This window comes from Rattus norvegicus, chromosome 17 (assembly GCF_036323735.1).
Source record: "Rattus norvegicus strain BN/NHsdMcwi chromosome 17, GRCr8, whole genome shotgun sequence".
Taxonomy (NCBI): domain Eukaryota; kingdom Metazoa; phylum Chordata; class Mammalia; order Rodentia; family Muridae; genus Rattus; species Rattus norvegicus.
The window spans coordinates 20,634,171-20,706,259 of NC_086035.1; the positions used below are offsets into that span (position 1 = coordinate 20,634,171).

Consider the following 72,089-nt stretch of genomic DNA (forward strand, 5'->3'; position numbering starts at 1 on the left):
CTCGAGACGGAAGTCCCTACCCTGTCACTTCATCAAGCTGCTCTCATTCTCGATGGGGCTACTGGCAACGTGAGGGTAGGAAATCATGAAGTATTTGATTTCTCTCTAGTCACAAATGTCCCAGGGACTATGCTCACAGGGAATAATTTTCACTGTTAACATTACTTAGCACTGCCTTCGTGGAGTGACAGTCCAAAAACCAAGCTGATGACGTCATCATCGCGTTTGCATTTTCCCCAGTGCACCCATTTCTTGCTTTGCACTAGGGATAACCACTGTCATGCTTCCTGCTTTAGTGTGCCTTTACGGCCGTGCCTTGCCTGTGGGATGTACTTTGTAAGTGAGCCAGGGTGGCAGGATGCTGGGGTCAGGCAAAGGCTGAGGAGAATATCCTGCTCCAGATGAAAGAAGCAGCCAGAACTCAGAGACATTTAATAGTTCATGCTAGGAAGAGAAAACTATGGGTCTGTAGGAGTCGAGAAGGAATGGAAGGAGGCAGAGTCCATGTAATAAGTTCCAAGATCCATAAGTTAGGTCAGAGGGTTTGGGATGATGTCTTAGTGAGCCTAGCTGCTTAACAATAATTTTTGGCTGGGTGGCTATGGTGGTTTGAATAGAGATAGCCTCCATAGGTTCATGTTTTTGAATAATTGGTCCCCAGTTGGTGGTGCTATTTGGGGAGGCGTGGCCTTACTGGAGGAAGTATGCCTCTGGAAGTGGGGGTTAAGAGTTCAAAGACTTACGTCATCGCTATTCGCTTCCTCTTCATGTTTGCAGTTCAGATGAGAGCTCGCAGTGTGCTGCTCTGGCCTACCTGTTGCTGTGCCTCTCTGCTGTGATGGTGATGGACACATCACTTTCCCCTCTCAACTGCCTTGGCTTGTGTTAACCCAAGTCTAGGAGAAGGCAGCTCACTGGATGGCGTGAGGAGGGTGGGATGTGAAATGGCCGCTGTATTGTTTTTAATCTCTCCATGACAATAATCTGGGGTTCTGCATTGTCAGTGTATTAAGAGGATGTCATTGAGAAATACAAAACAACCTGACCCCTGGCTTTATTGTCATTTATATATCATATACAATTTTAATAATTAAAATTGTATATGATGCATATGGTCTTTTTTTTCCTTCCCTTCCTTCCCCTTCCTTCTTGTAGGCAGAGTTCTGACAATGTAGTTCAGTCTGGCCTGGAACTTGGTATAGCCAGGCTGGCTTCTAACTCAGAACAGGTCCCCCAAAGTACTGGGATTAAAGGGTCAAAGGTTCAGTCCATTATCATCAAGGCAGGAACATGGCAGTGTTTAGGCAGGCATGGTGCAGGAGGAGCTGAGAGTTCTACATTTTCATCTGAAGGCTGCTGTAAGAATACTGACTTCCATGTAGCTAGGATGTGGGTCTTAAAGCCCACACCCACAGTGACACACTTACACCAACAAGGTCACACCTTCCAATAGTGCCACTTCCTGGGCTGAGCCTAGACAAACCATAACAGTTTCCCAAAAGATTTGATCAAGCTGTTACTCTTTATGTGTCCTGTGGCTTGTCACCCTCATAGACACCCTTCCCCGAAGAAGTCTTTGCCTATGGGTGCTATTTTCCTACAGGCAATGTTGGCACACATCCACTAGTGCTGTTTGTAAAGGAGGAAAAGCCTAGAAGGCTCTCATGTTGGCTGGAGGATCATCCACCAATTCTAGCATCTCCATGCCTTTCTGGTTCTCTAGCTCTGATCTATTTAGAAATCTCAGGATTGCACTTTTAAGACCATCTATCCCCACCTACCGATTAAGAAAGCAAAATGTTCACTGCTTCCTTTCAAATTTTCCCATTTGCTTTACTCACGTCAAAAAACCACTCTCTTGAAGGCCTCAGTTTTCCTATGTGTAATATATAACTCATAAAATCCCCTTCTTAGAGAAAAATATAATGTTTTTGGGATATTTGTGTCTTAAGAAAATGTGTGAGCCTCCTTAGGACAGAAATGGTAACCACTAAATACCACTTACAGGAATCTCCTTGAAGAAGTGACTGGTTCCAACTGAGGACAGTAAGCACATGGGGATGAGATTAGAGCATCTAGTTAGTTCTGAATACAAGCAATCTTTGCAAAGAAGGCTAGGGTGCATGGGCACATCAGGAAGACTCAGGGACTGACCAGGTAGGCTGCACTCTTCAGACAGGATAGTTTAGGCACCAGTAGCTATCAGACCAAGGGAAGCATGTCTAGTTGACATGTTCCCATTCCAAGTTGAGTGATTCTTAAAAGAAAATGAAGTCCATTGCTTACTACCAGAAGAACTGAGGGAACTGCCTCATTATTTTGGAAACTGGCTAGTGAAAGTTGAAGCATTTACTGACATTTACTACATGAGTTCTACCTCAGGGAAACCAAATAGTTGGGCACGAAGGTTTTCCTTTATATGATTATTCTAGCTAATAAATAAAACATGAACGATGGCCTTAGAGTAGAATGTTTTACAACCCCACGAGAGTAAATAGATCCAGCCCAAAGTTTCTCAGCTTTGCACTATTGACACTGCATTATTCTTTATTATAGGGCATTTAGTAGAGCTCCAGATCCTTCTCCACGAGATTCCTGAAACGTCCCTTTGTCCATGGTGATCAAAACCATAAACATTGCCATGCGTCCTGAGAGGACAAGGTCACCCCAATCCAAAATATTGATTATCTAGGCAATAGTTAGCAGATTTTACTGATATTATAAAAGGGACAACAAGTCTTTATGGCTGTATGTGCTATTGTAATCCTTGGAAGAAACATAACCAAATAGCATCCCCAAACCTTCAGAGTGATCTGAACAAAGCATCTATAGTGGTTGCTTTTCTCATCATTGTGACCAAGACTTATCAAGGAACCACTTAAGGGAGGATTTATTGTGGCCTGGTCCATCATGGTTAATGTACAGAACAGGAGTATCATGGCTGTGGCAGCAGGACCATAAGGCTGCTTTCCCATATGTCCCGATCAGAACGTATGGATCTGGGAATATGCACACCCACATGGCTCCCTGTTTTCCCTTTTCTACTCAATCCAAGCATGACGAGGCCACCCACATTCACGCTGGATCTTTCTCCATCAACAGCTTTTCCTTAAAATCACCCTCACAGCCTAGACCATAGGTGCACCCTTCAGGCAATTCTAAACCCAATTAAACAAGTGTGTAATACTGTGATCACATGGGCCTCTCAAAGCAAGCTCGGTTATACTGGTTGATGCCCCTATAGCTATTTTTTTTTTTAAATTTAACAGTGTCTAGTTTATTCCTACCAAGATAGCCACTCTCCAGGAAAACCCTGGCCAGGAAAGGGTTATATCTGGGTATATCAGTCAGGTGAGTCACAGAGGAAGAAATTCAACAAGATCCACGATGTTATAAAAGCAGGGCACAGCTCACAGATCCTAGAGAGGGGAGGGCAACTTGCTTCACAGGGTCTGTGGAGAGGAGGAGCCATCAGTCACACACATGTTCAACTAGCAAGGAGAGGAAGAGAGAGAGAGAGAGAGAGAGAGAGAGAGGGGGGGGGGGAGGAGGGAGAAAAGAAAAGGGGGAAGGGAGAAAGGAGAGGAGAATGAACTAACTTTATTATTAACTAGTGTCTAGTAGATTCCTAGCAGAATTCCTAAGAGGAGTTCTAGTTGGTGGGTTCTAGGCAGACATGTTCATCCTGCAGCCCATGGGCCACATCGGACCCATATAACTGTGAATTATAAACTTACTTAAAGCATGAGATTATTCTTAAAAGTTTTTTTCAATTGGGTAATTCTTAAATATGAGCTTTCTGTATAAATATGTTGTGTTCTAATATCAGAATGTTGGACACACCTAGTAGGGAAAGCCATAGTGAGTTCCATGAGGACGTAATTTTGTCTCTGAGGGGGTCACTGCAGCATACCTGAGACACACATGAGGCATGCGGTCAGTGGACAGCAAGTGTATTGTGGGCAGCTGTCTTATAGGTTGAACAGGGCAACTACCCAGTTGATCCCTTTGGGGAACCAAGCAAAGAACTGGAAACTGTCGAAATGAGTGTTGTTTCTAGAATCACAAAGGCTAATTTATACTCAAAACAATACTGAGGCAATGACAACCTGAAAGAACTCGAGACAGCCATGACTTCCAATATGTAAAGACTTACTTTATTTCTTTCAAATGACATACATATGTGTCCCTGTGTGTTGGTGTGTACACACATGTGTGAGTGCAGGTGCATGTAGGGATTGGATACTCAGGAGTTACAGGCAGATGTGAGCTCCTGGTGTGGACACCAGGAACAGAACTCTGGTCCCCTGTAAGAGTTGAAGCACTCTCAACCGCTAAACCATCTCCATCTCCCATAATATAAAGTTTAAAGTGCACATGCACCCTCTGAGGAAGTCCCGCCATGACTAGCCGGTTCCTTTCACCTGCTCCGCTAGCCTTGTCTCACTGCGCTGGCTTGGACCCCATTAACAGTATGCAGTCCATCTTCCACCCTGGAGCTCGGCCTGCAAATGGGTACTCAGAGTTAGTGGAGATGAAAAGTAGGGTCAGGCTCCATCCTGGTGTTAATTAGCTATGAATCATCGTGAGTGATGGATTAACTGATTCACGATTTTCATAAATTTGTCAGCTCTTCAGTTAATGAAGAGCCTCGTGTGGCACCCTTTGACCTCTATCTTCCTGTTGCTGGATTAGCTGGCCTCCTCTGCACATTGCAGGCTTGGCTGTGCGAGGTACGACAGCTGCTCAGATTTGGAACTTGCTGTGCCTGGAATAGAAGGCAGAGAGTGTTGGGAACCCAGTGATGCAGACAGGAAGCCGGTGAATTAATGACACATACGTACTTCCGTCACACAGAAAGGTACCCGGTATCTTGCATCAAGGTAATGGCTTTGAAGACTTAACCTATGTCCTTCCTCTCTGTCTCTGCAGCCCCCCTCACTCCTTCATTCCTCCTGGTTCTTCCCTTTCTGAAAGCAGTCAGGCTATCCGGCTGTTTGTTGCCTCGGGGGACAGATGTAGTAGGGTTGAAAGCCAGCATCGGGCCTGGCCTATTTTGCTGACTTATCCTTGTTTCAAAGGTCTGTGCCCACAGGGAGAAATGTCAGGCATTAGACTTGTCCCCTACAGCCCACCCTTACCTTCAAATCTCTATGACAATTCCTTGAGGTTAAGAAAGGAGGAAAGACACTGGGATGATCTCATGCAGAGAAGGGGCTTCTGCCTCCTCCCTTCAGGGGCAGGCTGACAGGGCTTCATCCAAGACTTCCATGCTCCAGGGTGTTCCTGGCCAGACCCCAATGAGATGGAAAGAAAATTAAGGAGACATGGGAAAGGAAGGATCCATTCAATCTGAAGACTCCTCTGACCAGCTGCCAATCAATAACTCCAGTGTAATTAACATTTGCCTCAGACATGGTATCCCCTTTATATGAGGAAGAATATTAAAGTAGCAGTGACCCACACTTAGACCCTGTGGCCTTTTTCCTTCTCAAGGTATTTTCTGGGACTCTCAACAGACAAGACAAAAACTTTTGTTTACAGTAAAGATATCTTAGCTTCTTCCCATGTGAGCCTTGTGAGCTGGGGTTTCACCTCATCGGTTATCCTATAGGGCACTAGGGAATACCCCAGGGCCTCTTCCTTAGTCCCTTTAAGATAAAGCATTAAGGCAGAGCTGTTTCCAAGATGGATGCCAGAGGCCTTGGGTCGCAGCTGAAGGACAGGATTCCAGTTGCAGAACTCTCAGCCAGTGGACCCTTTGAGAGTCATGATCTTCTCCGGAAAGGGTTTTCTTGTGTGCAAAGTGAACTTTTGCCCAGTCACCCTCTTGAATTATTCAAGAAAAAAATTTCCAGCTCAACCAGGACAAGATGAACTTTTCCACCCTGAGGAACATCCAGGGTGTGTTTGCTCCCCTGAAGTGACAGATGGAGTTCAAGGCAGTGCAACAGGTTCAGCGTCTTCCGTTTCTTCCGAGCTCAAACCTCTTGCTGGATATTTTGAGGGGCAACGATGAGACCACTGGTTTTGAGGATATTCTTAAGGATCCATCACAGAGTGAACTGATGGGCGAGCCTCACTTGATGGAATATAAGCTGGGCTTGCTGTGATGCAGGGCGCCGTGCAGGAACCACGGATGCGCTTCTCGTAGTTGCCTCTGCTGCAGTCTGATGTTCACAGCATTAAAGTACTGAGAGGAAAAAAAAAGGATAAAACATTAAGAGCCATCACAAGGGCACACATAACAAAGCAGGACTCTTCTTGCAGAAGCCTAATACACAACGCTTCAGATCTCTATTAAAATCTCTTCTAGTAAAAGCCAGCACTGCTTCTTACTGCCACATCCTGGAAGTCCTCTTCTGTGACACGCTAAGGATCCAGATTTACCTTAGTCAAGATCCCTAAAGGCTGCCACAGGTGACAGTGCAGTGTCTTCTTACCTGCAGCTGCAGTTGAGTTCTGGAGACTGGAGATTTCCAGCAGTCAGTAGCTCGCGATGTCTCCGAGACCTAAGAACCAATGCTTGCCATAGCAGACTCCTGCACGGCTAGAGAGTATCAAAGAACAGAGTGGCAGCCACTTACTGATATCGCTGCATGTAAATGTCCCACCTCAGAAATATGGAGCTGCAGGATCTGGGTAAATAAACTTGCAGTCGTTCCAGACAGAATTGAGCTGCGGTGAGTTTCAGGGCCAAGTTCTATATGGTCACTACATCCCCAGCACCTCCATTAAGACAGCAACAGTCAGTAGCCACACATGACCACTGGGCCCCTGTTTTCCTCAACATGGCCCAGGATGCCTCTATTGGGGTTCATGTGTTTTTTTGTGTTGCAGACAGGAATATGGGGAAATGAAGCCTGTGCTCTGTGTCTTGCCTCTCGAGCACTCAAATTCCAAACTCTGAAGGCATGTTTGGTTGCAAGTGACTAGAAAACAATCTGAACATGTTTACACAATGAAGAAAGCATCATTCTAAAGGCCTGGAATGTGGACCCAAACCTAAAACACAGGCAGAGGCAGGGCCTTGAAGACACCCAACCCCTCTCTCATCTTTGTTCTCATCGTGGAATCTCTTGATTGCTGAAGTCTGGTTTCTTGGCGCAGCTCCCAGTATTCTGGAATTTGATGTATGACGTTGAGTCTTTGTAAGGATGATGTTGCGGTCACCTGCATCATCAGATCTGTCCTAGCTAGACTCACAGGATCAGGGTCTCTGGCAAAGTGACCTGGGAAAAGGAATTTTGAAAGGACTTCTAAACTTCCTCATAATTATCTGCTCTAAAGTGTGAGATCTGAGTGGCAGCTTCAGACAAATGCCAGTGGTCTCTTAGCAGGCTCTCCCACCTTTTAGGGGAGACAGAGGAGAGAAGCCAAGGATTTCCCCAGACACCACAAGACACAGGTGGGTCCTTCTGGCAGGGTGCCTGGGCACCACCATAGTGTTTATGTAAATGAAACAACTGGTTCCCACCTTAGCTGAGCCAGGGCCTTCTGTCACCTTAACAAGCTGTGCTCACTAACTCAAGAAAACTGCATTTGCTTCATAATTACCGGTGAACCCACCAGATAATCTCAGACTTTGGCCTTGGCTGATTCTATGCCCATTCACAGGGCAGAAAGCTGGTCTGAAATCTTCCTTAAGGTCCCCATAGTTCATCTACAGGTGGTCTATTGGGTCATTTCTGTGAGGGCCAAAATGGATGCCTACAATATGTCCTCTGGGTGCTGGGCTAACATCCCCTCTATGATGACTTTCTATTCAGTTGAAGAGGGCAGATGGTTAGCAGCAGATCAACCACTAACAGTTGTTGCATCTCTAAGGATTCTTTTGAGGTATTCTTCCCTCTTCTTCTCCTTCTAGAAAATGTGCAGACACTATGAGTGCTAATGAGGATCCAGCTAGCCTACTTACTGGACATAGACACAGTCATGCTCGGAATCTGGTAATGGCATCATAGACTATTCATGGGAGAAATGTGAGCAGGGAAGACAGCCGGGCCAACACCATGAATGCTTGCATGCATAAATAACTGGGAACATGCACCCCAGTCTGTCACTTGTGAATCTGTTGACACATTCACCTTCACCACAGCTGAGGCTCTAAGCATATGCCTTGTGCTCAGGGTCTCTCTAGGTCTCAGGTGCTGTGTGCCTCTCCGGCTTTGGCTCCTCGGTGCTGGAGACACTCACAGGCCCATTGGAAGAGGCAATCAAAGTAACAGAGAATGGAAAACCTGCCAGGTGGATTTGATGCCAAGAGAGACGCCCGAAGGCCATCACAGTTACGGGAAGATGAGAACCCATCTCATAGTATTCAAATGTCCCCTTCCAAGAGTCTCCCAGTTTATTCACACAAAAGACCTTTTCACCCAACAGGAAGAAGTTCCTGCAAACTCTGCTTTTCTGAGACAAGACAGCCTGGTGCCCAATGCCTGGGTTTTGGAATCAGGCCAGCATGAGCTGTAATCCCAAGTCTACTCTTCATAGGAGTTAATTTTAGTCTCTTGCCTTTCTGTGTTCTTAGCCTTTGACCTGAACCTTTAACCTCAAACCTGAAACTTTAACCTTCAATGAAGCATAAAACCCATTCACATTAAAATAGGAAAAAAAATGGCAGCGTATTCATACACCAGGAGTTCTAGAGCTGGGAGGACGAGAAATCTGCAACACACAAATTGCAACTGTGCACGGTAATACAGGTGAGCCTCAGACACTAGCGCTGAGTGACAGGCCAGACACGAGAGTGTACATAATGTACACAGCATGTGTGCACAGTGAAAGTGTACACTGGGGTGTGTGCAGAGTGAAAATGTACACTGGGGTGCGCACAGAGTGAAAGCATGCACTTGTGTGTGCAAAGTGAAAGTGTACACCAGTGTGTGTGCGAGCACAGTGAAAGTGTACACTGGGGTGTGTGCAGAGTGAAAGTATACACTTGTGTGTGCAAAGTGAAAGTGTACAACAGTCTGTGTGCAAAGTGAAAGTGTATACTGCCATATATGCAGAGTGAAAATGTACACTGGGGTGTGCACAGAGTGAAAGCATGCACTTGTGTGTGCAAAGTGAAAGTGTACACCAGTGTGTGTGCACAGTGAAAGTGTACACTGAGGTGTGTATAGGGTAAAAGTGTACACCAGCATGTGTGCTGAGTGAAAGTGTACACCACACCAGCATGTGTCCAGGGTAAAAGTGTACACGAGTATGTGTGCAAAGTGAAAACTGTGGGAACCAAACCTGCATTGTCATAAGCTGAGGTGCGGGTTACCTAATGTGGGGAGAGGGGATGGAAGTGTGGCTGTGAGACAGGAGTTAGCGCCTCTTAGACCAGAGATTCTTTCTGTGGGTCAAGACCCCTTTGGGAGTCAAACAACCTTTTCACAGGTATTGCTTAAGACCACCAGAGCAAATGTAATATAAATATAGACATTTTCATTACAATTCATAATACTTGCAAGATTACAGTTATGAAATAGTAATGAAAATAATCTTGCAGTTGGGGGTCATACAACATGAGGAACTGTATTAAAGTGTCGGGGCATTAGGAAGGTTCAGAACCACTGCCTTAGACAGTAGAGCGGGGTCAATAGTGGATCATCATCTAGTCAAAAAGCACACCTGACCCTTCTGATGAATAAGCCAGTAACTCTGATTAAACCAAAGGCATATGCATAGGGTGTCTGGACTCCTTACTGGCTTGGCCTTCCCATGGGTTTAAAAGTGACCAATCCCAGTGAAAATCACCTCAGTCCTCATCCAGTTCCTGCCATAATACACAATACACACACACACACACACACACACACACACACACACACACACACACACGTGCGAGCACACACCCTGTCAGGGCAACATGGCTGTCTTCATCCTCTGTAGTTATCCATTCAGCCCCTTCTGAAACTCTAGGAACCCTTTCTTGCTTCTCAGATATGAGCCAATGAACTTAGAAGCCACTGGCTTCCGGTGGCTTTAGCGGTGGCTGAGTTTCTGGGACTATAGCCCCTGAGTTAAACCGGCCAAGAGCCATGAACAGTTCTGTAGTACTCACCCCACACCACGGGGCCACCCACATCCTATTGGTTTCTTCTGAGTGGTGGTTTCTTAGGTGTGTCTAGTTTGTGCAATTCACAGAATTAGGTCTTTAAAAAATTGTGTCAGTTTCTATAGAAATGTTACTCTTCAGGAAGGTTTTAATTAGATCTTAGTACTAACCAAGAAAAATGTGGGGATTGATAGGTCAGTATATGTGTCAACTACTTACTACTGGCACCATTTTTACTGTCCTGTGTGGGTATTGGCAATAGGTACAGTTCCTTCTCCAAAGACCTGTCCCATCTGGGTATAGATCGAAGCTCAGATTTTATATAAGAAGGTATATAAAGGGCCTGGGATTTTAATCAGAGGCAAACTCCTGAGTATCCATCCCTTTTCAGAGTCTTATTTAGTGGGAGGAATAGAGGAGGGTAAATTTATCTGTGAGCATCTAGATTTGAGATGAGATAGATCTCCAAGGATGATTTTCCCTTAAAAAACCACTAATAAGAAAACAAAACCCACCCCGTGTCCCTTCACGAGTATGTAAAAATAACTTGGCCGGCCAGTTTCTGCTGTCCTTAACTCATTTATCCCCCTGCTAGCTTTCTCTTTGGGTAAAAATAGCAACTCAATCTATTGACAGACAAGGGCTTTGCACAGTCGGAACTCCATTTGGAGCTCTTCATTGCGGATTCTCTAATACAGATGTTTGGGGCATGATGACTCCAAACCATCCTCCTGTCAGCTCCGCAGAGAAGACAAACAGAAGCCTGATCTTGAAACCAGGGCCTCTCCATAAACCAGCTGACACGGCACAGTGATACTTGACCCCACATAAAGGTCGGAATAAACAAGCCTTACTGGTCAGCATGCTGCTGTGACAGACTTAAATATAGCCTCGTGCTTTCTGTCCCCCTCACACGTCTGCAGCTTTCACACAAAGCAAAGCCTCAGTTCACAGAACGTAAGGAGTGTGAGCAGAGGGGAGAAGCCTCTCTCTCTCTATGCCATGGTTTATCTGCCCTGACGGAGCCACGGTGTGAGGGCATTAAACAGCGGGCCGCATGCAGTGGGCCCTGATGTTGAAGGCCGGGTCCTCAGAACTGCAGTCTCTATGGCAGAGTCAGCATTAAGATCTTGGAGGGAAAAACTGTGGTTGTAATCTTGACCCACCAGATCTGCTCCAGCTGGCTTTCCATCTACCTCCTCCCTCCACTGCGTCTCGTGTGGGAATACCTCGTGTGACTGCTTGGCCAGCTTTTTGCCGATCGACCCTGTTTCTTCTTCTACCCCTTGATCAGACTTTCTGGAGCACAACCCCAGCTCCGTGACGTGGACTGCACCCCTTAACCTTTCTTAGCTCGAGACTGCATGTCTATAAAACAAGGAACACAGCGGACTCGCCTAGGGCTCTTATCGGGATAAGATGTGCTAATATACACAGGAGTTCTGAAAACCGTGTTTGGCCAGATTGCCGGAAGCACTCAGCAAATGACAGTGATTATTCAGTGTCTTTCTGAATTATTCAGCTCTTCTGTCCGCATGGATGTAGTCACTCATCCCGTGTCAACTGGGGAGGAAAACGCACAGTCCAGGGGCTTCAGAGAGATGACCTGGATTTGGTGAATTTTAATAGAGGTTGAGTTCCTGAATTACAGGTAGACTTTAAAGACTAGTGTTTTCTTCAACAGAACTGCTGATGTTGACATTTTGGGTCCTGGTATTTATGGTAGCGAGGGCTGCCCTAGGTAGGGTAGTTAATATTGCTGTTGGCTTATCTCCATTAGCTGTTAGTATGAACCCCATCCTAAATCACGACTCAGAATGTCTTCAGAAATTGTCAAATGTCTCCTGGGGACAAAAGTGTCCCTTGCCAAGAGCCACTGGGCTGTGCTAAGACTCTTCCCTAGACCTAGAGCAGCGAGACGTGAGTGAATTATGGAAAGAGGAGGAACAGGGAGCTGCCCAAAGGGCCTTCTTTAATTGCTAGTCCAAGTTCTATTATTAGGGAGAATATTCAAAATAGCAGCTTTTTAAAAATGAGAGGCTGATTTGGGCTCTCGGCTTGGAGGTTTTGGTGAGCGAGTAGTCTCATTGATTTTTGCTTCTGGTGAGACAGCACACTGTGATCGTAGGGATGGGAGATGGGAATGGAGGAAGGTACCTCCCTCACAGCAAGGAATCAAAAGGGGGAGGCGAAAGGAAGGGTCCCAATATCCCTTTCATATGCATGCACACTCCCTCACCCCTCAATGATATAACTTCCTCCCATTACATGACTTCCAGCAGATTTCACCCCACCCCCAGGAATGCCAGAGGCTGGAATCAATCCCCAACACATGAGGGTTGGAATCCGTTATCCAAACCATAGCTCCTGCCTTCTTTACACGCCTCCTGACAGCAGGAGTGGAAGGCTAGCTTCCTCCTTCACTGACCTGGGGGTGCTTCCTTTTTCTTCGTGTGTGTGTGTGTGTGTGTGTGTGTGTGTCCCCAAGAGTGCGTGGGTACCCCATCTGTGCAGATGCTGGTGGAGACCAGCAAGTTTACTTATAAAGCAACTGCTTCCTAAGCATTTCCACTTCACACAAGTGTGTGACAAAAGCTATACCAGAGGAAAGGTCTCCATTGTCACAGGCTGCAAAATACGACTGGATCTCTAACTGTCCTCTGCCCTTAGATCAAGTCTGATCAAGTCACAACATTGGTAACCACAGTGAACCCATGACTTTCGGTTTGGCCTTCATTTTATTATATTCATAAGGATTTCATTTCTGTACATCTATTTTCCATTTTCACAGTTATTTTTATAAAATCATGGGGGCCAAACTGTAATAAAGAATTTCCAGTGATCACAGAAACAGCCATTGGCTGGCGGTGGGTACCACCTTGAAATGTTCAAAAATGTCACTCTTCAGCTGACTTCTTAAGGTCTCATCTTGACATATAGAAACTGGTCAAGAGGTATCAACCTGAACGTGTGTGTGGACAAAATAAACATGCAGAGATCTGGGAGTTATGAAAGTTGAAAGTAATTTTGAGGAACTGAGTTTTCAAAAGACTTACAAGGCATTATGTCACGGCATATATATATATATATATATACTGTATCGCATACTGTACCAACTGATCTGCAGCCCCAGCCGACTTTCTTTTAAAAAACTAAACTATAACTATTTCAAAGGAAGTAGAATTTTCAAAAGTTTCCTTAGCGTTCCCTGTCATCATCCCTATAAATACACATTTGGTAATTTCTAACTTAATGGCTAGTGGGTGAAATGCAGTTAATAGTTTCTTTTGAACAAGAACACCAGGCTGAAGGATATTTTTGTACATTTTTAGATAAAAATATTCTTCATACTTGGTTATGGGATACTATGTGTGTTACATATATGAATAGAAATAAATCTGTGCAGGTATGAATCGGTCGACATGTATAGATGAATGCAGAGTCTATCTCTATGGTTCCATGTGAAATATAAACTTATTCAGTACTTGTTAGTCCTCCTTTGGGCCACCTTTTTTTTTTTTTTTTTGATGGTTGGTACACATGATGCAAATGGCCTGTCCACTAGGCTTTCCTACCCCTTGACCCTACTGTGTTCCAGTCTTGCCCAGGATGTTGGTGTCCTTCAGGAGGCTAGCATTCCTGAGACCCGGAAGCCCTATTCTGGAGCAGCGTGTGGCAAGGTGGGGAAGACACAGTGAGGATAGCCTGTGGCAACAAAGACGCCATGTAGGCTGGACCCAGGCCCCCATTTGGTCCAGTCTGGCCATGAGCATCAAATAGACCCCACAATGATTTTCTTTTTCTACTTGCCATGCCCTGAGAAAGGACTGAACAGCATTGATAGGAAACCAGTCCACTGCCCTCCCTTTCCCTGTATCTCCTTCGACCTTTTCTTGAGTTCTTGAAGTGTCCTTCAAGCTGCTATGGATGACCATTGGCAGTAAAGAAGACCGGGTTAATTTTTCCCAGTGGTTTCTTCTTGTTGGCTGGAGAGAAGAATGACATCGACTATTCAGGGCTCCTGGGAAGCCAAGTCGACTGGATGCCATAGGGGAAGTTTAGAACCACTAGGGCTGGTCAGCAAGGAAGGGGGCTGTAGCTGAGCTCATACTTCTAGCTGGAAGGAGCAGGGGCACGTGCTCCATCAGAGGCATGTTGAACTAGGTTCATGGAGGTGGGCAGAGGGGCTGGAGGCCTCCAGTTGGTATTCCTCAGAGTTGTCATCTGAGGTTGGTGTTAGGGTTTGTATATGCTTGGCCCAGGAAGTGGCACTATTAGAAGGTATGGCGCTGTGGGAGTAGGTGTGGCCTTGTTGGAGTGGGTGTGGCCCTGTTGGAGTAGGTGTGGCCCTGTTGGAGTGGGTGTGGCCCTGTTGGAGTAGGTGTGGCCCTGTTGGAGTGGGTGTGGCCCTGTTGGAGTAGGTGTGTCACTGTGAGTGTGGGCTTTAAGACCCTCATCCTAGGGGCTGGGGATTTAGCTCAGTGGTAGAGCGCTTACCTAGGAAGCGCAAGGCCCTGGGTTCGGTCCCCAGCTCCGAAAAAAAGAACCAAAAAAAAAAAAAAAGACCCTCATCCTAGCAGCCTGGAAGTCAGTATTCTGCTAACAGCCTCCAGAGGAAGATGTAGAACTCTCAGCTCTGCCCGCACTTCGCCTGCCTGGATGCTGCCATGTTCCTGCCTTGATGATAATGGACTGAACCTCTGAACCTGTAAGCCAGCCCCAATTAAATGTTGTTGTCATAAGAGTTGCCTTGGTCATGGCGTCTGTTCACAGAGGTAAAACCCTAACTAAGACAGTTGGCATCGGTAAAGAGCACAATGTGCTCAGACTGGGAGGGGAAGGTTGGTTTTCCACTTTCAAGGAACTCTAAAAAGGACTTTGAGTTATATTGGCTTTCCTTGCAAAGGCTGCTAAATTTAAACATCATTGAATACCCGAGTGTGGGGAGAAACTTCATTATTTTTAAAGTTGCATTTCAAAGTACTCGTATCGCACAAAATATCGTTTCCATAGGACCTGTTGGTACATGGACACGACATCCTTGTTCATATCCTCTCTCTCCCTCCACTGATCTCATTTCCAAGACAGCTCCCCTTCTACCTTCAAACACAACAAACAAAAAACAAACAAACAAACAAACAAACAAACTAAAGCCCCCTTGAGTTCCGCATCTTAGAGTAAGCATATGATATCTGCCTTTCTAGGTGTGGCTCATTTCTCCTAACATGATGTCTTCTAGTTCTATACATTCTCCCCTTCCCCCACCCTGGAAACGACAGTTTTGCTCTTTACAACTAAATGAAACTCCATTGGGCTCATATACCAAGTTTTTCTTAGCCACTGGCCTGTGGATGGGCTGCCAGATCGTCCACTACTTTGTTCTGGAACCCTGAGTAGGGCTGATGAGATAGTAAGGAAAAGACAGACACACAGACAGAGAAGCTGCGTGCATTCTGATGGAGCCGCACCAACTACCAAACAACATCCGGGAACCTCAACCTGTTTATTAAGGGGAGGAGTTGGCTAATCCCGTGGTCAAATGGTCTCAGGAAGCTACGGTTGCTAGTTTGTGCACACACCGGTCAGTCATCCCTAAACAGTTGTGTTTGGGCCAGAGGAAAGCTTTGCCTCTCTGAGTCTGGTTGAAGGAGGTGAAAGCTTTGAAGTTTAACTTGAGTCAGAGGTTTTGGTCTCTAACATGGCCAGCCCATGTCAAATACATATTCATTCAGAGCTTCACTCGATGGGGACTTCACCCACAGCCTACAATGGACACCGAGGCTGAGTCTATAACATGGTAACTGTAAACAGCGCCACAGGCAATGCAGCAGCGCAATGGCTATTCCTGGTTGTCAACTTCACCATATCTGGGATGAACTACAATCTAGAATTAGAGGAGGACTCACCTGTGATCCAGATCTCGAGGCTGGAAGACACGTTTCTAACCTGGATCTTGGCATGGAGATCTTAAGGCAGAGTGGCCATGAAAAGCTTAGGCCCAGGCAAGGCAGTGCAAACTTTTAAGTCCAGGTGACTGAAACAAGGAGATCTCTGAATTCCAGGTCAGCCTGGGACAAAGCAAGTCCCAGATCCAGGCGTTGGTGGTGCACACCTTTAATCCGGGCCACACCCTCTGCAGGTGGCCTACATTAGGACATTGGAAGAAGGAAGATTTGCTCTTCTTCTGCTTGCATTTGCTTGCCAGCACATCTGTTGGAACCTACTTCTGCAGAAGAGCAGCTGAAACAACTAGCCTCGTGGGACTGAGCCACTACTAGACTCTTGCACTTCCCATCCACAGCTGCCCATTGTTGGGATAGTTGGACTACAGACTGTAAGTCATCACAATAAATGCCCTCATTCTAGAGAGACAGTTCATAAGTTCTGTGACTCTAGAGAACCCTGACTAATAAAAGCAGTGTAAGCGTGTTTGTGGTCAGCTGACTTAGAATTACATCCGGGAGTAGGACAGCTGGATCAATGGTAACTGGACTCAATTATACCCTCATCTGCAGTGTATAAGGGTTCCTTTCTCCCTGTATCAACACCGTGTGCAGGAGATACTTTTAGAAGCAATGAAAACCAAGGAGTCAACCCACTCTAAGGAGGAACAAAAGAGAAAGGCATTTTTAGATGCTCAGAATGTTTGCAGCCAAGGTTTAGCTCCTTCGCTATTAGCTTAGGATGCTGTTCGCTTTAACCTTGATTTCTATCTTCCTAATCTGTCATACACATGGCGGGGGAGGGGCATCTTTCAAGACTTTTTTCTGATGACACTTGAAACGTATTTCTTTTTTTCTTAAATATTATTTTTATGCGCATGTACCTGCATGAATTTATGGGCACCGCGTGTATGTGGGAGGTACCCACGGAGGGAGGCAAGAAGAAGGAGTTAGGTTCTCTGGAACTACCCTGAGCCATCATGTAGGCAATGGAGACCCAAGGTGGGTCCTCTACAAGAGCAGTGGGTGCTTTTAACCACTGTGCCATCCCTCCAGCCCCATCCTTTGCATGCACTTCCACTGCATTGCTTAACCCATGGTGATGTCGGCTCACAGGTAAAGGAGCTTGCTACCCAGCCTGATCCCTGGAGCCCACGTGGCGGAAGGTGAGAACTGACCACAGCTGCGTCGTCACATGGTGCAGATTCTAGGAGACCCTCTTCCCTGCTGTAGGTACCCAAATCTGCCGGTACTTATTCAAAATGATGCAGCGTTTGCTTAGAACCTGTTATACACACCTGCCTATGTGCTTTAAACAAGCTCTGGACCACTTGCCATACCTGACACAAAGTAAAGGCCATGGGAATAACTGTTATGCTGTACTGCTTAGGGAATCCCTGGAGAGAAAATGTGTGACGTGTTCAGTAAAGGCACATGTTCCCAACCCTTATTCTTTTAATTTTTAATTCCCATGCTTCCGTGTGTGTGTGTGTGTGTGTGTGTGTGTGTGTGTGTGTGTGTGTTTTCATGTGTGCATGTGTGGATGTCTGAAGATAACTGTTTGGAGTTTGTTCTCTGTTTTTTACCAAGTGGGTCCCAGGGATCAAACACAGGTTGCCAGTCTTTATCCATTGAGCCAGATCTCAAATATTTTTGATACAAGATTTTGTTGAATCTGTGGCTTTAGAACCTTTAGATATGGAGGGCAGACTGTGTGTTGACTGGTTAACTTTTCTTCATCACTAATGTTTAGCACAGCATGCTTGACACATAGTAGGGCCACATGTGATGCTTACTGCAAAACTAGTGTGGCTCAGTAAGGTCTGGAAAAAGAAAGAAGAGATTCTCTGAGGTAAACTGTGTACCGTGCCACCTTCCTAGAGGACGTCTTTGGACAGAATTAGCCACCTGCATTTCTCTATTCTCCAAAGGTTGGATTTGCTTCCCCCAATTTCTGGGAGACTGGAAAGTGAATCAGGACTGATTTTCCTGGTGGGCATACTTACATATGTAAGCCAGCACCTGGCTGCTTCTTTGAGAGCTATATAAGGTCAGCAGAAGTCATCTGTCTAGCTGACAGACATGCTCAGAGGACCTGGGAACCCATCAGATCAACTCCCATTGCCCTGGTAGAACGTGTCAGCTACATGGCCAGGCTCCTAGAAGTATCCCCCTATTCCAATTCTAATCATCGCTGAGACTGCACATTGATGTCTTTACTCAGAAGTCAACATAAGTCACCTTGGAAGCAAATGGAGAATTTGCACACCCAGGTTTCCCAGCAGCTACTTCTCTAAGACAAAAGTTTGCTTCCACAAGTTTCTACCAAAGCATGGGTATAGAAACTGTCATTGAACTTTGGTGGTTATCAGTAAGTCCTTAACAGTTTCCTTACAGTTTTTCTTCCCAAGGTAATTTCTTTCTTTGAAGAAAATGATAGCACTCTTAGGACAAGGGCTAGTTTAGAATAACTTATTCATGATGTCTGTTACATTTCAACTAAAAAGCAAAATAAAACCCAAGTCATTTTGTAACCTACTATGTGCCCTTTAAGGAAAAGAGTCCCTGAGTCTCTCTACAAAATAAAATGATCTTATTTTGAGTCACAATAGTCTAGGTCGTTTGCACTGACTATGCCTCCTTCTGTGCCTATGTGCCGATGCTCAAGAGTAAAGTTATCTATGATTTGTCTCCTAAAACTGTGGAAGACTAGAGCTAAGAGAGGAACTTCTGCTGTAAGACAGAAGCTTCTCGAATCATTTGATGGACTTTTGTTTAATTTCTCTTCTTGAGAAGAAGGCTGGTCATATCTCAGCTGCACCTAGGAAGGGGGCGGAGGGAGATGGAGATGGGGAGGGGAAGAACGAGGGGGGAGAAGGAGCAGGAAGCAGGGTGAGGCATTACCCCCTCAAAGCCCATCCACAGGGATGTACTTCCTCCATCAAGACTGCACTACCTAAAGGTTCTATAACTTCCTCAAAAGGCAACATCAGTGGGGACCAAGTGTTCAGGTACAAGAGCCTCTGGGAGATGTTTCTCGTTCAAACCACCACAGCACTCAAATTGCTTAGGAAACCCAGGGTCCAGTCTTAGCCCAAAGGTCTGTGATCAATGAAAACGGCATGGCTTGTTTCTGTGTGTGTGAGCCAGGCCCTTTCCTATTACAGCACGCTCAGCACACAGCTTTCGCAAGGTGGCTCACACACAGCCCCTCATGCCTGAAGCATTAAATGCCTAAATAACTCGGCAGTGAAGGAGTGAGTTTGCCTCTTGGCCTCCGTCCAAGCTGTTGATTTGTGCACAAATTTGGAGACAGCTTTTCTGGAAGGCATCGCTTCCGTCCACGGGGGAGCAGTTTCTGACTCTGCCATGCTCTCTGCTCGGAGTCAAATGCATTACACACCCAGTGCGGGGTCCTCACTAAATGTCTTTCCGTGTTTTCAATATTCAGACAGACATGTTCATGCTCTGGAGAAACTTCTCCATCAAGGACCCTCTTTCATCCCCAGGCTACCCCTCTTCCTCTCAACAGCATGCATTTTCCGGTTAAGCTAATTCTGTGACACATGAACAAAAAGATGACTCTGATTGGAGCTGGCACATGGACTGTAGGTTTCTTGAGTGACAGGCCTTCCCAGGTTTTCATAGTATCAATCATGGTGTATAATTGATGATGTAGATGCAATCTCTTGACTCACTGGACTGAGAACTTCTGGGGAGCAAGAATTATGCCTCCTCGATCATTTCCTGGGACAGACACCAAGGTAATGTCCCTTTCCACAAACAACACTCAGCACAAGGTGGGGCGATCGAGTTATGTTTGAGCCTGTGACCTCCGAAGTCCCCTGTATCAGAAGCTTAGGTAGCAGCCTGTGATGCTGTGTGGAGGTGGAGGAACCTGTGGAGAGTGAGGAGGAAGGGGTTTCACTGGGAGTCTTAAAGGAGATCTGGGACCTCAGATGCTGTCCCTGATGCTTTCTGGCTACCAGGAGGTGAGCAGCTTGCCCCAACATTAGTTCCTACCATGATGTTCGGTCCCGTCACAAGCCCCAAAGTAATGGCCATTGCTGAAACCTTGAGCTGTGGGCTAAGTAAAGCAACCTTTCATCTTTATAAGTTGATTGCTTGGGTATTTTGTCACAGTGGCAGAAGACCATGTAATACAGCAGTTAATCGCCCTACGGTACATTGATCTAACCCTGACTTAGGGGCGAGCTGCAGCATTGGAAGGGAATGTGGTACGTTGTACACTGGCCTCCTGGGAACAAACAATATCTACATCATAACCCCTTGAATTTCTGAACATGTAACCTTATGTAGGAAAAGAAACCTGGCAGAGGTAATCAATTTAGAGATTCCATAATATAAGATCTGGATTAACTGGGTGGTTCCTAAATCCAACAACAAATGTCTCTGCAGATACAGATGAACATAGAGAGAAGAAGAGGTCACAGCAGAGCAATGGATCTCAACCTCCCTAACGCTGCAACCCTTGAATACAGTTCCTCATGTCATGGTGATCCCAACTGCAAAATTATTTTCTTTGCTACTTCATAACTGTAATTTTGTGACTGTTATGAATTATGTAATACAAATATCTGTGTTTTCTGATGGTCTTAGGTGACCCCTGAGGAAAGGTCATTCATCCCCAAAGAGGTCTCAACCCACAGGTTGAGAACTACTGGAGTAGAATGATGCAGACACAAGCTGAGACTTACAGGAGCTTCCTGATGCCAGGTAAGACAAGGAAGGACTCTCCTCTAGAGCCTCCAGAAGAAAGTCTCACACCTAGACTTCAGACTTGAGGATATTGGAACTTGAAGAATCCAAATTTCTACTGTTTTAAATCCCCAAGTTTATGTTAATGAGTTACAACAGCTGCAGGAGATGAACATAGAACATAACTTGCTTTCAAGAAATCCGTGAAAGCCAGGCATGTTGGCTTGCATCTCTAACCCCAGCAATCTGGAGTCAGAGGCAGGTGGATCTCCATGAGTTCAAGGCTAGTCTGGTCTATATAGTGAGCCAGGGCTGTATCGGGAGACTTTATCTCAGTCAACCAACCAACCAAATCCATGAAAACCAACGACTGAATTTACCTCCTGACCTCTGAGAGCCAAGCTGAAGGAGCTCTGTTGAGAGTCCACTCAGAGCATGGATTGTACTGTCGAGAAGGGATGGCTCTTAAGCTAGAGGGTCGGGAGCAGCAAGGACTTACAGTCCTCCACAATTGTGTGATGTAGACCTGCAGCACATGCTGTAGTATGCATGCGAACAGATTACTCCAGGGCTTTCCACTTGGGGACAGAAGAGCACTTCAGAGAGGGAAGTGGGAACACAGAGGACTATCCTTTCACAAGATAGGCCTTTGAGAACCCAACGTTTGACATTTTCAAGGGTTAAAAGAGAAAGGCTTTCTCCTCCCAGTCCAGGAATAGTCAGCAAGTGGATTGGCCCAGTTGCTTCTGGAATATCTTGTGCTGCTGCCTCAGCCTGGGATCCCTTCGCCTCTCGGGGCAACTCAGTCCGTGCAGGTCGTCACAGCGAGGGTAGCAGGGAAAAGCTTGCCAGGAAGATGGGACATAGCAGCCTGCCAAAGCAAGAGCATTACATCCAAATGCTTGTTCAGGATGAGGAAGAGATCCATGCTCTAATATCAGGGTTGGATATGAGCTGCTCAGTAGCTTGCCTATGCTAAGATGCTTATACCAGAAGATGCAAACGTCATATTTTTTGTCTGTCCTTGACACACACACACACACACACACACACACACACACACACACACACTACATTAGACGTGAAAGTTGGAGGCTGCTTGCCCCTCTCGTCTTTCAGTAAAAAAGGAAAGTTGCTGGTAATCAGGCTCAAAGAAAGAAGGTAGACTTGCTGATGAGCAGAATGTGATGATGAGCCCTTCACAGGGTCAAGCCAGCCTGAGAGAAGGTGACAGGAAGCCATCATCTAGTCACCAGCACCCCTGCTGCCAAAGACCTGCTTTACTGAGAAGTGGGCAAGAACGGGAGAGTGCCTGTGGTCTCACCTACTTAAATTTCATACTTGAAGAGGATGGATGGAGCTAAGCGAATTTAATTTAATCATAACACTGACAGCTGGCTGAATGAAACGGAAGGTATTTATGTAGCTTAAAATCCGTTTATAGCTCTCATCCATCCTTTTTTTTCTTTTTCTTTTTTTTTTTTCTGAGACAGACTCAGTACATCGTCTATGCAAGGCTAAAACACATGATCCTCTTGCCTCTTCCTAGGTACTGCAGGTGTGTATTATTAGGCCTAATGATTCCCCCTCTCCCTATCTTCCTTTCTCCCACTCCACAACTGTGTGTACATATTCATGCATGCAAATGCATGCATGTGGAGGTCAGAGGTCAGCAATGCTGGGTGTCTTGCTCAGTCCTTTGCTCCCTTATGTTTATGAACCAGGACTCGCAGTGTCAGCTAGGCTGGCTGGCCCGTGCATCACGGGGACCCTCCCATCTCTACTTTTCCAGTCAGAATGACAGGGATGCATGGGCATATCGAGCTGGTTGGATTCTGGAGAGTGGAATTCGGTCCCCATCCTTGTGTGACCATTACACAAAGCCATCTCTCCAAACCCCACCGTTTACTTCTTCAACATCCATTTATTGAATGCCCACATCGTACCATGTTATAATTATGCCTACAATTAAGTAGTCCCTTTCTTATACCCCATTATGTGATACCATATATTAATGTATTTTGAGTAACGGGGTGTGTTTGGGTGTTAAAAATGTCTCTCATAGGCTCCTGTAGTTGAACATTTGGTTCCTAGCTGTTGGCTCTGTTTTGCAAGGTTGTGGACTCTTTAGGAGCTGGTCTCTCCTCAGAGGAAGTGGGTCATTGAGCACAGGCCTTGGGGTTTATAGTCTGGCCTGCCTGTTCTCTGCTTTCTGTTCTGTCAAGCTGTGAGGTGAAGACTCCCAGCTGCACATTCCTGCCACACAGGGCCACCTGCCACCATGCCTTTACCGTGGATCATATCCTTCTAAAACTATTGACCAAATTAAACCCTTCTTCTCTTAAGTTGCTTCTTGTTAGGTATTTGGTCACAGTAAGGAGAAAAGTGATGAATACAGAAGGATGTCAGCACTCACCATTCATTTGTTCATTCATTCATCCATCCATCCACCCACCCACCAACTGCCCCTTTAATGGCCATACTATGCCGGGCTATAATCAGGCATGGCTTTCTTAGGATTATACTCACTGTGTGTTTTCATCCTAGTTTGCCTTTGGCCTCTATGATAAAGACTGTGACCAAAAGCATCTCGAGGAGAAAAGGCTTCATTTAGTTTATATGTCCTGATCACAGTCCATCATCAAGAGAGGCCAAGGTAAGAACTCAAGCAAAACAGGAACCTGGAGGCAGGAACTGAGGCAGAGAACATGGAGGAACGCTGCTAACTGGCTTCCTCTCCACAGCTTAGTCAGTCTGCTTTCTTTTATTTTTTTTCTTTTTTTTTTTTTCGGAGCTGGGGACCGAACCCAGGGCCTTGCGCTTGCTAGGCAAGCGCTCTACCACTGAGTTAAATCCCCAACCCCTCAGTCTGCTTTCTTATACCACCCAGATCCACCTGCCCAGAACAGCACTCACCACAGTGCACTGGGCCCTCTTACATCAATTACCAACCAAGAAAACGTCCCACAGACTTGCCTACGGGCCATTGTGATGGAGGCATTTTCTCAGTTGAGGGTCTCTCTTCTCAGGTGACTCTTGCTTGTGTCACATTGACAAAACATCACCAGTACACGTGTCCCATCGCATGCTATGCTGTTGTTTTATGTCCTAGTTTGTTGGCTGTTGGTTTAGGAGGGAGTGCAATAGAATCATTTCACATCAGCTTTGGGTGAGGGGAGCTTACCGCAGTCCAAATGTGATCCACCCAATAACCAGAAAGCAAACACAGAGTCTTGGGATGACCGGAGACCTTGGAAGTGAGCTAACAAAGGACTTAGAAATGAAGTGACACCTGTGACATGATTCAGTTAAGACGTGGCACGGCAAGGAGGGTACTTCATGTCCCACACCCCACAGACAAGGCTGCCAACGTTTCATGTCCATCTCTCTGCAACGAGACATAGCTGACCCTGGGATGAGGCTGGGGCAGAGGACATTCTGGTGTTCTGCTTTCCTCAGCCACTCACCCTGCTGATGGAGGAGGCATGGCTCTTCTCTGTGACCTTCATGCAAATAAAGATAAAGGTCAATCTGTGCTTCCTCCCCACCTACCTATTTCCTTACCTTCCTTTTGATACTTATGTTTGGTTTTGAAGATGGTGTCTTGCTATATAGCCTAGGCTAGCCTTGAATTCAATACATAGCCCAGGTTAGCTCCAATCCCATGAGCCTTTACCTCAGCTTCCCTAGCTCTGAGTTTGTCTTTCTTTCTCATTGTTACATCATCTTGTCAAGAATAGGAATGGTTTCTCTTTTCTTTGCACAGTGAAAGCCTGGCTTGGAACTTGGCACGGAGCCTGGTACATGAGAACCACTTATCGCATCATAGCTGAATGCAGATCTCTAAACGAGAGCTTCATGGCTTACGTAGGCTGGCCACAGCTGGGATCTCCGCTGATCTCAGGTGACAGGAGGTGGGTGATGCTGAGAGAGCTGTAGTAGGCACAAAGTCTAGGTAAGGGTGGGGGTTGTATATGTCCATGTTGGTCCTGGCAGGGGGATCCTAGGTCTATCATAAACCTGAGTTGATTGAGTTGTTTGTTTACCTGTGACGGAAGATGACCATCCCTTCTTCTGCTTTGAGATATTGTCTTCGAACTGGGAGATCAACATCGGGAAGTTCCTGTGGGACCTTAGTGGACTTACCCCTCTCTGGTCCCTGAGCAGTGTATGGGGACAGGACTTCACAACATGAGGGTGTGGGTCGGAATAGTGGGTGGCAGCCTCGATAAGTGATCGCCCTTTCTAAGTTGCTGTCTGCACTGCTCTTCTCTGAGAGCAGATTCGATACAGAGAAGAGGCTCACAAAGTCAGCCTCACTCCTGAGTCTATTTACCGAGAATTACCCAGAGGGGAGAACATTGGGCGAATTGGACTCAGGATTTATTCTTCCCTTTTTTCTTCCCAATTCTTTCATTTTCTTTTCCCTTTGAGACTCATATAGCCCAGGCTGGCCTTGAACCTGCTTTGCAGTTAAGGATGGCCCTGAACTCTTAATCCTGCTGTCTCTACCTTCTGAGTGCTGGATTTACAGGAATGTGCCACTGTCGTGGAAAAGCCATTTCCAGTCCCTTTCGTTAGAGTGCTTCGGAATAAGAGAAGTCGGATAAAAGGAGGCAGAGACCACCCTACCTCTTTTCTAGTTCAAGCCCCTAATTGCATGATCAGTGACTGACCCTTAAAGCTTTCTTTCACTTCTCTGGGTTGTAATTTCGTCATCTCTTAACCTAGCACCAGAGATCGTGACATATTTTTATTTCACTGTTTCTCGGCAGACATATGGAGAAAGTACAATTTTACATGCAAGTATAAAGAGTTTTGCCTTTCAGCCCCCCCCCCCCCCCCAGGCCTGTGCGCATTTGCTGGTGACACATTATTTGTCATCGTTCTCTTAGCCCTATGCCATTGAGGGGCTTCTTTCTGAAGGGACGGGGTAATAAATGGTGATACGCGATAGCTAAAGTGGAGATATTTGTCACAGAGCTGTGCGGCTGCTCCCAGGGCTTACCTTTTTCCCCAGTTGCAGGAGCCAGGAGCCCAGATTTCCGACTTCAGAGATGCCTGTGCTTTAATTATAAAGCCAATGAAAATCAAACACTACCTTCTAACGTTGGAGTTAGATGTGAATTGAGTTAATTCATTCTACAGTGCGAATAACTGATAGCAGACCCTTAGCCTAAAGCAGAACAGAGAGTGCGATGAGAGCCAGAGAAGCAGCCCTGTGGGGAAGAAGGGATAATGCCACAGAAGGAGAGAAAAATGGCGCCTCCAGGAGTAAATCCCTCCTTTTTCTCTCCTGAGGCCAACCAGAAACCAGATACAAGGTCTCGGTGCAGACTATCCCAGACTCCCTCGTGACTCAGGGTAATTTTCAACACCAGGACAGGACTACAAAGGTCAGACGAGACTGCCAAGGCCACGCCCAGAGTCTGGAACAGCAGTTCTCAACCTGTGGGTTTGCAAACCTCCATCTTCAAAAATATTTACATTACAATTTGTAACAGTAGCAAAGTTACAGTTCTGAAGTAGCGACGAAATTAATTTTATGGTGGGGGGGGTGTCACCATAGCATGAGGAAGGGTGAGAACCACTGCTCTAGAGGGGTTATTTTTTAATGCAAAAAATTGTGGGGGGAGCTACGAAACATTTTACTATAGAGCACGAACATGTATACAGTCTAGCATAAACCATGCAAAGAGAAAAAAAAAAAAAAACTTCAATTCTAAAATCTCGTCCTCAGTTCCACAAATTTAACGGCATAAAGCACCCTTCCCACTCCCCAAGTAAAAGATTTCAAGATGGCACCCAGGGCAGACTACCGGGGGTAGCTTGCAAAACTAGCAGCTGTGTTCGTTCTGAGCCGAGTTTATGTGAGGGAAGGGGGCTTGGGAGACTTGCCCTTCCCGCCTCGTCTTAAGTCTTGAGGAATAATGCTTCCCTGAAGAATCGGCTTGCTTTATCCAGCTCAGAAGTGGGTTTGGAATCAGTTGCACCCAGCCTAACAGCGATCTGAGCAGCTGTGTGTATGCACGTGCAGTAGCTGGAGTGCACGCGTGAGCACGTGTTCGAACCTGCACGCAAACTGGGAACGGCGTGGGCTGTGCGAAGCCTGCGCTCTTGTTTCCATCTCTGACTTGCAAATGAAGCCTGTTTTCAAAACTCAGTCAGCCTGTGGGAGTGAGAGCCAGAAGATCCGAGGGAGTTTTTCCCACAATGCCTGCTGGGCCCCCGGAAGAAACAAACCTGGTGGTGCATACGGCGCGCGCGCGCGCGCGCGCGGGGAAGCCCATCTCCAGGTGAGGCCGATAAGGGTGATAAATACCATTTGCTGGCACGGGTTCCTAGGACAGAGCTGGCCACAGGAGTCGAGGTCCCCAGGACGTGAGGACCCCTTACAAAGCAGGCATTTATGAACTGGTTTGCTCTCCACTAATTAATTCCCCAGCCATTCACCAACAGTAACAATCCCTTCAATTAGAGGCCGGGGCCCTGGAAAGCCCTGGTGTTTATTGGAACTGACATCTGCATGGCCAAGTGTGACTGTGCTAATACGGAAATGCACAAAGGGAGCCAGAGTCCTCCCCCCAACTCCTGTAACTTTTAAGCAAGGATTTGGCTCTTTAAGGAGTTTTTAATTTGTGGCTTTGCACTTTGGTGGTTAGCTTGTCAGCGCGTTGCATCTGCTTCTCCTCCGTGGGCTCTGATGTTGCCCTGTTCTGGGTTCTGTCATGAGCTCATGAAAGGGACCTCAGACACCCTAGGGACAGAGCCTCAGGAACTAGAGTTAAAGTCTCCTGTGAGCTGCCATGTAGGTGCTGGTAACCAAGTGTGTGTCCTCTTTGCGAGCAGAAAGTGCTTGACAGCTGAGCGGTCTCTTCAGCCCTGGCTGTTGTTGTTGTTGTTGCTGTTGGCGATTTGTTTGTTTCCTGGTATTTTTAGGAAGTTGACTCTCACAATTACCCTATCCTGGGTAGACACCAGGCTAGATGGTACCAGACTGATTAAAGGAGTACACTCTTGACCACTGGGAAAGAGGATTAAACATGAGCAAATTCACAGATCTCTCTGCAAGGCAAGATTAAGACAGGCTGGTGCTAAGAGGAAGCCAGGGATAAGAGGGCAGGGATCCAGGGGAGATGCAGGCAGCTGGCTTGGGCCAGCTTTGTGGAAACCTTGGCTTCCACAGGCATTCACTAGGGGTCCAGAAAGCCAGTCTGGACACAGAAAGGGACCGGGTCATCTGAGGGCACACACTCTGAGGTGAGGGAGGAACTCACTGTGAGGCAGAGCATAGATTTGTCCTATGTAAGAGGATAGAGCTGATCATTTAAGGCTTGGCTGACCAGAGCATTGAATCTGCAATAATTTAGGCAGATGGAGACCAGTGGGATGTGGAAGTTACCTCAGGAGAAGCAGGTAAGACAATGAGGTAAGCAAGGGGAACTAGGGCATACAACTTAAGGCTCTGCCTTGTCTTGCCCTTGTAGGACACAACGGTGGTTTGGATATGATTTGAGGATGTTCCCCAAAGTTTTGTGTGCTGACAGCTTGACCCTCAGTGCAATAGACCTTTCAGAGATGGGATCTAGTGGGAGGTAACCAGGTCACTGGGGCACTACCCTAGGAAGAGATTGATGTAGTTCTCTTAGGGCTTAGTTACTTTCCCCAAGAGTGGATGGTTGTAAAGCAGTGAGCCTCACAGGAACTCTCTTGCCTGTTGTTTTGCCACCATCTGCCTCGCACACATTCCCATCGAGACACCACCTTCATGCTGTGGTGTAGGCAGCCACTGTCACCCCTTTCAGCCCCCAAAGCTATGAGAAAAGTAAAGCTCTTTACATGTGCATTCCTTGACCTTGGTGTTTTGTCATAGTAACATCGAACAGGCTCAAGAGGGCTCTGAGAGCAAGGTCCCCTTTCTGCAGTCCCATCTCAGGCCAGGAAGGAGCTAAGCAGGGGACAGCAGCTTTGTGGTTAGAGTCGAGTGTTGAAAAGATGGCGAAAGCTTTATGGAGGACAGACCAGAAAAGGGAGGGCTCAGATGCTAGTTTAGTTAGGAATGTACTTGTCTCGTAGGCATGGAGATCTGAATCTAGTCCCCAACACCCACAGTAAAATTCGTGGGGCGTGATGATATGCACTTGTAATCCCAGCCCTGGGGAGGCAGAGACAGGGAGATCCTGGGCTCACTGGCCACTGGTCTTACCTACTTGGTCAGTTACAGACCAGAGAGAGACTCTGTCTCAAAACCAAACCAAACAAGCAAATAACAAGACAAAACCCAACATTGACAGCTCCCAAGAGGGTCTTCTACTCTTTATGTACGTATGCATTATCTTATGCATGTGCCCCTGCACACATATACACACACATAGTCTCATGCTCACACATGCACATACTCACACATACACTCACGTACATACTCACACACACTCTCACATACACATACATACATAATCACACACAGTCACATGCACATACTCACAGTCACACATGCACGTACGTACACACACTCACACATATACACACTCACACATACACTCACATACACACATACACACTCACATACACATACACACATAAGTACACACGATCACATACACACTCACACTCACACATATACTCATTCACACATACTCTTATACACACTCACGATACACTCACATACACACACTCTCACATACAACCACACACATTCACACTCACACATAAACTCACACACACAAACATACACACACATACACATACACACTCAGACACACATACATACGCTCCCCCCCACAATACACATACACATCTACTCACACACACACACACACACACACACACACACACTCACATGCACATAACATATATACACACACATTCAAAGAACATGCATGGGGTTATACACAGAGTTAGTACAGAGAGAGAGGGTGCTAGCCCCAGACAGGACGGTTTGAAGGGCTTTAAAGGCAGTAAGCCACCCGATGGTTGATGAACATGGAGCCCTGGATGTGGAAGTTTAGTTCATCCCAGCTCTCCCAGCATAAGGACCTCGTTACAATAGACAGTCTGCGTGTATTTTAAGATCCTGTGTAACACAGGATGCATGTTAACACCAGCTGACCTAGAGAAGGGACCTCAGGCTCTGGGGACCTCAACCTAGTCCTAGACAACTCCCCAGGGGCACCAGGCTGTGAGTCCCTCTGCCCACACACCCATCTTTCCCTGTTTCCTTTTAAGAGGCTTCCAGAACATGTATTTCTCGGATCCTCCTTGAAGCCCGAGAACTCAACTTTTTGGGTTCAATTTCACTTCGTCTTCCTATTGTATCTTGCATTGCCCAACACCCCAGCCTGGCCCTCTCATTCCCTTCTGTCTCCCTCTGGCACTCATGTCATTAACAAAACTCCCCAGACCCTTGCAAAGCCCCTACAGCAGAACTGTCCCAGGAGACAAATGATGGATTTAATAAGCTTCCCCCTAAATGGCCTCAATCCCTTCCAGTTGATTAGGGGGAGAAAACAACCTCGGACTGCAGGACAGTTCCCGGGCAGGAGGTGAGGGAGGGAGAAGAAAGAAAGTCTCCCAGATCCCGGGCCTCAGGGACCAAATTAAGAAAGCGGCACCATTTATTCAAAATCAGATGAATGTCAGCGGAATGTTTGTCAAACAAACTTGTCATTATTTGTCACAATTTGAGGACGTACCCGTCAGTCGTCACACTGGAGCGTGTAACAGCTATTTATAGCTGCCAGCCGAGAGTTTTAACTCATGCGGGGCCAAGGCGCCACGCGGCACAAACAGATTTATTTATAATGATTGCGCGGCTATAAATAGTTTGGTTCGGCAAGCGTCGAAGAACGGCTCTGGAACGTTCTGCCAGTGCCAGCAGCAGGAGGGCTGACAGCGGGGAGATGAATCCTGGGTTTTTTTGTTTGTTTGTTTGTTTTGTTTTGTTTCGTTTCTCTTCTTCTTCCGGGACTCTTTCTGTATGTTCTTGGTCAGGGCACACACCCTTTCCTCAATGTCCCCTTTTGGAAGGGGAGCCGTTTCCAGGAGACCATAGAAGTTACTCACTTAATTAACATCTGCCCGGAGATCTTGCCTTGAAAGGGAGCCCAGTGCGGGGCATTGCGCCCTTTGTGCCCATTGGCGGACAATGAACTAATTACAGTCTCTTTTCTCCCGCAGGGTGGGGGGGCGGGGAGCGCGTTATCCTGTTATTCCAGGGAGCAGGCAACTCTCCAAAGGCTTGTTTATAGCTTCAGATTTAATTTGAACGGCAGCGTCCTCTCTTCCAAAATAAGAGGTTATCAGCAATGTACTAGTTTCTTATGTCAGCAGGACCCCAGCCAAGGAGCAAAGGGGGGAGGGGGGCGCGCAGGGGGAGGGGCCGAGGAGAGGGGCGGGAACACGTATGAATAAACTGAACACCAAAACCACATAGGTACCTCAGTGTAAAATCCGATCATTATAGCATCTGGCACAGGGGCAATAGCTGTCCGCTAGTCAGCCTCCGCCCCTGCCCTCAAGAATACACGCCCATTTATCACATTGAAAAGGCAGGTTTCATACCTCTTCCCAATTCCGTCTGCCAAAGCCGTAGACTCAGCTTTTCACGCAGCTGGTCTCAATTTTATTTTGCGATTTTTTTCTTTTCTTTTCTTTCTTTCTTTCTTTCTTTCTTTTTTTTTTTTTAAGAGAAAAGGTATGTCCATGAAAAAAGAATTTATTGGATCTTAATTTGCAAGATTAGTTCTGGTTCGTTTTATTGCTGTAATTTAATACTCATAATGATTTTCTGACACATATGTTTTAGCAGCAAGATCTACCTCCTGTTCATTTTTCATTTCGATACAGCTCGAGTAGATTAGGCTGGATGGCACGCGTCAGGGAGTGTGGCAACCCCGCGAGAAACTGGCATCAAACTGCTGCTGCTGCTGCTCCAAGCTGGCAGTGAGGCTCAGCTGGGCACAGGGGACCGGGAGGCAGAAGCAAGAAGCCCAACTTGAAGAGCCATTGCTTTGTTTGTATTTCCAGTCACATTTCTGTCTCAACTTACATCATCGTCGTCGTCGTCGTCGTCATCATCATCATCATCACTACTGTAATTAGTCGGGCCCTATCCAATCAAAAGCTGCAGCATCACCTCTGTTAGTGGTATAGGTTATGGGCACAAACCGAGAGTTTGGTTCTCTGGATGTCAAAGAAGGGAAGGCTCTGGAAGTTTCTGCCAAAGGCAGTGTCAGGGCAAGTAGACATCAGTAGCAGAGAGGTGAATCCTGTAAGCGTTTGTCTCTTCCCTGGAACCCTCAGTGCTGCAGGACCCAGAGCATGATCTGCCCGCTCTGAGCCTAGTGTGGGGGGTCCCCATTCTGCGACAATTAAATTCCCTACCTGAATCCCCTTTTGTTTCTGCACAGACACCTTCTGCCATATGTAGCAGGCTGTCTTAGTTAGGGTTCTTTTGCTGGGAAGAGACACCATGGCCATAGCAACTCTTCTAAAGAAAGAACATTTAATTGGGACTGGCTAACAGTTTCGGGAGTTTAGTCCATTTTTGTCATGGTGGGGAGCATGGTGGTTCACAGGCAGACATGGTGCTAGAGAGGTAGATGAGACTTCTCCATCTTGATCTGCAGGCAGCAAGAAGAGAATCGGCTTGAGTTTCTGAGACCCCAAAGCTTACCTGCTAGGGATGCACGTCCTCCAAAAAAGCCACACCTAGTCCAACAAGGGCACACCTCCTAACAGTGCCATTCCCTATGGGTCAAATCACCATACAGGCTCTCTTGGTAAATACTCGTAGAGTCAAGGCAGGATTCCCTTCTAATGGAATTTGACAGTCTCTCTGGGAGCTTAAGTCATACATTTGCAAGAATGTGCAGATGAAGGTATAACTCGGTGAAAATGACTTGAACAGGAAATTAAGTTAGGGAATCCGGAGCTCATCGTGAAGAATGTACTGGGGCTCCTAATCAAACAAACCCCGAGTCTGGTATAAGGTGATGACAGAGGTACCCAAGGCCAACGTACAGGAAACGCAAGGGCGTAATGCAAACCGAGTTGGGTGGCCAGGTGGGCAACTCCTTGTTTATTATCAGAGAAGCCGTCACCATATCAGCTACTAAGGCTAATCTAACCTGTTACGAGTCCACCTCACAGGAAGCCAAGCAGGACAGACTGTGTTCAGACAGACAGACGCTATGCCAGGGTTCCCCTTCATCCTCTTCCATTTCCACTCAGACTTTGTGAAGACTTCGTACTGTTATTAAGATAATTTTCATCCTTCCCTCCTCCCTTCTCTGTTTTTAAAAAGAGGGGCTCTCAATGTTTAAAATAGGATAGATATTTCCATACCGCTGATACCACATTCATGTTAATTCAAGTAATTTCATGGAGGCATCCCAGGACTAGAGATGTGCTTAGTTAGGGACAGCACCACTAATCTGTGCTGTACAGGATTTCAATCTGATGGCAAGTGCTTTCACTGATTCCTGCCCCTGCGTCATGTCACCTCCCCCTTCTCCCCCACTGCCCAGCTGAGCAAGGCGCACCGTGAACGCGTGAGCAGCTGAGCGTCTTTTTGAGGTAGCTGTTAGGGTTTTTCCCACTATTTCTCTTCTCAGCAGAGAAGGAAACAGAGCCTGAGTGTCTCAAAGGCTTTCTCGGTTGGAGTTTCAAGAGACAGAGTTGGAAAAGAACTATTGTCTCTTTCCTCACAACAAAAAAACCAAACAAACAAAACCAAAAAAAAAAAAAAATCTTAATACTTGCTAACAATGGGTGTATGTGCCCTCAGGAGGGTTCAGCATGGTGGCTCAGGTGAATGTTCTGGAGGCAGGAATAGGGCTCTGGAACGCTTTCTGAAGAGTTTGTCATAAGCTCTGTCAAGTTTACATTTTGTATAGCACCAATTAATTAATATTATTAACTTTCTGAAGAGTTTCAGCTTTTTAAAAAAGATTTATTTATTAATTTTATGAATATGAGTACACTGTCACTGTCTTCAGACACACCAGAAGAGGGCATCAGACCCCATTACAGATGGCTGTGAGCCACCATGTGGTTGCTGGGAATTGAACTCAGGTCCTCTGGAAGAGCAGTCAGTGCTCTTAGTCAATGCGTCATCTCTCCAGCCCCGAGTTTCAGATTCTTAACAATGTTTTTTTTTTTTTTAATTCTTTCTCCCCCCACCCCCTTGAGAGAATGTGGGGGGTAGGGAGTTGCGTACATGTCTTTTTCATGCAGGTCTCCTTATTTTTTGAGACGGGGCCTCTCTCTGAACCCAGAATGCACAGGTTCACCTGGATTGGCTGGCCCAGTGGAAGAAGAAAAGATGTGTTTGGTTCATGCTCTCAGGCCATGGTTGCTTGGGTCTGAGACCAGGTCAAACATCATGGCAGAGGGCGTGACTACACAGTAGAGCAAAGCTGCTCACATCATGGCCTCCAGGAAGCAGGCACAGGGGAGGGAGTGGGGAGGATATGGTGGCAAGACGCACCCTTGAAAGCACAACTTCCATGACCTACTTTGTTCAACCAGCCCCTATCCCCTACTGGTTCCTTCTGCTCTGATTGATCCGTTGACTAACCTGCTGATGAGGTTAGCACACCCATTACACAATGCTCTCTCAGTAGTGCCACCAGCTGGGACCAGACACCATCATGAGTCTTTTGATGCTGTCACAGAGGTGGGTCCCACCTGGGAACTCAACTTGCCCCTATTGGAGGTGATGCTTGGCACCAGGTGGGAATCAAGTCCATCACAGGGACAGCTAGGCTGTCTGGCTGTGAACACAGGCAGGTCGGATCTAACCATAGGTACCGGCATGGGTAGTTGCTACACTGGAGGTTTTGAGTGGAAATTTGAGAGGGAGCTATTTATAGATTACTTCTGGTAGGTCAGGTGAGTAGAGACTTAGTCTATTAGAATCAGGAGCTGTCTGCTGTCTAATCCCACAGTCCATATGACTTCTCATTCCTATCCTGGGAAAGATTACTTGCACGTGAAATTATCCCGTTTAATTCATCAGCAGCCTGTGAAGTTCTCAGGGAGGCCCCAGCGAGATTTAAATCACATACTTAAAGTCGCACATCAAAGTGAAGCCTAGCTGGATAACACACATCACTGGTTTCAAATGTCTACAGACACTTCTAGCTCTTACCTCTCATCTCCTGTGATTTGCTGCTGGACTAGTAGCTTTGATTTCCTGTGAGATAAATCATGGCTTCAGTATGCGTAAAGCAAGAGACCCAATCTGGTTCTAGGTGGCACATATTCCTGCCTTGCCTAAGATACCACTAGCCTCAATATATGGGCCAGGACTTCAAACTGCTTGTGCCTCAGTTTCTTCATCTGCAAAATGGGTGTATGAGTGATGTCTTCACCCCTTTGATTTGCTATAATGGAATGCCAGAGACAGAGTCATTTATAAGAAGAAAAAAAAAATATATATATATATATCTCAGGAGGCTGGGAGATCTAAGAGATCCTCATATATGCTGAGAACTTTCCCACTGCATTAATCATATGTGCTGTGGTTTAGAAGTATCCCCACTTAATAGTACTTTAATAACTGTTAAGAGATTTTAATGGGGGTTGGGGATTTAGCTCAGTGGTAGAGTGCTTGCCTAGGAAGCGCAAGGCCCTGGGTTCGGTCCCCAGCTCCGAAAAAAAGAACCAAAAAAAAAGAGAGATTTTAATGATTTGAATGTAAGTTACAAGAGGGGCATTCATAGTAACAGGATAAAGGATAAATTGCAATGTGTAAGTGTTTCTTCTGACATTAAAAGGCAAATGCAACAATGTTAGACTGACTTCTATATTTGCTCTCTTCTCTGATGATATTAAATTAGGGCTGATTTATGTTTTATAATTATTATTTACATGCTTATTTTTAAAATAGTATTTGTGAATACATATATTAAAATAAATTCTATCATTTAAAAAAAAAAGAAGTGTCCCCAAAGTCTGTGGTCTACAGGCTTGGGTGGGAGCCCATATCTGAATTTAGAGGTGACAGAACCTGTAGGAGGTGGAGCCTAGTGGAGGTCACTGAGGAGGTGTCCAAGGGCAAGGGACCCCAATCTCCTTTCTGTTATCACTTCAATTTCCTGGCTTCCCTGAGGACCTCTTGCACCATACATTGTGACTGTGGTGAGAGGTACTGCAGCAGACCCCAAGTGTCAGGGTCCTATAACCATAGAGTGACATAGTTGAAGCTGGGAGCTGAGGGACTCTCCCTTGCCCCCAAAATATCTTAGATATTTTGTCAGAGCAATGGAAAAGCTGACGCACACAGTTACGAGGAAGCCTGTCTTCTGCCTCAAGTTACTCCTACTATCATGGGACCCTCCCCTCATGAACTCCTGAATTTAGTCTTAAGGATGCCCCCCCAAAGACCCCACCTTCAAATGCCACCAGTGCATTAGTTATGTTCCCAACAGATGAACTTCTAGGAACATGTTCAAACCACAGCAGGAGTATTAGTCAGGATTCTCCAGGACAAGAGGGGCCTTTCTCTTGAGCTGGCCTCAGGGTGGAAATCCTGACCTCTGCAGGGTAGATGGGCGGGCTGAACACTGAGCGCAGGCCTGAGTAGCAGTGCAGATCTGAAGATTCCAAGCACAGTTCCCACGTCCTCCCGGGTCTGAGGGTTCTGGGGAAATTTGGTTCTTTTTCCTTGAGGATTTCAGTTGGCAGAAGGAGACTCCCATGCAGGGTAATCTAGTTTACTTTGACTATTGACTTCAATAATCTGAGTATTAACCTTTCCCTCAGAGTAACTCCATACCCGCACTGGCTGGTTTTGTGTGTCAACTTGACACAAGCTGGAGTTATCACAGAGAAAGGAGCCTCCCTTGAGGAAATGCCTCAATGAGACCCAGCTGTAAGTCATTTTCTCAATTAGTGATCAAGGATGTGAGGGCCCAGCCCATTGTGGGTGGAGCCATCCCTGGGCTGGTGGTCCTGGGTTCTATAAGAAAGCAAGCTGAGCAAGCCATGGAGAGCAAGCCAGTAAGTAACATCCCTCCATGGCTTCTCCATCAGCTCCTGCTTCCTGGCCTGCTTGAGTTCCAGTCCTGACTTCCTTTGGTGATGAACAGCAATGTGGAAGTGTAAGCTGAATAAACCCTTTCCTCCCCAACTTGCTTCTTGGTCATGGTGTTTTGTGCAGGAATAGAAACCCTGACTAAGACAATACCTATATCTAAGCATTTGACCAAGTACCAGTACTGTGGCTGAGTTGATTCACCAGGACCTGTGGCTGAAATGATCAACTTTCTGGCTTATGAACAGACTAACTGGGCTTTATATACACACAGAGAATGTAGCGAATCTGTTCTCACTAAATTTACCCATCTCTCCTGGGAACAGATGCCCTCTCTCACTGTGAGAGTCCTTGGCGTCAAATATTCCTGAAGTCAGCAGTTCTCTTCTCTTCTCTTCCCTTCCCATTTGCGCTGTAAGAGTCCACAGGTTTCCTGTATGGCAGTCTGCGGCAGAGCCTGGCTGTTGGGCATTGCTTTTCACTGGGGCCCTCAGAGAAGCCCAGGAGGAGAGATGCTCCAAGGAAGGGCAGCTGAGGACAGATTCCCTGGGAACTCTGTTGTTGTTTATACCTTGGCAGGAAGCAAACATCCTCTTTGATTTCCCTGGCATGCATTGCCGAATGCGAAAGCGTATTGGCCTGATTGTGGTCCCTGTTGTGTCCTGGCCTCCCCCAGCCTAGAGGGATTGTCCCAGAATGGGCCTTTCTACTCCTCTGCCCTTGTTGCCTGGCTCCCTTTTAACTCTAAAGTGGTCTCTATCTCTCTGGGACAGCTGTCCCCTGGCTGGCCTCTCCCTACCTGACCAAGGGAGATACCTTTGAGAGTCAGGCTTCATTGCAGTCTCTGTTTAGAGACAGGGCAATTTTCATTTGGCTTTGGGATTAAAAAAACGGGGCTAAATGCAAAAGATCAGAGAGGACAATGGAGAAGGAAATCTGGGGGAGGAAGAAGCCAAAAGGAGGGGTGGGTCCAGGGGATGGGGAGGGGTGGAGATGCCTGTGAGAGAATCAACTCAGCTTTCATCTCTGAGTCTGATCTGTTTTGTGAACCCTAATGGGAAAGGTCATGAATTTTAAAACATGTCTCTCCAGCCGACAGCTCCAGTCATAAAAACCAACCCCTTCTAAAGCTCAGCTGCCACTGGAGGCTGAGCCCAAGGAATTTGCAGACAGGGAGGCAAGGGAGTGCAGGCCCTTGTCAGGAAGCGAGAACAGACCAGCCCGAAGACATCAGCTTGGGCAGGCTCCCAGCTGCATTCGGTGGAGGTCTGCATGCCTGGTCCTCAGCGGTTTTCTCACCTTACAGTGAGGCCTGTCGCTGTCAGTGGCAAAACCACACAGACACCTGCTGCAGCCTCTGCTCCATACACTGACTCCCGGGGTTGGGGAAGGCACAGACCGCTGGGGACTGAGGGGCCTTTCTCACCTGGGTCATGAGCATAGGCTCCCTCAAGAAAGCAAGGGGACACCTCTTCAGTAGCTGTTCTCAAAGGGCAGGTCTTCAGGGTTGCTGAGCCTGCAGCTGGCCATTTTCCTTATGGATTGAATCTCTGGTGGCGGATGGGGGTTGGGGAGTGGGGGGTGGACAGCATTTCTGAAGGGGACTGCAGTGTTTTCTTGGATTGAAAAGTCCATGGTGGTCTTTGTCCTGGGAGCAGTGGGAAACTGTCAGTGTCTCTTTACTCTGTGAAAAGTGCCTGCTTTGACTTTGTTGTGCTACTGTGTAGACCAAAATGGCCCTGTCTCAGCCTCGTAAGGGCTGCGGTTACAGGTGTATACTACTGGGCCTGATCAAGAACTTTCACATTCACGCAAAGAAAAGTCTTAGAGGGTGTGCTACCCGATATTGTCGTTATGTAAAGAAAAAATTGTCTATCACAGCAAAAAAATACATGATACAATATTTATAGTTGTAACCATTTACAGTGTACATTGGAGAGACTCTACCCAGCACACTTGTATTGTGCGGCAGTCGCCATCATTCATCCGTAGAAGGCTTTCATTTCAATCCTTGAACTGTCAAACAATGGCTTCCCAACCCCTCTCCCCAGTTCATCCGTCCTCAGTTCTGTTTTCTATGAGTGTTCTAGATCAGCAGTTCTCAGCCTATCGGTCAGGATCCCTCTGTCAGTCAAATGACCCTGTCGCAGGGTTTGCCTAAGGCCATTGGAAAACATAGATACTTGCATTATGATTCATATCGGTAGCAAAATTACAGTTATGAAGTAGCAATGAGGCAAGGGTCACCGCAGTGTGAGGAACTGTATTAAGGGTCCCAGCGTTAGGAAGGTTGAGAAACTTCTAGATACTTCTTGTGGATAGCATTATGGCTCTGGAATCGACCAACAGGGAAGCCACTGGGTGCAGTGGTAAGGGATTTTCTTATATTTTGGTTGTGAGCCCAGCCTTTAACTGCTGGGCTATCTCTCCAGGCTGATAAGGGATTTTCTAAATGAGGGTACATGGAGTGAAAAGAGGTCCCATCCAAGTGTGGGTGACAGCTAGGCAAAGGGAAACCCCAGGGGGAAATGTTTGCTCTTTGCCTGGCTGCCTTCTGGTCATGCTTGCAGGTTCATCTACCCTGTTGGGGCTCTTGTCATTCTTCTCCAGCCTTCAAACCTAGACTGAAGACCAGAGGCTTTCAGCATCCAACTGGGATGGTCCAGGTATCTTGCTTCATGGACTAAAGAGCTACAGGGGTCTCAGGCTTCTCCAGTATGAAGATAACCATTGTTGGACAACCCAGACCATTTCCTATAAGCCAATCTAGTATATCCCTGTTTAATGTGTATCATTCTGTCTGTTCTATTCCTCAAGTGAGGACACGGATCATACAGAATCAGCCCTTCTGTGATCAGCTTGTTTAACTTCATATAACATCTTCAAGTTGGTTCCCATCAGAATGTATTTTAAAATGGTGGTAAAAATATAAGGACATGAGGTACTGTTTAATCTTATGAGGTACACTTTAATCTTATAAGCATATGGTTCAGTGGCTGTCCGTAAGTCACAGTGCTGTGTGACCATCAGCTATAAAACTCTCTTTGTCCCTAGCAGAAACTATACCCCCACACACATGGAAATTCCCCACTTCTCTCTCCAGTCCCAGGAACCTCCGTTTCACTCTTTATCCACGAGTCTGGCTATCCCAATTCTTTTATTCTGAGTTGGGACTCAGAATAGACCAGAAAGGATTCGGAGACTGCCCTCAGAGATAGGGACCAGCACCACACAATTTCACTCCATGGGAGATGGGTCCTCATGGACCGATGGACCCTACAATGGGAAAACAAGGAGCCATCTGAGTCAGCAAGACCCCATGTACCACCAGAGAGGACATGATCCACTGGGGACTGTCCGAGAGGTTTGTCTAGCTGTGGCCAGGGTTACAGGAGCCAAAGAGGCTCTGGGAAGACACCAGAGAGAGCACCCTCTGAAAACCCAACTCTTCATCAAGCTTTCTTGCAGAAGGGGACAGCAAGGCAGGGCTGCCAGCTTGCAGACTGCCTGAGCATCTTTTCTTATCTTGGGAACAGATAACTTTTTCAAAGTTGGAAAACCATCTCTTCCACTTACATGACCCTTGTAGTCAGCTGCATGCTCAATTCTTACTGAAAAACTGGGATGGCAGGAGCATTTCCCCCCTCCCAGGTACAGCTGAGGGAAGGAAAAGGGAGGTGTGTGCAGGGGGTAGAAGTGCTCTGGGATGAGGCTGGTTCGCAGCGAGCCTCATCGTCATCCTCTGCCTCACTGCTGAATTACCTGTCTCTTGTTAATTTTGTTAGCACAACTCCTCTCCCCTGGCCCAAACGGTTTTAAGACATTGTCTTTGGGATCCACGTACTCCGTGGACAGGTATTCCCTTGAGTTTGCTAGGATGAATATCACTGAGTTCACAGTGATGTTCACTCAGGCAACAGGTTTCTCCTGAGGCTTGATAGAAACGCAGAACTGGGAAGTGTAAGCTCACCTGTAAGGACAGATTCTTAAGATGCAGCCTGACTTTATTATTATATTCTATATTATATAGTACTATATATTATAGTCTGCCTATCAGGAAGTGAAAGACCACCTCCCCTGGTTCGTCTAACCCTTCTGACACTGTGACAAAACTCATGCTCAAAGAACTACCCAATCGAGTAACCAAGAAAAACAACCTCATAGTATTTCAATTAAGCATACAACTTGGACTTGCACTGTGTTCATAGCTATCCTGGGGTGTGTGGGGGCCTCTGGATCACAGGTTGGACATGACTGAAAGATTTAAGATCCATGAGACAGCTGGACCTGGAGGTGTAGGCCCGTGGTACCACCTGGAAGTCCCGCTGAAGCAGGGAGGTCACAAATGCATAAACTCCTACTAATTAATACCCTGGCTCTTTTTAATCTTTGTTTTGTGTTGTTTTACAGACGGTATCTTCAATACACAGTCCTGTGTGGCCTGGAACTTGTTAAGTAGACCAGGCTGGCCCTGAACTTATTATACTCAATTTGCGCTGGCTCTCTAGCGCTGGGATTGCAGGCATGAACATCCACACCACGCTCTGAATAAGAAGTAAAAAAGAGGGTTGAGCATGAAGCTTGCCGGTAGGGTGGTGTCGGCATACATGACATGGCTCAGTCCGTCCTCAGGATTCCTTCCAGTGTCCCTAGCTCCAAACCTCCAGGCTGAGCTTCCTAGCAACGACACATAGTGGGGACACGCTTCCTGCCTTAGAGACCTGCCTGTGCATACCTAGTTCTGCTCCAGGCAGGAGCAGCTACCTTTCCACCTGCTGGCTGGGACCCAGGCACCACTCTTCCCGGTCTGGGAGGAGGGAAGATTCTCTTCCCTTAGGGATGCCCAGGACAGCCAGACATTGAGGCAGGGACACACGGTGGCTTTACAGATCCAGAGCTGTCACCTCGTCAACATTTTAGAAGTGAACGCCCACCCTCGGCCCCACTGCCCCAGCCACGGGGTGGAGTCTGTCTTCAAAGCCTCTGGATTCCTCTCTGCCACCTCACTCAGGCTAACTGTAGGTTTTCGTCCTCAGTAGATCTCGAAGCCAGAGCCCGCGGTCTCTGTCCCTTGGCTCTCAGGTGGCGCTGCAGCTCCAGTTCACATTCACACAGCCCCCAGGCTCTGGTTAGCAAGGGGCGTTCCGAGGAGGGGGGCGGTGAGCGTCCATCTGCCTGCGGACCGCAGGTGGGTGGATTAATTAATGATTACAGACTACTTTGAAAGTTGTGGGGCTAATTATTCAGCCAGTTCTCTCCCTCCCCCCACCTCCCCTTGACAGCCTTTTGTCTCTCTCCCTCATGGGGTGTCCTTTGAAGTGAATGGGAGAGGATGGATAGAGGGTCAGTTAATGGGGTTGGCCACTGCAGATGGCCAGCTCCAGAGGACTGTCTGGATGCTGGGCCCGCTGCAGGAGGCTATTCTCTGCCTAGACCCAGCATGATGAGGCTCTCTTGATCAGAATTGGCTAAGAACCCCAGGCAGCCTTTGCTGCCCCGCCTCCCACCAGGACAGAGTGCATGCTGTTCTTCCTCAGCTTGGAGGTCACCTGAGGCCCTTGGAGTTCTGGGGTTTGTTCCCAACTTGGATCTGAAGTCATTCACTTACTGATTTTTCTCTCCTCTTTCCCAGATTCTAGCCCCACTGGTAGAGCATTGGTAGAACCTGTAGGTACTGCTCCCCTGCCTAGGTCAGACCACTGCAATCCCCAACCCTAAGATGTTATAAAATCTGAAACTTTCTGAGCATCACGTCAGCAATTTTTAAATGTTACTAATTTGGCTAGACATACACATACAAATCCCAGCACTGGGAAGGCTGAGGCAGGGGGATCACAAGTTCTAGGCTAGCCTAGACTATACCGAGAGATTCTGTCTTGAGATGGTTGGTTTTGTACTGTCAACACCAACAAGAGTTAATTGGGAAGAAGGAACCTCAACAGAAGAATTGCCTTGGTCAGATCAGGGATTGCTGTGAGAGATTTCCTTAATTGATGGTTGATGTGGGAGGGACTAGCCCACTGTGGGCGGCACCATCCCTAGGCAGGTTGCTCTGGGCTGTATAACTGAGCATGAGCCAGAGAACAAGCCAGTAATGCGTGCCTCTTCCTGGCTTCTGCTTTAGTTCCTGCTTAGGTGCTGCTCTGAGTTTCCTTAGCGATGGATGACTTATGACCTGGAAGTATAAATGAGACAAACCCTTTCCTCCCCAGACATGAACTAGAACATGTTTCAAAGACGATAAACCAAACAAGCAAAACCTGCAAACAAAGAAACACACATACACGCAAACTCCTGCGATCTTCACCCTTGCCCCAGGCAACAAAGGTTGGGGGATGCACCCCACCCCTGTGGCAGAACTCGTAGCTAACATCCACAAGCCCTAGGTTTAACCTCTGGCACTTCGGTGAATGAATGTGTATTTCAAATCTCTGAGTATTGGGGTTTCAAGTTTTCAGGTCATATTGCATAAATATCCAAGAGTGTAAGAATTTTTGAAATGTAAAGCATTACTCAACCCAAGCATTTTAAGTAAGGAATCTTCAACCCATAGCATGCTAGAGTGAGTGAATCCCAGACCACCACAGCAGTGAGAGCAGGCTGCCCTGCGGAGCGAGAAGGGGGTGCTTTTCCTTTCTTACCAATCAATAAACCCTAATTTTGAAATTAAATGTACTTTTCTTCTATTCCAGAATCTTGAATTGTGCAAACTATTTAAGCCAGAAAAACCCAACAATAAAATAAACATTGTTAACAGTAGGATAATATTTCCACACCCCTACCTGCTTTCAACACTGGGTCTTTTATGCGTCTGTATATACATCAAAAAGAGAGAAGATGAAAACTAGTGGCTTACTTCAGTTCTTGCAGTCTGTCGTGTTTGCTGAAAAAGCTACTCCACACAGATGTCTGAGACAGGAACGAAGACTGGTTCCACAACTGTGTCTAGTCTTGTCAGGAGGAAAGCTCGGAAGCTCCATAAATACAGCAGAATAATGTTCTAAGTGATTGTTTTGCAATTTGCTCAATATCAACGAGCAGACTGGCCCTCTGCCCGTCCTTGCCTCGGGATGTGTTCAGGGCAAAAAAACAGAAGCTGCTTGAAGTCAAAGGCTTTGTAAAAGTTCTAAGCTCTTTGAATAAGGGGTGTTTGGAATCCCAGAGGTAGAGAGAAGAGAAGGAGGGTTTTGAGAACAGCCGTGGGGAGGAGGGATGTGTCCAGGGTTATGAGACTGAGAAAGAGAGCTTGAGAGAGAGGAAGGAAGAGAGGGAAAAAGACAGAGGTGAGGGGATATAAAAGGTGCAGAAGGGATGGCTATTGGCGACTTGGAGATAGATAATAGCTCAGAGATACCAACCGTCCCAGACTCACCCAGAATGCCAAATGCTTGGTCCAGGAATTCGGGGATGTTGGCTGGGATAGTGTAAACTCTGAGGATCAGGGAGGGCTGGAGATGATTCAGGAGCAGACAGAGCTTCTGTTGCATTCTGGAGGAAGTTGTTTACCGTGGAGTCCTCCAGGCAGGTACCATTATTGGTAATTATGCCTGAGTTTTTAACTGTCCCAGAGGTGGGGGATTCAGTAGGATCTTAGGTGGTTTTAGTTAAGCAGGGCTGTCTGTGCCCTGGAGTGATAACTTCTGATGTCATACTTCTGGACATAACTGTGGTGCAATTAAAGATAAAGAAGGGGTCAGGGCAGTCCGGAACAGTTGACGTTATAAGGACAGACAGAAAGTAAAACTGACTATCAGGGGCTATCGGAGGGGGCCTCCGAGGATGAGATATCTCAGTAGAGACAGAATTTCTTTCTTACGTGGGCACTGTCCATCAACTGTACTTTTCTTTAAATACTCTTTATTTGTATAAGTGTGTGTGTGTGTGTGTGTGTGTGTGTGTGTGTGTGTGTGTGTGTGTGTGTGTATTAGTGTCTGCACACGTTGTGATATGGCACATGGATTTGGGAATTGGATCTCTCTATCCACCTCATCAAAACAGCCTTTCTTGTTTCTGCTATGATACATACGCCAAGCCAGCTGGCCCATGGGCTTCAGGCTCATTCTCCTGTCTCCATCCCCCATCTTATCACATGAGTGCTGGCGTGCGTTACAGATGTCTTCCCTCACATCTGGCACTTTGTGGTTTCCACATGCCATCTCACCAGCCCGAGATCCTGGTCTTAGGATGACTCGGATGTTTTTATGCTCACCCCAAATAAGGAGTGCCCAGCAATGCAAAGAGGGTTGGGGGAAGTGTGGGGAAGGGACCGCCCTGCTTCAGCCTTCCAGTAGGCAGGCGAGGGGAGCCTCAGAATATCATCGACAGCGAAGAAGGTGACAATCAGATTGGAGTTCGAGCAAGATCCTCATTGCTGCGTGGAAGATGGCTGAACCCAGGAGCAAGGCCCACTCAGGCACGAGTTTCAAGGAAGGGCATCCTTTGCCTGTCTCAGAAGCCGCTGTTATCTCTTCCTGGGGAGCTTTTCTGGGACCCCATGGGCACTGCCATCTGTGGCACACTTTCTTTGGTATGCCTAATACTTTTGTAGTTTTGAGGACTACTGCTCTTATCCCATAGTCTCTCGTGTCTTTGGGAGGTGCTGGGATTAAAACTCACAGCCTTGCATAAGTTAGGCAAGCCCTCCGTCACAGTGACCCCTCAGGTTCTATAGACCACCAGTGACTATAGTCTTAGGTTAGGGGCGGACATCAGAGACAGATCTCTAGTTCTCGTTTTTTCTGTTTCCTGCTCCACTTCTTCCATTTGTTTTCCGTGCAGCTTTGTCTCCAAGCTGAAAACCCTGAAGGAACACAAACAAATAAAACAAAGACAAAGCAAAGAAAAAGCAAAACATCTTCCCTATGCATTCTGTCGACCCACGCTCCCATCAACAAGCAGCCTCTGGCTTTGCTGTGGGCCATTCCTTCCGCTCTCCGGAGGCAGAGTAGTGAGTCTGCGGACAAGGACAGGTTTGAGGGCTTCCCTCCCCGAATGGGAAGCCTTGCTACCACAAGTATAACCTTCGTTGTTGCATCCGTGAAATAGGGTGTGGTCTCAGTGGATTTCAACAGGATTAAATGAGTTACTAGTTCAGAAGCACTTACCAAAGGTAGCTTGCACAGAGCTGATGCTAAGGTCACGACCTAGACACCGACTTTAAATCCCCAGACGCTGTGGGGTTTGAAAGAAGTGTTATTCATAGTGTCTGAACTACAGCAAGCACACGGTAAATTGCAGTGGTTACTATTGCCATTGAGGTTATTAATCTATTTATTTATTTATTATTTATTTATTTATTTAGAATTGTGAATCAGACATGCGGAAGGTGGCGTGCTATGGTTTGAGTTTGAAAAAAACCGCTATATTCCGTCAACGTGTGAGGCAAAATACATCCCTCCTCCCTTAAAGTGACTCCACTGGGGAGTTTTATGACGAGGGCAAGAAAAGCAGCTCACACACATGAGATGAGAAGCAGTGAGATGGGGTGTGATGGGTCCAGGGTCGGTTCCGGGAAACGAGGTGGTTTCAGCCCTCTTGGCCCCTCCCTGCTGTCTCTCTGTGGCCTTTTCTGGCCTTTACAAGTTGTAGTCCCAGGCACCTATCTGCTTCGGTGTGGGTCTAGTCAGGTGACCTCCCCCAACTCATGTAGGCGGAACAGGACCCTCTGAAAGATAAGGTGACATCCTAGCTCCTAGCATCTCAGATTGTGACTTTATATGGACAAAGGACATTGTTAACACGGTTACAGGTGGTTTCCAGTACGACCCTTGCACAATGGTTATAAATGGCTACTCTTCTCTTTCAGTTTGCATTCACTTGGTTTCATGAGATACAAAGACAAAAAAAAGGTTGTGGTAAGTTTTGCTCAGCTGTAGGCAGATGTGCATATTCTGGGCGTGTCTGAAGTAAATATGTATAGGTCAGCCGTGTTACACGTACCTTCACTTACAATAGGTTTATTGAAGGTACAGCCCCTTCGTAATTTAGCAATGATCTGTTGTCGGGTCACACCGGAACCGGATGGGCTAGTTCAGCAGCACCCGGGTACTTATCAAAGGGTGGCCATGTAAAGACAGAGGGCCTTGGGAGAATGGAGGCAAGATGAAAGCAATTTGCCAGCCATGCCAGAGGCTGACAGGAGCTGTAACCCTGCCTTCACCTTGATCTTGGACATTGAGTCACAAGAACCATGAGTGTCCATTTCCGTTGTTTTAATCCACCCAGCTGTTGCCACTTCCTTCAGGCCGCCCTTGGCAGTAAGCATCATCCCGCTGCTGTGCTATAGGAAGCAGTTCAGACTCCTTAGCGGGGCATTTGAAGCCCTCCTCCCCCACCCCTTCAAGTACACACAGGAACGCAGAAGACTATTTGAATTTCCACCAGCAAATATGGCTGACAAGTTTACTTGTGATGGAAAGACATCATTTGCTATTTGCCGTGACTCTCTCAGTCTACTAAGATCCCGTGCCCGGAGCGCCTTCTGTTTGCAGCCATCTGCAGCCTAGAGACAATTGATGTGGTGCGGGAGGAGATGTCAGCCAGGAGCAGGGCAGACAGGGGGAATCCAGAGCCAGGGGTCCGGCGCGCAAGGCCGTGGGAGCCAGGGAAAGTACTGTCCAAGGCTGGCGGGTCCCACAGAGGTTTTTGGAAGACAGAGTTGAGGGGAACATTCTGGAGATCTCTGTCTCCCTCTGTTTCTGTCTCTCTCCCTCTGTCTCTGTCTGTCTCTGTCCTCTTCTTCTTCCTCTTTCTCTCTCTGTGCATATCTGTCTGTCTACCTCTGTCTCTGTCCTTTCTCCTCTCTCTCTCTGTCTCTCTCTGGTTATCCATGAAAAATTACAGATCCCTTTGGATGTTCATGGCATTAACTCTCTACCCTCTTAGCCTCCTTCAGTGAATGTCAATGGGGTACCTGTCTTTGGGTGGCTCAAGGTGAAATCAGAGACAGCCCAAGCCTGCATTCCCCGAATGCGTTGCCTTCCCATGGTGCATCTCCCCAGTTTTCATCAGTGAGCAGCTTCTTTGAAGAGTCTTGTAACACTCCCCTCCCTCTCCCTGCTCTAAGGCAGAATCACACTTTACCACCCTCTCTGGCCTGCTGTCGCGTTTCTGTCACCATCTCTTGCAGGGATTCTGTCATCCTCTTTGGAGATGGCACCTGTGTCATAACTTATCTCTGTCATCTTCCTTCCTCCGCCCTACCTCCATGCTTAGTGCAGAGCATGGCAGCCGGTGCACAGTGGGCACTCTGTGGGAACACAGTGGGCACTACAGGTCTGCCGTGCAAGGAATGCAGGGACAGAGGCACAGCTGTGGGCTGCAAGATTCAGAGGGAATGGGGGGTGGAGAACAATCTGTATCAAGGAGAGGAGATAAAAAATGGCGAGGGAGAGCTGGGAGAGAGGAGTCAATGATACCCTTCTTTTAAGCATCCCTTAGAGACACTAAATTTGCATAATTAAAATCCAAATAACAAGGAGTATGAACAGTGAATGGAGAGGGGATAGAATTGTAATGATAGGAAGAGACACAAAGAGGAGGTGAAGAGGGGCTCAGAGATAAGTTTGTGCTAGAACAGTAACAATAATCACTCTAATAAAGACCAAGTTCTGTGTGTGTTGGGGGAGACAGAACAGGAAGTGAGTGGGCCGAAAGGGTAAGCTTGAAAGTTGAGTTAACACAGGCGTGGTGCATTCTGGGACCAGAAACGACTCTCATATTACAAGACTGAATGGGTGGTTATGGTGAACTTGTTTTAAAAATCGAAAGAGGTGTTTCTAGGGCTGTCACACCCCTGAGGACATTGGAAGAATGGAGAGAGCTGAGGAGAGACGTCGGAGGATTGGAAGCTCAGCTCCAGAGCGCCGTGGCCCTTTCGGAGGGGAGGGAGGAGAAGATGGATAATAATATGCCGGAGAGATAAATTAATAATACTGAGCTACCTCACCGGGGTGTGACGAGTGTTAATTAATTAATTATTGTTTGCAAAGCACTTTGAAGGTGGAAAGGCCCTATAATTATTATGAATAAAATGTCAGAGATAATAATCCAGCAGAATGCAATGACCTCATCGGCCCCTCATTTGCATGGCATGGAGTAGAGCAGCCATTCAAGGACTCTCTGCCGAAAGGGGATGCCAGTCTCAGCGCCCCACCTCTGCTTTGCCGCATCTCTCTGTTGTCCCCAAAGCTGCGACCCCTGCTTCCTTGGCGGTGGATTCATAAGAACTGGTGTGAGAGGATGTTTTTACGACTGGGACTCAAAGGCGATAAGCTGGATGGTTTTAGGAGGGACAGTGTTCTCACGCTACAAGTTGAATAAGCACCGCCCATCAGTCAGACTTCAGAGCCGGAGGCTGTTTTGTTTGTTTCAATGAGAACAGAATAGTGGTCCAGGCCTGCTCTTAGAATGAGGGATGGAATGGGAGTGAACAGTGGGGATGGGGGTGGGATGAAGGGGGAGACCCTAGGAGGCAGCAGGTACCTGCAGTGCGCTGGTTCAGGCAGGAGGAAATAGCAGTGGACCTTCCGTGATATGGGCTCTTGGAGGTGCTATCCTAAACATGGGAGGTAAACAAAGCAAATGACAATGGGGACCAGGGACGTAACTCAGTAGAGCTGTGTCTATAGAAGGTCCTAGATTCAGTTCCCAGCACTAAATAAAGCCAAGTGGGGTGGCATATCCCTGCAACCTCCACGAGTTGGAGACAGTAAGATCAGAAGTTCAAGTCTATGCCCAGCTGTATGGTGAGTTCCAGGCCAGCACAGGCCATGAGAGACCCTCTCTTCAACAAAGCAAAGCAAATCCAACGCACAGAGCACCAAATGAAAAGTCCCCATTCGTAGCTGCCCTGTGGTGGGCCCCACTAAAATCGAAGGAAACGGGGATACTTGTCCTACATGAGAGGTACAGGCTGTGAACTTGAGCCTGTGGGGATGGTGGGATGTGTACTGAGGGGAGGGCTTTGGGGGGGTGTTAATCTTAGAAACCAGGATGTCCAAGGAAGGTTGCTTTTAGTCAAATGCTTCCTCCTGGTTTGAGTGACCAAGCAAAAGAAGCATGAGGTGCATTTGCCAACCCTTCCCCCTGTGTCAGGGAAGCAGAGCCACCTTGCTGGCAGGTCCATCCTGTGGAAGGGAGACACTGAGGACTGTTCTAACATCAGGGAAGCCCATGCAGAGAAGGAAGTGAAGAAGCTGCGGTCGGGCACAGACCGGATGTCACACCAGCTTATACCAGCTCACGCACCAAACCGAGGAAACAATGCAGGCTCCTTTGATCTTCCTGAGACAAGACAGCTCACCTTGTGTTCGTCTCATGTCTGCCCTGTGGGGGACTGTGGGGCCAATTCCAGAAGGGTCAGTAGGCCATTGACCTTGCATTGTAAAAATCGAAAGGTCTGGCTTTTTATTGGGTCTATTTTGTTCTCCACGAGACACCCTGCAGAGGGGAGGGTGGACTGCTAGCCTCAGAGACCGACTCCTTCATTCTTCCCACCACATCCTCAGCTCCACGTACGGCTAAGACCATGTTCTGTAGATGCCAGTCCTGCTCTCCACAACCAGGGGAGGAATGGCTTCTCACGCCATTGTTGTGAGCTTTTACTGGAGCCAAGGCCGTGACTTTCCCTTAGGACTTAGGATACCACACATTCCAGGACCTGCTTCCAGAGTTCGACACCATAGGTTTGGGATGTGACTCACCTATATGCTCTTCCGGCCAATTTCCAAGCCAAGCTCTCGCTGCCAGTCTGGAGACTACACTTGGAGACACACTCATTTGGAGACCCGAGAAACCTGTTTTTGGAAAGAGGGACTGGGTGTGACTAAGTGGATGCAGACTAAGGAACATGTACGCTGGGGACAGTTGAAGAGAATGGGCCTGGGACGGGAACGAGGCTGTCAGAATCCCACGCTAAATGGGATCCATCCTGAGTGAGGCCAGAGCTCTACTCCCTGCTCTGCATGGAAAGGGATGGTATCCCTCCTCTCTCTCTCTCTCTCTCTCTCTCTCTCTCTCTCTCTCTCTCTCTCTCTCTCTCCCTCTCTCTCTCTCTCTGAAAAATCGCCAACAAGGACAGGGAACCAGTCTGCAGAGAAGTCAGTGTTAAATGAGATGGATTTAAGGAGGGTACACTACAGAGGTAGGGCTCCATGGCTACTAATAATTAGAGCTCATTGGGAAATCTCACAAATCCTCGGCGGGCTGAGAGACAGTTTGCCAAGTCCTCCTGACTTCTCTTCCCTGGCCGTCCCCCACTCTGCAAGTGGCTTTGAACTGGGACTTCAAAGAGAAACCGGACTCTTTTCTTCAAACAGGTTTATAAAGAGATTTTGATACAAGACAACAATACTTGTCAGCGGTGCCCGGTTATCGCCCCTCCCTTTGTAGTTTTATTAGGAAATAATTTCCCTGCTGCTGTGGCTCCTGCTGGCTCGCCTTGTTTCTCCATTTGTGATCCGATCTGCCCACCAGAGGGGCTTCCCCTCACTCCAGTGCAGCTTTGCCAGCTGGGGGCTTCCAGAAAGACAGCACAGGAAGGCTCTCACGGATCCAATTCGTCATCTGCCCCTCTCCTGCCCTAACCATCTCTGTTGCAAAAATGCAATTTGTTTGACCTCTGGGGAGGTTTAGAATCTCAGCTTCTCAAAGAATCCTCCTCCTCCTCATTATTTTAAAGAAGAGAATGAGGAAATTGGCTAGGAAATGAGTCTCCCCTTACAAAGGCCCCATGTCTTAAGACAGGCAAGGGACTCTCGGTGGATCAGAAACGGAAACAGCTGAGTCTGGAGATGACTAGACCTAGGTAGGAGCTGCCCCTTCCAAGCAGGTATAAGTTATGGCTTGCCGGAGCCTGTTTCCTTGGTGTCATTTTCCCCATAGTGCAGTATATGAATGACAATGAGAGGACAGACAGGATAGGCACAGTGTCCTCCAGCCCCAGTTTTCAGGGGCAGGGAGAACGGAGTATAGGCAGACTGATAGGGTTGTTTGTCCTCTGGGCTGCCACGGTAAGGGACAGACACTCGACTTCAGGGGTTTAGCTGCTAGACTTTGCAGGGCAAGCAGGGCAGGACCAGGCTCTCAGAGGGAGAGTGGATTAGGGGAAGGGATGTGTTTAGGGAGAGCATTTAGATGTGCTTCTGTCTCTGAAAGGGGACAGAGAAGGAGCCAATGGAGACACTGGTGTGAAGACATGACCAAGGGATGGTAATCCTGGGAGAGGGTGGAGGCTCCAGGGGAGCGCTCGCCCGTGGAAGATAGGACACTACTCCCTTCTCTTCTATGTCTACCTTGCTTGAGAGGGAAACACGAAACAGATGTCAGTCATGGAGGCTAGGAGAGCAGATGTGAGTAAGTCTATCTTGGCTGCCATTTATTCTTTTCTCTAGGAGGTAGGAAATAAAGTTGTCTGTAGAGGGTCAGGAGGTGCCTCCCACGGGAGCTAGGATGCTTATGGTGGGAAGATCTTGGAGACCATTGATATTCAAAGCCCTCATGGTAGAGGTTTGGTCCAGAGGGATTTAGTTTTCCAAAGCATTTGCTCTGTGGATTTGGGTTACAGCGGGGACTCAAACCCAGGTCTTGCTAGCTTCAGGGATCTGAGTCTTCAAATCCAGAAGATACCTTCTACATCCCGGAAGCGAGGGTGCAGCCTGGTTCTACCTCCCACTGGGAGGATGGAGAAGCTAGGAGTTGAGTGAGACTATGACCCCCTCCCTCCCCCCACAGCACTAGAGGTCAGGTCAGGGCCCTGCCTCAGAAAAGACAGGTTGGTGTAGTGAGGTGCTCGGTCTCACCGAGCAGCAAAGGGAGTATTTGAGAATCTGGGATATCCTAAAGTCACCCCCAAGCCCTGCCCCTTGGCATTCCTCAGCTGCTGAAGTGGTTGGCTGCCCAAGGATTACTCATTGTCAACCGTTTCCCAGCTGTGGTCTGTGAGACAGTGAAAAGCTTTCATTGCAAAGCCACAGCTAGCGAACCCAGCCTCAAAATTTGTAACTTCTAAGTAGAATGTGTCAGACCAGAGGAGCACAAGAGCCTTGCGGTCCCTGCTGGGGCTGTGTTGATGTTATACCCACTCCGTAGGCAGGGCAAGATGATGCCAGAAATGAGTCCTCAAGCTTCCCACAGATCTGCCCAAACACAGTGATAAAATGGCAGTTTTCTGGTGTTCCATTTTCTACACGGTGGGAAACATTGACTAATGAAGACCTTTTCCCACAACCTATGGCCTGGGCAGACTGACCTCAATCCCAGCCACTCCTGTAACGTTAAGGTAGCCAGTCAGGAAACAAACCAAACCAAACCCAAACCCAAGCCACAGGAACTGCAGTACCCTTATATATTTATTTGCATTTAGGGGTGGTAAGATGACTCGTGTGTCAAATGCAGGCTGCAGCCCATCTGCACAGTCATGAACTAAGAACAGATTTATATTCGTACAAGCTTATTTTTTTTTAAAGAAGTAAAACACGAAGAATATTTTGTAGTGACTGTGTGTGGCCTACCAAACGAACATGGTAGTTAATTAGCCTTTTAAAGAAGTTTGTCAACCCCTGCTAACGAATGCTTTTATCACAGAAAGAAAATAATGGAGTTGGATAATTCGCCAGCAAAAAGTTCACTAGTCGTACACTAAATGTGTGTGCGCGCACTTATAACAGGATGTATATCCCAAGTGTTTGGCTGCTGTTTTTTACGTTGCTTATGTCCCCTAACATCATGGCCTTTACTTGGGCGTGAAGTCAGAAGCAAACCTCAGAGGTCTTTCTGACCTAAGGTCATAGACCCCTCATGCTCCTGGTCTAGATTTCCCTTTGAGTTGGAAGAATCAACTGTAGGCTAGACAGCTAGCTACCCCCTTACAGACCCTTGTCTGCAGATGAAGCTTATCTACACTTGGGGCAACAGACAGGGAGTCTAGTGTCTGTGGCCAGGGGCCTTTGGTGCTCCCCACATGGATCCTCAACTCTTTGACCACCAAGGACATCAAAAGCCTTGCAAGAGTTGTTGTCAATTAACTGAATACCATGACATCACCGAGCAGCCTATGTCTCTGAGCAGCCAAACCCCACGGGCAGAGCCTTTGGTGGGATGCAGAGCTTCCCTGTGGAGACAGATAAGCTAACATCTCCTGGCACTCAGCAGGAGGAGCCTGGGCACACACAGCACACTAGTGTAAACACAGGCTGCTGGGATAGGGGAAGCAGGGAGGCTTGGGTTCCTGAAACCAGAGAGGGAGAAGAGTGGCTTAGTGTACCTGAATACAAGGGTCCGAGACAAGGCTCTGTTGCATTTACTTGATGGAATAGTGGAGTGTCTTGGACATTTTGCAGTTGTTCTCTGTGCAGCGAGGATAACAACAGTATCTACCTCCGGTGGTTATTGGGGGTAGGGTAACAAGATACAAAGAAATCAGACAAGAAGGCAAAGCAGATGTTACTGGAGTCTTTGCTATTAGATCTCAACACTTCCACTAAGGATCCGAAGGGAGGGAAGAGAGAGAGAGACAGAGAAATACTGTGTGAGTCAGCTAGACAGGGACAGCAACAGGCCCAAACCCACAGCACAGGGCAGGGTTGGAGTGCACAGGAAAGGCAAGGCTGGAAGAGGAAATGATAACTAAACGAGACTCGATCCATTTTCAAGAAATGATTAGTATCACAGGAAAAACGGAGCTAGTAGACCAGATGGCTCAGCGAGCACACCGTGAACCAGCCTTAGGGGTTCATAATCTGGAAGCCCATGACTCAAACCCTAGCCCTAGCCATGATCTGCAAGAGTTTGGTCAGTGACCTGAGCTCCCTTGTCTGTAAAACAGGGTGATATTAATCACTTGGACTCACTGGGCACAATGAACATGAGTGCTGTCTGTGCCCTGAATGGAATGAGGACTGGGTACCTCCAGGTACTTAAGTGCCACTAAACAGAAAGGCCAGGTCATGTGTCTCCGCTGGCATTCTTTAGGACCAAAGTTTCCACTTAATGGTGAACTATGAAGGCCCAAATGGGCTTCTCTTTGAGCAGACCTGTGGAAGGTGACGGCAACATTTCAGGCCCTGCAATCTAGTGCCCCTGACATCACTTCCATGCCCTTATCCCTTCTCTCTCACTGGCTGATTCCCTTTGCTCTTGTTGGCAAGTCAGTTCTGAAACTTGGCATAGGCGTCTGTTTGAAGATACAAGGATATCCACATGAGCCTATTGAAGGCCAACTAGTGTGGGTGGGTGCTCACTTCTGTAGGCTTAGAGCATACAAAATGCTCATGCTGCTTGCCCATTGGCCCACTGGGAGTGTTCTAAAGAGATACACATTTTAAGTCAAGGGGTGGGTTTGTTTTTGCCTACGGATTTACCTCTTGTTTTCCATGTAATTTATCTGCCTCTAGAACTAGAATGTAGCTGAATCTGGTACACACACACACACACACACACACACACACACACACACACACGCAAAAGGAAGAAAAGAAAAGAAATCCAATACTGCCTTTAAACCAAGCTTATCTACTTGTTAGTTGCCCAGTCCTTCAAGTGGTTATGCTGTTTCTGTGTTTCTCGTGTCTTCACGCTTCCCAAATAGCTTTCAAAGTCTAAAAGCCGTGGCCACAAACAACACGCAAACAGAATTCAGCTCTGAAGTTCCACGGAGTGCAGTGTCTAGAGCCAGGGAAGGCTTTTTGTGTAAGCCACCAGCTTAACCAAGTTTTACGGGGGGGAGAAAGATCTAAAAACAGACAACAGAGTCTAAAGCAAAGAGCAGTTTTCTGGGAGATAGAGGAGAAGGAAGGAATATGTTGAGAATAGAAGCATCGTTGTAGAGTCTTCTACAACTGAGGACTGAGGAGGGAAGGAAGGTTCCAGAGCTGAACAGCATTCGTGTATATGTGTGGTATTTAGAAGAGGGCCCCATCCAGGATAGAGTTCGGAGGCAAAGCCTTTCAGAGCCAGAGGAAGTTAGGATAATGATGTGTGTTGGAGACTCACGGTGGGAAGATTTCTTCAAGTGCCCCACACTGTACCCTGACTGGGTTTCAGACAGGAAGACAGCAACCATATGACCTGTGTGACTAGCAGATGTGGCTTCAGCAAGTGAAGAGTCAGCAGCACTTCAGAAATGTCTAAAGCGCAGACCGCTTTACCCTGTTGCAGTATGTCTCAAAGAACCCTGGGTTCAGAAGAACTGTTCTTCTAAGTATACATAAAAAGGCACAAAATCCAGCAATTGAATGCCTTCTCTGACTGTCGTGCCAGACTGCCTTAAAGACTGTCTTTCCCGTATGTATATAGTAAGGTCCAGTTCGCTGTATCCATGACAACTCGAGTTTTTTTTTTTTTTTTTTTAAACCCTTTCTCCCTTTCTATCAACCTGGGCTCCATGGAGCAGACAGGCAGCGGTGGGAGAAACTGAGTCACATGTCTCCATGCAGCTCCATGAGATTCTTTTCCTCTTTAACCCATATTGGGCATCATTTGAAGCTGAACACGGATATTGAACCACTAACAGTGGAGATGGAGGAACCCCTTCCTGACTTCACTGTTGGGAGTTTAACCTGCAAACAACACTGCCTTCATGGATTCAACTTGTGAGGGTTTTAAAGATCCCAGGTCTGTGACATGCGGGCTGGCAGCTGCTGCCTGAGTGTGCTTTTCCCATAAGTGACACCCGGCAAGCTCGTTCTTGCTGGTTGCTCCCTAGAAGTCAGTGGCGCATTGGATTTTTTAAACCCTGACAACCCGTTCTTCAAATGTTTCGTCTCTCATATCCGTTGCAGTAGGCTGAACAACGGTACCCAACGATATCCCCATCTCAGCTGAGGAGCCTGTAAATGTCTGCCTGACTGGAAACAGGAATTTTGAGAGTGTGATTACATGAACGACTGAGAATGGAGTGTGTCGGTCCATTTTTGTACTGTAATAAAATGCCGGAGGCTTACGCTATAAGGAGGCTAATGTTCATATTACGATTCTGCATGTGGCAATGATCTCATGCTTTCAGAGGTTTGACACAGCTCACAGAGAATGCTTATATACAATCTCGGTAACTCTCCTTTTTCCTTTAAGGCCACTAATTTCCAATCCTGGGGCCTCTGTCCCTGTGACTTTACCCAGTCTCAATCACCTGCTAAGGTTGGGTCAAGTTTCCACTTTAATTCCTCACAGTGGGAATTAAGCTTCGACATAGAAGTCCCAGGGAACAGACATGTGCAAACAATAGCTGGGAGATTATCCTGGGTTATCTGGATAAATTCTTAAGAGTGGACCACAAGTGTCCTTGTAAGAAAGAGCCCAGGGACATTTGCCCACAGAACAGAAGTTGATACTGTATGGCCGTAAACTGAGGACTGCTGGCAGCCACTGAAGCCTCCAGAAAGATCCTTGACTGTCAACATGTTGGTTTCAGCTCCACGGTATCCCTGGTATATTTCTAGTTCTTACAGCGATTGGAAAGCAAACCACTGTGAAATCAGTAATTTCCTCTTGAGCAGAGGTTAAGGGCTGAGAGAGCGTGTCTCCTTGGTTCTCGGCTGGTCTACCTGTCAAGCCTTGCGTCTGCTCTCTACTGCAGAACACCGTCTTTTTGCAGGGTCAGCACAGCTATTTTCCATCTGTAACAAAGGCCACTTCTCAAAGTGACAGGGCCATCGAGCAGATGACGGCGCTCTTAGTGTCTAAATTTTAATCTGACCCATGTCGTGATGTAAAAAAAATTAAGTTGTTCAAACCTCAGAAACAAGTTGAACTTTTCACTTTAATAATATTGGGAGCTCTTCATGATCAAGATACAAAACCACAAGGCCCCCAGTGTTTTAGATGGTCCATCAGTGTGACCCCAGGACTTGGGAGGCAGAGAAAAGGGGATCAGACGTTCAAGACCATTCTTAGTTACATCATGAGTTTGAGGCAACCTGGGCTATACAGAAAACCCTGTCTCGGAAAACAAAGAAAAAGGTTTTAGTCAACTAAACCTGACGTGGTTCCTTAGCCCTGCTAACATGGTGTGGAAGGAGGCTTGGGATTTTCAGGAAACGAATGTTCCAGAGTTAAGGAGCCCACTGTGGGGGTTGCCATGGTGTCTCCCTCTCCACCTTCACATTCATCCCAGATGTCACTGTCCTCCCCCTGGTTCTGATTTTCATTTAGCAAGAGGCCAAAGCCACCAACTTTCCCATCCCCCAAGCCTTTCTCCTTCTCAGCAGTTTGCCTTTCTCACCTCTCTCTCCCTTGGCTGTTTCTCTTCATTCCGTGACTTCTTCTGAGGAGACAGAGAGAAAGGTCTGTTCTTCCCAGGGAGCGAGAGTATTCTCACAGGCAGGAGAAAGGATTTCATCTAAGTCCATCTTGGTGATCTGAGCTCGCGGGGCCTATTTAAGAAGCATGGGCAACTCACAGGCCGTTGTACCATGGGGAGATCCCAATGAATTTTTCACCTCTTAGATCATCTGATGGATGGGGTGGGGGTGGGGTTGAGACGCTCACGAAGCTTCCTGAGCCTCCTGACCAATCTTCTTCCTCTGTGAGGGATGTGAGTAGGTCTGATCTCATAGAACACCCTGACAACTGCTGATCGTCAACTCCAGCCCACTGAGACAGAACTTCAGGGTTAAAAGGCACCTTTCTGGAGCTCATCCATTCTAACCCCAGTGAAATCATCAGTGTGGGCTAAGGCAGTCCAGAGGAGGAGAGAAAAGGCCCAGGGACCCCTGATAGAGTTTATTTCCCCAGGAGTGCTCAGGCCTAAGACTCCTGGGCTATTCCTTGGGACACATTGTCACAGTAGTGGTAGGTCAATGGAAGAAAGCAAGAGAAAGCCTTCTTTATTTGAAATACACCTTTTAATTGGCTACTCTACCATCCATATGCCTCTGTTCCACAGACGTAGAAAACAAGGCAAATTCTTCTGGTGGCCTCTATGGCACAGATGTATTTTGTTAAACCAGGAACTTGGGGATAAACCTAGATGCTTCTAGCATTTGGGCGAGGCAGCTACATTACGGGGATGCTTCAGGGAGCTGCTGGGCTATCTGGCAAAGGAACAAACAGTCAGGCAAGCTAGGAAGATCCATTAACCAACTTAGAAGATGGACATTCCTGATGCGTGCATTAACCTTTTCTGGTCTGGCTGTCCTTGCCAAAGGACAGCAGTGTGCCTTACATTTCTGAAATGACTTTCTTTCATCCCTGAGAGGGGATATGGTATGCATATGGGCAAACATACCTGAGTACACCCACCTATACAACACACACACACACACACACACACACACACACACACACACACACACACACCACTAGTCACAGTCAGAATCTACTTCCCAGTCACTAACAGAGGCTTAGGTCTTCTTGGTGCTACTGTGTAATCCTCAGGCTATGTAATTCTCAGGCCACGTAATCCTCAAGGCTATGCAGGGACCCTTAACAACACCCTTCAAACCACAATACGCACATAGGACTCAGCTGGGAGTTTTGTTTGAGGGTAGACACTAGGGCTGTCTAGCAGGCGGGAGGAATGTCAGGTTCCGATTCCAGTGGATCTGAGACGGCCTTTCTCACAAGCTCCCACACAAAGCAGGTTCTGCTGGTAGGAGGACAGACCTCTTTGGGCAGTCGCCCTCCAGCCCTGTGGCCCAATGGTGACCTTGGCCTTAACTGAGGATAGATAAGAGTGACAAATTGGAGTAGGTAGGAGGAAAAAGTGTTCTCTTAGGGGAAATACTGTTGTAATCACATTGGGAGACAGTTTAAATTATGATGGTTAATACAGTTAGGACATCTCCAAGGTTTGGTGTATGCCTCTTGTTAACTATTACATAAAATCCAGTCAGTGATGTTTCAAGATGTCTGAGTTTATCTGTGTCTCAATGATGCTTCCTTGTAACAAGGAAAGAAGTGACCTTCAGTTGAAAGACAAAAGATAAATACTCTTAAACATTTGCCCGTGATTATCACCATTACTATCAATTATTAATTGAGGAAGGATTGACAAATGCTCAATGTGGGTAGAGATTTTGTTTAAGTACCAGCCCAGAGGGACTGGGAGAGGAAACCAACAGAGGGGCATGAATTATAAATACAGATCCTGCTGTAAGAGGTCGAGGAAGGTACAAACAGCCTGGATGTGGAAGGGGTCTGAAGGCTGCAGCCTCCGGAACTGCATAGTGCAGGTAATGTGTCACCCAGGAGCCAGTGCAAAGTGCCTTTTAATGCTTGCTATGGGAGGCCTTTCCTGAGAGAGGGTCACCATCAGGGCAGGGTTACAACTCTGAACATCTTCAGAGGAACTTATTTGTGTAAGTTAAAAATCAGCACAGAATGTCAAGAGTTTTGTCTTGGGGGCTTGGAAGAGTGGAAGCTGGCAAGAGCATTGGTGGGCAACAATGAGGACACAAGTTCAAATCCCCGGCACCCACACAAAGAGCCAGGCATGGCTGTGCATCCCGTAATGCCAGCATGGAGGGACAGAGAGAGATGTGTAGATGCATTTTATGACAAAGACATAGGCCTGCGCATTACCTGATTTGCTGATAAACGAATTCTCAGAGATGCCATTCTGGAAAACACTCATTTAGAATGCAGCAGGTGGGAGGATTGGGTGCATAATTTATGTATTTGGATATCAACATGCAATAAGCAGTAGTAATAATCACAACAATCCCCGCTGGTTCTAGAATGTTCCCAGGAGGAGAACTGTAATTAGAAAAGAAGGCAGCGTTAAACGTGGAGCCTTTCCATTCTTCGTCTATCTTCTCAGCATCTCCTCCCTTGGTTTCCCCACATCCTGATGTATTCTGGCCATAGCAGACAATCTTTGTGTGTGCGTCTCGCTCTTTTCTCTCCTCTCCCCATTGCTCTGTCTTACAGCCTGAGCTGCTAGTATGTTTGCTGCCGGGGATCTAGCATTGCCCGAATCCCCCATCTGTGTCTTATCAGGGGAGCCCCATGGTGCCGCTATTCCTTCTTCTTGGTGGAAAGACTGCTAATACATTTGCACAGGGCAAGGGAGATGTCTCTTCTGCCCTACCATATATCACCAGAAAAGAAATACACCTAAGGCATACAGGAGAAAGATGGCCTCTGATCACCCCCATTAGACTCAGGCACTCACCTGTCTTCTTCACAGGGAGGGAAGGTGTGGAAATGGAGGCAGTTTTGGGGGGCAGTAAGTGATCTCCAGACAGCCGAGTGGGTCCCCAGAACTGAAGAGTTTGTAAATGATTCTCTCTGGAAGCTGAGTAGATGGAGAACACACAATCGCCAACAATGAAGCCCGCCCTTTTATAATACTTTAATCCATCCTGACCGAGGAAGTCTCAGGGAAGGGACTGAAGGCAATTTGTCTCTTTTTGGTTGGGTGTATAGAGAGTCTCTTGTGTACTGTATGGAAGCATCACCTGTCAATAAAATAGCCGTTGGCCTATCAGCTTAGGCAGGAAACAGGAGGCGGGAGTTCTGGCGCGGGGAGAGGATTCTGGGGTAGAGAACTGGAAGCCAGTTCACCCTGAAAGTTATGGGGGTGGTTCCTATGAACCTGAGGAGAGGTAACTAAGCGTGTGGCAGGATTTAGAATAGAATAAATGGGTTAATTAAGCTACGGGCTAGTCAGGGGACAAGCCAAAGCTTATGGCCTGGGCAATTATTCATAAATAATAAGTCTCAGAGTTGTTATTTTGGGAACTTGGACAAAGGTGGAAAGCCCTGAGATTGCAGTTGGGAGCCTTTTAGGTGATAAATGAATGATCTAAGAGTTTTCTCTCTGTTGGGACCCCAGTGGAGGAGTTAGGGGAAGGACTGAAGGAACTGAAGAGGGCTACAACCCCACAGGAAGAACAACAATATCAACCAGACAGACCTCCAGAGCTCCCAGGGACTAAACCACCAACCAAAGAGTGCACATGGAGGGACCCATGGCTCCAGCTCCATGTGTAGCATCAGTGGGAGGAGAGGCCCTTGGTCCCGTGAAAGCTCGATGCCCCAGTGTAGGGGAAGGCCAGGGTGGTGAGGTGGGTGGGTGGGTGGGGGAGCACCCTCATTGAAGCAGGGGGTGGGGGATGAGATAGGGGGTTTGTGGAGGGGAAACCAGGAAAGGGGACAGCATTTGAAATATAAATAAATAAAATAATCCGATTAAAAAAGAAAGAGAGCGAGAGCAAGGGAAGGTTGGAGAGATAGACCTCAATTTGTTGGGTTTGTTGCCCCAAAATATTAGGCAGAACAAAGTGAGCCATCAAGGAGGTTTCTGAAACTGCCGTCCATTTTCTGTAGGGATTCACTTCTATCCCAAACATTCTGGGCTCCATGGTAGAGCATTTAAATCACAGTAACATTATTCTCGGTTTTGTTGGTTTGGGTTGGTTAGTTTTTGAGAGTATCCATGGATCAGCCTTCAGCAAGCTGCTTTCTACTATTTCTTTTCTCTCTGGAGTCAAATCGTCTTTTTATAGGATGGGCTTTCTCTTTCCCCGTCTCGTTGGGTATTCTGGGTTTTCTGTTTCTTTTGAGACCATGACTTGTAACAGTTCAGGCTGACTTCAAACTCATGGTCGGCCTGCCTCAGCCTGCCCAGTGCTAGGTAACACGGCTTCACAAGGTATTTGTGAAGTGGAGCAGGAGCGGGGGTGGTGGGTAATTTTTGCCCGAAAGTCAGTACGACAGGATACTCCAAATCAGTCCAGTTCTCTACTTTAAGGGTGACAAGTGCTTAAAGAAAAGAGGACAGAGTCACTCTGCAAGTCCAACTAGCTTTTGCACACAGAGGAGGGAAACATGGTCCCAGAGACTTAGGAAAGAATCCCCATCCTGTTTTATGATAGCCCTGTCTTTGGCCCTTCGTGGTGCTTGGCACTGTCTTACCATAGCCACCAACTGTGATTTCTGTTGACAAACAGCCAGCTTTCCCAAGCAAAACTCTGCCAGCCTCCTTTGCCTGCACAATCCTGGACTTCTCTGACCTTAAGTGGATGCTCCAGGGGAATGGGCCGGATTTACTTACTCTTTTGTTTTTTTAAGAACGGGAAGGGTGGATTTTCCTCGTTGTCGTTGTTATGGCAGTGATCCTTAAACTGGAGCTACCACGGCTTAGCAGCTAGGTGTGCTTGACCACCAAGCCTGAGGACCCGAATTTGATCCCTGAAGCGGCACATATTAGGGCCAGAGGACCTGAGTTTGATCCCTAGTACTGCACACAGTAGGAGAGAACCAACTCCTGAGAACTGACCCGCACACGTGTGCACACAAAATACAATAGACGAGTACATACATGTAAAATACAATAGACGAGTACATACATGTAAAATAAATTCAAGGAGTAGCTTTGGCGGCTTCCTCTACTCCCTTTTCAATGTTTGCATATTGAGAGGCTCTGTGAATGTTCTCATTTTGTCCCCGTTTTTATTATTATTATTATTACTGTAGTAAAAGTAATATAACAGAACATTTACCATTATAAGCACCGTTTTGTAATTAAGAGGAATTTTCTTTGGTTAATTAGTTTGGTTCGGTTCCTCAATGACTTCACTCATGTTTATAACGAGTTATAAACATACCCACCCGCCCTCCCACCCACTGCTTCTTTTTTTTTTTTTAAATCCCTGTATTCATTAGAGCAGTTCTTCCCAGCAAGTCCCCCTCCTACCTTGATGTCTGTATTTGAGCCTTCTTGAATGCCTTTGTGCCCCTAGGAGAATAGTGACTGGGCTGCAGGCTACCTCCGTTGTTCGGTGGACACTGCCATCTCTCCAGTTGGTGATGCAAAGCTCACGTCCTCATATTCAGGGAAACTTCCCATTTCCCCATTTCCTACACAGAATCTTGATGTCACCACTTCAGCCTAGCCATTCCCATGGTTACACGACAGTCTTCGAGTGGTTTTCCTTACAGTGGAACTGAGGAATATGGGGTAGAATACACTTTAAAGTGCCACACACACACTTGGTATCCTCTTTTCTGATGTTGTTGACCATGTGTCTCTGAGATTTTGCATATAATATTGGCATTCGTTTTTCTTATTTTTTTTTGAAAGTTGAAAGGAAAAATTTCAAATTTAGGAGGGGCGTTAGACTTAGGGATGTGGTTGTCTTAAGTTATTAGGATTTGGGGTGGGGGGATGTATGGAATCATAGGCCTTTCAACAGATAAAGTCTGAGAGAGGGAGAGCTTGGACTTGGGACAGATTGCAGGAGACACGGTCTTACAGTGGGAAGCACGAAGACCCTGATCAATTCATTCAAACCCTCAGCCCACTGTCTGCGCAAAGGCAGAGTTAACGAGCAAAGCTGACAAGCGGGCCAAGAGGAGTCCTCACGGGTACCTCAGCTGCAAGAGGGCCACAGAAGCAAGACCCTCAGCCGAGTTTCCACAACTTGAGAGGGTGGCAGTGGGCATCACAGCCTTTGTTCTCGTGTATACCTTCTCCCTCAATAGAGACTTCTCAGGACGGTCTCCATGATTATACCATGCTTTCAAATTGTTTCGATTCACTGAAAAAAAATGCACACATCTAGAGATGGCATGCTCAAGTATGTTATGCGTGTGCATGCAAGCAATGACATTGACACATGCCTTTTATTCACATGTTCAACAACGTCTACCCTAGTCTCGGAGACGTGTGATGAAGTTTGTTTTTTTTTGTTTTTTTTTTTAACGGAAAGATTTTTGCAGAAAGCTTTATTTAACCCAGCTGGGTAGACATGTTTGGTCGCCAGTGCTAAAGCCCAACATCCTTCACTCAGAAGAGCACTTTGCTACCTCCTTCCACACTCACCTCGACCCTCTGCTTTTCCAGAGCCTACAGGGCCGTTCAAATGGGAGTTTCCTCCCCTGCTCTCTCCTTTATGTCTCCCAGAGCTTCATGCCCAAGGAAGCTGTATTTCTTCCTTGCCATCTGTTCTGCCCCCCTCCCCTCTTACCCAATCCCCAGCTTCCTGCTCTCTAATTATCCCCAACAGGAGGGACTCACAGTCTGTAGGTAAAAGGATTTAAAAGATACATGCAAGCGAATCGCATACAATGTAATTCACCAATGTGAGCTCAGAAGTGCGAGAGGAGAGGGAGACGCTTGGACTACGACACTCTTCCTACAAGTGAGTTTTCAATGTTTCAATGTGGGGATCTTCAGGAAGCATACTTGATGGAAAGCTCTTGTGAAAGATTGAATAGTTATATATGCACTTTAGCAAGAATACTATGGGGTTGGTTTTGTTTTGTTTTTTTTTTTTCTTTCACTATTTGTGGAAAGAGATGGTTGTTTCCAGATTGAGAAAAGTCTTTTGAAACATTCATTTTAGGCTTGAGTAATTATGTTTCTCTGGGAAAACTTGTGAATTAGTGATGTTTGAGGACTATCGGGGTGGTTCTTGCTCATTATTAGTTCAGAACATCTGATTACAAGTCTCTTTTCCCGGCAGACCTTGGAAAGCAGAAGGAAGTAGATAATCTATCAAACCACCATGTATACACACAGCAGGGTTAAAATACAAATGTATAGCAGTCTGTAACAGTGGCTTCCAAGGGGTGTCCTGCATTCCCAGGGGTTCCTAAGTCACTTTCCGCGTGTTCCTGAAGTCAAAACCATTTCTATATGGGTGTTAAGGTACTGCTTGCCTTTCCTCACAGATGTTGATGCTAAAGTGACGTTGGATGAAACCTGGAGACTTGGGAGGGTCCTAGCCAGTGGCACCTGGCTGCAAGGGTGACACTGAATTCTCCATCAAACTCATAGTGAAAAGAAAAGCCAGTGTCACCTACAGACAAAACAGTACACGCATAAATTACCGTAAACCCCACCCCTTTACGTATTTGGGACATTCTGTATGATTAAATGGTAATTAGGGGTCAACGTTCCTTCAGTAGAGCAGGCCGTGTGGCTGGTTGATTTATGGAGAAATGCTAGCCAAATTTTCCACCTAGTAAGTTTTGTTTTCTGAGATCAGCCTTGGTTACATAACAAATTCAAGGCTAGCCTGGGCTACATGAGAATCTGTCTCAAAACAAAACAAAACAAAGCAAAACAAAAACTCATAGTGCTTATATGCTATTTAAAACTTTATATACTAATTGAATATTTTTAAAAAAGCATTCCTCTTTCTTTTAAAAAAGCATCCCTCTTTTCATCAAATAGCCATGTGTAGTGTGTGCGTGTGTGTGGTTGGGGGTGCTCATTGGCGAGTAGGTGATAGCAGGATCTTTGTGTCACAAACTTGGCAACAGGGGGCAATAAGGACTGTCATTCCAAAGCTGAGGTGGGTGGCATCTAGTGTATTTACACAGAACAGTCTGGCAATTTCTTTTGTGTGTGTGAAGGTAAAGACATTGGATAAAGCTGATGATTGAAACAGAAATTAAGAGAGTACAGATACAGGAGGGGACAACATCGGAGTATCCTTGTCACAGCACTGTTGTAGCAAACCTCAGCCCCTGCCTCCCGGCATTCAGATGCTGTGGAAGCCTTTCACCTGGAGCTCTGGTCAGGCCTAGTGACCTGTGCCTCATCTGTAGACTGTAGTCCAGGTGAAATCATATCACATCCAAGGCTAGATGACAGACCAGCCAAAGGGCCACCCACTGCTCTTGGATTGCTCCTGGGGCTCACAAGCCGAGACCTAGGAAGACCTTCTCCCAAAGCATTGAGGACAGGGAGCTAGGAATGGATTTTCCTTTCCAGTTGACCACAATTCCCATCACGTTCTTGACTTTGTGCCCCTCCTTAATTGCCTTAGGTAGCAGCTAGCTGGGCCACATTTGAATTTTCGGCCCACAGGAATTGTGAAGCAATAGATGTCTGTGGTTTTATACTGTTAGAATATGGAATAACTTGTTATATAGCATTGGTGACTAAGGCATCTAAACATGAATATTCAGATAAGGCTTACATATGATTTCAAAGCTCATTAATGGCTAGGCTGGTGACCTCATTAATAACGCTGGCTATAGAAAACCTTTAATCCAAAGTCTAGCAAAAGGAAAAGGGACTAAGAATAACAGGGTGTGAGATACAAGGGAAAGTGCTGGCAGCATAGAGCTTGTGAGACCAATGGAGCAAATTAAGACTTAGTGCCAGGATGAGGCATTTCTAGAAGTTTCTGAGAACACGGAGCCTAGAGGGTAGCGATTAATTACCTAGGGAAAGCTCTATGCTGAAATAAAGTGGGGTGGATCTAGAACCAACAGATTAAATGATCTGCATAGGGCTTAGGCTGGTGGGAAGAAAACCTGTGACCAAACCTGGAGGGGGACAGCGTGGAGAAAGAGCAAACAACCGCCTCGTAATGGAGCCGCAGAGGTACAGCTGGTGTCAGGCATGACTGCACCCAGAGTTTGGGGATGAGGCTGTCCGTTCTTTTAGTCTGAGAGCTGGGCAAATCTACAGAGAGCTCTCCAAGCTTTCTGAGGCGGGAGAGTGATGGCCTAAGAGAAAGATGACTGCCCCTGTTGTGTCTGCATAGAAAACCCAGGATGGGTCTCTGATGCCCCTTCATGGGGAGCCATTTTCTTCCCTGGCTAGTCAGCGGTACCTGGATTGGCAGGGGGATAATTACCCAAAAAGAGAAGGGGGTGCTGTTGTCAGACAAGGGGAAACAGTGTCGGGCAGATAATATGACATGTGTCTCCCGCATTGAGTGACAATAACCAGGGGCTGGGAAGATTGCTTAATATTTAAAATTATGCCAACCTAATTCAATAACCTGAGACTTAATGCGGCTGTGGAGCGCTTGCGTCTCAGCACCCCCTCATTACAGGAAATGCGGGCTGCATATAGGAAGTGACTTGGGGTGATGGAGTCTAATGACTAAAGGCAGGGCAAGGGTAGCCCGGGAAAAAAAGGCCTCTGAGTGAAATTCAGAGGCTCAAAATTTGAAGGAAACGCTCAGTCCTTTTCTCCCTGTCAGCATCTGCTGGGTTGTCAGCATCAGTGTGTCACAGGACCAGGATCCATGTAATAAAGGCTGGGGAACCACGGAGCACCACGGGCTTTTATTCCAGGTCCCATGTGATGTGGCCGGATGCCAACCACTGGGCGCTTCCTGTGTCCGGGCTTCCGCTAAGCTGGGGACTCCGAGTATTTTTGGAATTGGGAATTTGGTTCCAAACGACAGATATTTAGGTCCCAAGCATGCAGAGGAGAAATGTGATTTTTCAAGTGTGATGCTCTTCCGTTACAAATAAAGGGCTGATTTACTCAATGAAGATTTGTTTCGGGGGTGGGCGACGACGATCCGGTCGAAACCAGCATCAGTGTAGAACGAAGCAAGCAGGAGAGAAAGCGGTCTCTCTGGGGAGCTAGCCTTCTCAGCCTGCTTGCGGAAAGGGTCTCAGCGGGATTCGGTTGGATGTAAGATAAGGCAGCTAGTTTGTAACTCCTGTTAAGTCTTTGAAGTTTAATTATTATCACCATTACGTCATCGCCAACAGAGTAACGTGAACGTGAGTCGTCAACTTAAAAATCATGTTGTACGGAACATTGGTTTCAGGAAATGCTGTGCCCTCAGTCTGTGGCTGGACCCTGGTCAGCCTCTGATGGTCAGTGCTGGCCCTGTCCTGGTGGATCTTCCTCTCACAGCATAGCTAAGGCTCTCCTGGGGCACAGTGTTTCCCTCTGTCTTCTTAGCCCTGGTATATTCGTGGTCCAGGAACACTTACCTTGAGAATTATATAGGATATTAATATTATTCCCTGCTTTAAAGTATATTAAGCCATATTCTTTCTCTAGTCTCTGGGTTCTGTAGTCTCATTTTTAAACAATTATTTATACAGTTCATAAAATAAATATTTCATTTATTTTCCATATACATACATACATACATACATACATACATACATACATACACACACACATGCCCACATACACATTTAGAAAAAAATGTGGTAGGGTCTCATATGTGTAGCCCATGTTTGTCTCAAACATTTTTTTGCATCTGAGCATTCGATCTCCAGTCATAACCTCTGACTGCTAAGGTCAGCGGTGTGCATCACCACTGTCTGTTCGAGTGACCCTGGGAATCGAACTCGGGGTCTCACGCGCGGTAAGCAAGCGCTCTACCAACTGAGCCACAACCTCTTCCTTTGCCTTTTATTTTGCAGATATGAGTATTCCCCAGATTATAAAAGGCCAACCACAGAGAGGAGGAAAGGAAGGACCATGGTGGCAGGAGCCCTGGAGGAGGAGGAAATAGCAGGGTACAAATGATGTGAAGCAGTAAATGGGGAAAATAAGGAGGAGGAGCGCTTTAATGGAGGGAGGAATGTGCAGTACAGGAGGAGGAGGGAGGAGCAATAACAGTATGTTTGGAAAGCCTCTAGGAAGCATTATTTTGTATTTACCTCAAACTATGGGCAATATATAAGCATATATGTATATATATATCCATACATAGATATCCATCTACCTATGTATCTATTTTTCTATCTTTTTATTGAACCCAAGTTATGCCTTTTGGTCTGAAAATAACCCCCACCGAAAGCCCTAGACCATCAAGCAAAATCCCTAGCACCAGGCATGGAAAACCTCCTTTCCAGATGTTGGTCAGGGCAGTTCAAGAGACTCCCAAAACGATATAGGCTATTGCTGTTGCTCTTGGTTGTCTCTCAGAGGTTAAAGTAAAAGACACCACGCACCATGTCTAACATCGGACTCAGAAGATTCAAGCTGGATCTGACCCGAAAAGCCTCCTCCTGGAGGCCCAGATTTCACAGTACCCGGAAGATGCTTTGCCCGTTGCCAAAGAAGAAAAGCAATCAATTCACCTACCCAGCTGTGGTGTTTATGAACCACACTGACGGCCAGCACAGCAAGCTATCCCTAAACGTGCAATAGTGACTTGCAGATCATGGCAGGCAGTCACCAATAGCTCTCTAATTGGACTTAAGGGCTCCTCTACAGGAGGGAGATTATGCCTGGTTCTGGAAACCTAGTCAGCTCCCCACAGCTATTAAGGTAATGGATCTTAGAGGAGAACCTACAATCGCCATGTTACTGGACCAGCCTAACCCCTAATTGCTTTCTGAATATTTATCCTCACACCTACAGGCAAATGTAGATCTCTCTTCTCATCAGCAGATGAAACAACATTACAGGAAACTGCAGTGGTTCAAAATGCACAGAATGGCTGATAGTGGACCTCCTGCCTCAGCGAATGTATCTACAACACACGACCTGCAATGCTCAAGGAACATTACCAAGAGGGGGCAGAAAGAGGGTGCGGGCCAGAGGACCAAGAAGTCTTCTGTGAGATCTCGTCTCCTAAAAAATGACAGGAAAGCTACATCTGTGAGATCGTAACCATTTGGCTGCCTAAGGAAGACCTCAACGATGCCAATAGACATGCTAAAGTAGAAGAAGGAATTCTCATGGGGCCCCATCCCATGCCACCACACAATGAACGGCAGCTGAGGGAGGGAGGATTAGTCTTCCTCGGGGATGAGCTTCCTTACTGGTTATCCAATATCAAGTGGTCGTTCCTGACACTATACATATAAACAATATTTCTTTCTCTCTCTCTCTCTCTCTCTCTCTCTCTCTCTCTCTCTCTCTCTCTGCTTATCAAACTGACACAAGCTAGTGTTTTCTGGGAAGAGGAACCCCATTTGGAAAAGAAAGGCCTCTGTCAGATTGCCTGTAGGCAAATGTATAAAGTATTTTCTTGATGGGTGTTTGGTGTGGAAGGGTCCTGCGTATAGCATGCTGCCTGGACTGGTTGTCCTGAGTTACATAAGACAGTGATCTGGACGAGCCCAGGGAACAAGTCAGGACACCTCCTTCTTCATTCTCTTCTTCAGTTCCTGCCTTCAGTCCCTTCACTGTGTTCCTTCTCTCGACTTCTCCCCTGTGAAGAAGATCCGTGAGCTGAAATAAACCCTTTCTTCCCCCAAGCCATTTTGGTCCTGGTCTTTATCATGCTAGATAGAAATCTAACTAAGACAATATGTAACACTAACAATCAAAGGACAAGAGGTCATGAATTTGAAAGTAAGTAAGGGGTGGGGGAACAGGAGGAGTTGGAGGGAGGGAACGGGGAGAGCTTGAGGGAGGAAAAGGAAGAGGGGAAATGAAGTGATTCTAATTTAATTAAAAAAATAAAATGACACATAATTTTTCCCACTATACCCAATCTTTTCAAAGGTGGAAATGGCTGGAAGAATCTATCCTACTCCTCTGAAGTGTTTCCTCTAATTCCCAGGTCCTTGGAGATCCTGTTCAGTATTGACTGGTATGTAGAAAAGAAAGAAATATTCTTCTGTTCCACTATTAATTCTTTTCATGTCCTTCAGTCAATTTATTTTGCCTCATTAATAATTTCTTCAGTCAGTTTTGCACCACCACAGTGCCAGGCACTAAAAGTATAAAAGATGAAAAAAAAATACAGTTACTGCTCTTTGGACTGTAGTATCCAACATCCAACATCAACGGGAGAAGCCAAGGGGACTTAGCTGAGCATCTACTGTCTCCTAACTCCAGGCACACCTGGTATCCCAAGTGCTCATATGTATTGTCTAATATCACACGATGACCTTGGACACTCCTGTCTTTATCTCAGAGGCTCGGGGACATCATGTATTTGTCCAGGTCCCACCATCAATATGTCATGACCTGGGGTCCAGGCAACATTTGATTCCAGTCTTAATTTTCCTATGTTGTGCTTTCCCATCCTCCAGCACTGCTCTGTAGCCAATAATTCACTCCTGGAATTCTACTTCAGCCTTCCCTCTTAAGTCTAGAGCTGGTAGTGCTGAGAGGGGCTGGAGGAGCATGCTTTCTAAGAGCCTAAAGTCTGCTTGGTCCCTACGGTATGTGAATTTAACTCTACTGTGAATCTTTTAGGATCTGAGTTCATTTCAAGGTGGTTTTCTATTTCTGAAGAAACCAAAGTTCAATGATGCGACACACACACACACACCACACACACACACACACACACACACACACACACCACAGACACACACACCACTCACACACACACACCACACACTCACACACACATACACACACCACTCACACACACACCACTCACACACACACACACACCACACCACACACATACCACACACACACCACTCACACACACACACCACACACTCACACACACATACACACACCACTCACACACACACCACTCACACACACACACACACACCACACCACACACATACCACACACACACCACTCACACACACACACACACCACACACACACACACCACACACACACCACACACATACCACACACACACCACTCACACACACACACACACACCACACACACACACCACTCACACACACACCACTCATACACACACCACTCACACACACACACCACTCACACACACACCACTCACACACACACACC

At 46.8% G+C, this 72,089-nt stretch overlaps 1 pseudogene across 1 annotated transcript; it reads left to right on the forward strand.

Moving 5' to 3' along the window:
- Window positions 1-3,578: 3,578 nt before the first annotated feature.
- LOC103694056 (proteasome maturation protein pseudogene) lies at window positions 3,579-35,654 on the forward strand (annotated as a pseudogene). Its single transcript, XR_010059125.1, has 2 exons — window positions 3,579-20,506; window positions 20,611-35,654. The product of XR_010059125.1 is annotated as a proteasome maturation protein pseudogene (transcript).
- The last annotated feature ends 36,435 nt before the right edge of the window (window positions 35,655-72,089 follow it).